The sequence below is a fragment of the Chenopodium album genome, chromosome 15, assembly GCF_948465745.1.
Source record: "Chenopodium album chromosome 15, dcCheAlbu1.1, whole genome shotgun sequence".
Lineage (NCBI taxonomy): Eukaryota > Viridiplantae > Streptophyta > Magnoliopsida > Caryophyllales > Amaranthaceae > Chenopodium > Chenopodium album.
In genome coordinates, this window is record NC_137848.1 from 40,709,148 (window position 1) to 40,770,115 (window position 60,968).

The following is a 60,968-nucleotide window of genomic DNA, read 5'->3' on the forward strand; positions in this document are numbered from 1 at the left end:
GCCTAGATCTTTCGAACAACCTCCTTGTTGTTTGAAAACGCCTAGAAATTTCGAACAACCAGGAGATTATTCAAAAGATCAAGGCGTTTTAGCCTAGGTTCTTTGAAAATGTTGGGCATTTTGGCCCGTTTCACCCTTCTCCGGTGACTGTCTTTCCCTTGTCGCTCCTCATCATTTCCGCGGTAATTGGGTAGATCGAGTAGTTTGGTTGTAAAAAGAGGTGGTAAGAGGAGGTAGTGGTGGGTGGTAAAAGGAGGAGGAGGTGGTGGTGGTGGTGGTGGTTTAGAGAGAGAAATGTTTTTAAGAGAGAGAAGAGGGAATGAGGGCGGCGAAGGTAAATTATGTTTGTGGCGGTAGATTTCTGTTTACAAGTGAGGTTGAATTTGTAAAATATATTCTATTTTGCGGGTGTTACCTAGAGATTTGAGAGTGGTGTTTAAAAGTTTAAGTAGCACTACCACTTTTGGTTTTCCGACAAGGATCTCTGGTTGATAGGGTTTACTTTATACACTTTCAATCAATTACGGTAGATATAACAACAGAATTCAGTGCACGAGCACAATTAAAGATAAATGATCTATAATAACGTATTGTAGATGATTCAATTTCTCAATTGAATATTAAAATTAGGGTTTATGTCAGAAAAATTAAATTTAGGATTTTACAAAATTGGGGTATTTGGTGCAATTGCATTGTACAACCCAATTTAGAGTTAATATAAGGAAAAATTGCTGGGAATAATCCCACCTTTTGAGTGTCCACGATAAATAATCCCACCTTTGGACTTTTTTTTTAATAATCCCACCTTTATACCCAATCCGCTAAAATGGTCTCGGGTGACTAGTAAGTGGATTGGGTTGGGTATAAAGGTCGGATTATTTAAAAATATCCCAAAGATGGGATTATTTTTTGCGGACGCCCCAAAGGTGGGATTATTCCCGTCAATTTTTCCTTAATATAAAGCCAATTTTTTGTTGTTCATATGATTTTCTTGACGAAAATTTTATAAATTGGGTCTCCTTAACAGGAGATTCTTGTCAGAAAAACAAAAGGGTAATGCTACTTAAACTTTTTCTGTTTTTGTGGTAGGTTTTTCAAAGAAAAAAAATTTAATAGATAATTGTTCTCAAAAGTGCTCATTTAAATGGTAGTTTATGTATAAAATTTCCAAATAAAAAAAAAATACAAATTAGGCAAATGTTTTTACATACACCTGAGGTAATTTTTTTTTCTTATTTTGAAGATTAAATGATGTGAAATATGGTACATAAAATCATCTAATGAGCAAAAAATAACGTAGTGCATCTTACATGCGGTTGTATATAAAATTTTCACTTTACATAAAAATATGAAATGAATTACACTTGTTCTAATATACTCTCTCCGTCCCATAATAATAGACACATTGAACTACTACTCATATATTAACTTTGACTATAAGCATAATAATTGACATATTTTATCTATAAAATGTGTTGTTAGATACTTGTTAATATAATTTTTCTATAAAAAAAAAGTATTAAACATAAACTCACCAAATTAAAAAATGAAAAACAAATTTCGAAACTAATTTGGAAAAAATTGAAAAATAAATAGTAAACAAAGTTGAGCTCCATTGAATACAAAACCACCTTTTTCTTCTTGAAGTTTTAATAGAGTTTGGATAGCGACAGAGGGAAAGATAAACTAATTTCTGTGTAATTAAAGAACATTATATATTCATAAGAACCAAGAGACACTAATGAAATCTTATCTCTCTTTTTTTTTTTTTTTTTTTTTTTTTTTTTTTTTTTTTTTTTTTTTTTTTTTTTTTGAATGGATTGAAAATTGAAGCATTTGGGATAGAAAAAATAAGTTTATTTTTCTTTTCTTTTTTCTTTTTCTTTTTTTTTCCTTCAATCCTCTCCAAAAAAAAAAAAAAAAAGACATGGCTTATAAAAATGCCACGTGACACTTTAATTTTCCAATTATTAAATAATAGTAAATATTTGCCAAAAATTTTAAACTAAAACTGCAATCCAAAGATCAAGATATAGCAATATAACATATCTAAGTTGTAGATGTTGTTGTAAAAACATTAGACTGTACACATGGTATTCAATGTTGGAGATGTTGTGGTAAAAACATTAGACTATATGAAGAAGACACAAAATTACCAACATGACACATCTTCAAAATTGTATACAACCTCAAGATGATTATGTTAAAGACAGTTTTGTAATACCTAACAAAATGTCTTGTATCATCTCCACCTCGCTTCTCCCTTCAATTTTACGATTCTTCTTCCTAAACTTTGAAGCATTGTTGTTTTTTTCATAGCTAAATTTGGTAGGCAAGAAAAGCATAATGAAGTAGCTACCACCTGCACAAGTGAACCAACATCTTATCTTGGAAAGTTGGAATGATGGCTATAAGATCTATAGGAAATACATAGTACAAAACAAATTATCTAACGAACATATTAAATTAGGATAATGTGTTGATCATGTGTTTTGATGATAATTCAAGCACACTTACACGTTTTAACTATTGTCTATAAGTTTTGTAAGTCTTAGGTTTCAAAGAGGGAACTGAAGTATATTATGATGTACTTGAGGAGGAACGAGCATGCTATAAGACCAAGGAGACTTAAAACTAAACAAGAAGTTAAAATCAAGAAAACTGGAGATTAGTTCCTCCTAAAGAATTGAAGAGTGGGTGCTTCAGAGTCGAAGATTCCTCAAAGAAAGCAAGTTAAAAAGTTATAATAGGTTATCTTTTTAGCTTCTTGTTTGTATAAATTATATTGACATTAATTGATGCCAAGTGGAATAGTTATCTTATTTTATTTAGGGTGATGTTATTGCCAAGGCAAAAAAAGTTCACTTTCAAGATATATTATTTACCTGTTGCCCGTAATCTTTGAGGATTTAATTATGTTAAACTTATTAATACAATAAAATATTTTGTAATTTTTTAATAATATTTTATTGCTTATAACAACCAAATTGCTTGATTCCCACATATAGCAAATCATGATTATGACGAGATCTAAAATTTACCTTCATTTTTTTATTGAGTATTTTTTTGGGTAGTCCTACTTAGGGCTTGTTTGGTTCACCTTATTTTTGCTTATCTGATCTGATCTGATTTGATCTGAATATTAAATTTGACCAAACTTTGACCTTAAATATACGAAAATCTATACGGAAAAAATATATCTAGTGAGGTCTTGTTAGATTCGTAATAATGTGTATTTTATTAATATGTGATTTTCTTAATTTTTTTCCTTACGAAATTAAAGATATTTAGCAATAAAAAAACTACACATAAAACGATGATATGATCTAAAATTATTTTTTTAGATCTGATATGAACTTATTTTTCTGAAATAAGTAAAAATAAGGTGAACTAAACAAGACCTTATTGGGTTCGTCTTTGTATTTTTATTTTTGAGTAGATAAAATATAAAATTATTCAACATTCATGTTTGTTCTCATTCATTATCTGAACTACTCCCTCCGTGTTTTTTTATTTGCATCACTTGTGTTTGCACGGAGTTTTAGGAGAGTGAATTTGATATAATATAATAATGTGAGTGGATAAATAATTTATTATGGTAAAAGTAATGTTGGGACCATGAAAGTGAAAGTATGTGAGAGAGAGTAGTGGGAATCATAAAAGAGAAATGATAAATTATTTGAGTGAGGTTTAAAGTAAGAGAGAGAATTGATAAAAAATGATATAAAGTTACTATATATAGAAGTGATGCAAATAAAAAAAAAACATCCATAAAAGAAAAGTAATGCAAATAAAAAAAAACGAAGGAAGTACTACTGTATGTATTCACGTGTATTTTTGTCATAGAAAAAATGTTTTGAAACTAATCCTTAAGAATGCTCGGCCAACATCTACATTTTCAGTGTTTGATTATAAAAGTACCCCACGTGAATATCCAGGCATACATAATGCTTTTTTTTTAAAAAAAAAAATTATCCCATATATATCTATCTATACTTAGTATTTAAAAACACAAACCACACATTACTTATATGCCATATATCACCACAAATCACTCATATGCCACATGTCACCTTCTTTATCAAAAAATAATGTTCATGTCTTTATGCATTCCGTAACTTGCAAATTTAAGTAAGAAAATTAAGTGTTTCAACTACACCAAAATAAAGTCGTAGTCTTTTCATTTCCTAAACTTAAAATACAGTAATAGTTAAAAAAAAAAAAAAAGTTGAGCTAATTAGTCCACATTATATAAACATATAAAGTACAATAAAACAATGTTAACTCATACAACACAAATAAGCAACACATTACAAGGAAAATATTCTGAGTAATAACCTGTGCATGGAACGGGCCAGAAGACTAGTTGATGTTAATTTCTTACACCAAAAAAGTATAATTAGAATTAGCACACATAACAGAAAAGTTAGACCATTGGTAAGTATTAAAATAACATGAAAAGACCTTTACTAATGTCTACAAGCAAATCATGGGCTTGATAAATGAATGAAATCAATTAATAAACCAGTTTAGAGGTAGCTATTAACTAATACTTGTAGATTAATAAAGCTTTGATAACAATGTATCTTCCAATAAATGTTAAATTTAATAATTGTGTGAGGATTATATTGACGGTATGATGAATAATATAATTATTGGCAAATTTTGACAAGAATAATTAGTAGTTGGAGTTGAAATGATTTAACTGTAATATTTAGCTACTAATATTATAAGAAACAAAAGATACAAATTTTTTTATTGAATTAATAAGCTTGACATGTTTAGATTTTCAAAGATTACAGGTAGAGGTGTCAATTCGGATAACCGGATGGAGTTTGGGTCGGGTCTGTTCGGATCGGATATGTTCGGGTCGGATATGTTCGGATTAAAATTATCCTTTGAACTCGGATCGGGTCGGATCGGATCAAATTCGGGTCGGGTCAAATTCGGGTCATGGTCTATCGAGTCCGGGTCGGATATGGGTCGGGTCAACTCCAGATCGGTTCACTTTCGGTTCGGATAAATTTGGATCGGGTTTAAAACGGGTTTAACCGGATAACTTCGGATCGGATGAATTTGGGTCGGGTTGATTTCGGTTCGGATGATTTCGGTTCGGTCAAGTTCGGTTTGATTAAGATAAGGTTTATCCGTTGATTCATTAAATGGTCAATTTCGATTCAATTTCTTTTTGTGTTTGGCTGGATTTTGGTCGAGTTGACCAAATTTATATCCAAATAAAGTTATTTTTAAACTAGAGATATTATTGAGTTTTTACCTTATTATTGGGTGAATATGATTATTAATTACGAAACATGAAGTTTTAGTTTTCTCATTAAATCAAGTTATGTGTAATTTTTATCTTTGAGGAAAATTGAGATTGAATAATTATCGATGACTTATCATACCTATATAAGTGAGACCGAGCTAGTGATATATTGACGAGTAATAGTTACATATGGTGATATATACAAAAAAGAATGTCATTTTTTTTTAGGTTATTGCAACTTTGCAAGTTTACAACTCTTCATCAATTGTATAATCTTACGAGGCTATGAGTTCTGTACTATTAGTTTAGTTTATTACTAATTCAATTTGTATAAGATATTTGTTAGAGTTGTTAGAATTACTTTATTACTAATTCAATTTGTATATTAAAAACTTGACATTATACATATTGATAGTTAATTGTTACTATGTACATTCTTTTTATTTAAGCATAAATTATTGTATATGTAAGTAGTGTGTATATAACCGTACGATGTATAAGGTATAAGTGTATAACGCCTATAATTCTAGGATAATGCACAGTTGTATTCCGCACTTTTAACCAATAACTTCAATTTTATCAATATAACATATTTCCAACAAGTTTAAAGTAATATTAATTAGTATATTATGAATCATATGATTTATCAAACTAAACATTAAATGATCTATAATATACAAGAATTAAGTCTATAAGGGTGTGTTCTATTCATCTGATTTTCACAAACCTGACTTATCTTAACTCACCTGAATTTATATATGAACTTACTAGACCTTATTATCTTAAAACTTATTTTAGTCTTAATTTGTACTTGGGTAACCGTTAATAGAACTTATTAAACATGAACTGAACTTATTTGAACTTATTACACCTAGAAAAAATGTGAGAGTGTTTGGCGAGGTAGCAATTAGCGATAGAGGTAGCATTTAGGTAGGTTTTGTCAAACATTAAAAATACTACGAGTAGCGTGTAGAAGTAGCGGGTAGCGTTTGACAAACTTTTATTACTTTTTGAACAATATTTATATGAATTTTGATATATTTTAGTATTGCAACTGCTACTTTTGCCAAACACTTATACTATCAACCGCTAATTTGACAACTAGCCTCTACCACTACTAATTGACCGCTACTCGCTACCTTAACATCTACCCGCTACTCGACCGCTAAAAGCTATCCGCTACCGCTGCTTTTGCCAAACAGGACCAGTGAAAATAATAGGGAGTCTAATTACGGATTTTTTAATTGGTAATAATAATATTTATAATAATAATAATATTTTTGGAAGATAATAATAATAGTATTCTGAAAAAAATTATACTAAAATGAAGTAATAAAATGAATTATGTCAAAAAAATAAAAGGTAAAACGTTAAAAAAAGAAAAGAAAAAAAAGTGGAAAAAACATTCTGAATGTCTAATAGCCCAGCCCAATTCACAAAAGAGGCTTCCATATATATTTTCAAAACCCTAAAACCCTCTTCATTTCCCTTAGTTCAGCCGTTTCACCCCTTCTCTAATTCTCTCTCTTAATTTTCTCTCTCCTCAAAAACCTTAAAATCCATTCTCCATTGTTGAATCCAAGTACTCCACCATTGTTGAATTCGAGTTTTTCAGCTATCTTCTCACTCTCATACGGTATTTTATAATTTTTCATGCTTCTTGTTGATAATTTATGAATTTATGCGAATAGATCTTGTTATTTTACAAGTATACGAATTATTCTTGCTAATTTATGAATTTATGCGAATTGATCTTTCTAGTTCATGTATTTTTGTTGTTTATTTTTGCTAATTTATGAATTTAAGCGAATTAATCTTACTAGTTTATGTGACTGTTAATTTCCCGATTTATGAATTTTTTTACAAATATACGAATTATTCTTGCTAATTTATGAAATAATACAAATTGATCTTACCAGTTTATGTATTTTGTTGTTTATTTCTGTTAATTTTTGAATTTATACGAATTTATACGAATTTATACAAATAATACGTTCTGTTGCTGCATCATTGTTCCTTGTTTAATCTTTAGAAGTAACCTGTTTAAGTTCTTTTTCGCTTAATTCACTCTCGTTCCTCACCTGTTTCAGAATCAAGGTTTCTGCTTATTTCTGCGCATCTGCCATACCATCCTGAAATCAGGTTTGTGCTCTATTAACTGGATTCCAGATTTCCAGCACTTTAATAAGTGTTATATGGGCTGGAAATCAAGATTGGTGTGGTTTACTAATTTCTATAACCAGGGCAGAAAATGATTTTGTTTAATAATACACTCATTAAGTAATAAATCTTGAATTTATACGAATTTTTGTTGTTGTCTTAATCCTTGTTTTGAATCTGTATGTTTATTTTTGCTGATTTGAAGTTTCAAGGATCCTTTACTATTTTTGCTAAGTGTTCATTGTCCGCATGTTCAGTACGAATTTAATGATGTTCATTGTTCTTTTCAGCAATGGATCCGAATGGTAATTATCTTGACTCAGGTATGATTCTCCAATATTATTCTTTTTAGTTATTCAGTTACTCTAATTGTATATTGATTATGTATTTATTTTTTTTTGTTTATCAGTTGATAGCGACCTCGAGCCCGAGCCCGTTGTGGAAGATTTGACCGTACCAGACTCCGTCACTGATTTATATGCAAAGCGAAAATCATGGGTGTGGCAACATTTCATCCTTTACATGGAGGGAGAGAAAATTTTGGGTCGTTGTAAACATTGCTTGAAAACAGTGTTTCGATCAGAAAGTGTTAAGGGTACTTCTAATCATTCAAAACATCTCCGTAATTCTTGCCAAAAATATAATGAATTTAGAAAACTTCACTCTATCAGTAAATTTGATCAAAAAGTTTATTGTGCTAAGTTTGCTAAAGCCATAATTTGTCATGCGTATCCTCTTCAAATTGTTGAGCATGCTGAACTTAGGGAGCTCCATATATATTTAAATCCTCTTGTTAAGCATATAACAAGGAACACCATTCTTAAGTATTGCATTCGTGAGTATGACACGCACAAAGCTATATTGTCTAATGTATTGTCTGATTTGCCTGGCCGAATATGCTTTACTTGTGATGTTTGGTCTGCTTGTACATCTCGTGGATATATTGTCCTCACTGCTCACTTTATTGATGACACTTGGACACTTCGGTCCAAAGTCTTGTCTTTTAGATATTTCCCTCCTCCACATAATGGCAAGGATATTTATAATCTTACTGTTAAATTGATTGATGAGTGGAATCTTAAAGGGAAAGTCTTTTCTATTACTATTGATAATGCTTCGGCAAATGATGTTATGGTTGATGAGCTTAGGAAAGATTTGCTACAATCTCATTCTCTGCCATGTGATGGAAAGTTTCTTCATGTTAGATGTGCAGCTCATATTTTGAATTTAATTATAAGGGATGGTCTTGACATAGTTGATGAAAGTGTTGTTAAATTGCGCTCGATTGCAAAGTACATTGATTGGTCTGATGCAAGACTTACTCGATTTGAAGAAGCATGTAAGTCTTCAAAGTCTGGTTTTTCTGGTAGGCTGAAACTTGATGTGAAAACTCGGTGGAACTCGACATATTTGATGCTCAGAAAGTGTTTGGAAGCTAAAGTTGGTATTGATAGGTTTTGTGTTTTAGAATCTGGTTTGCCATATTGTCTAACTGCTGCTGAATGGCAAACCATACAAAATGTGTGTGATTTCCTTGAAGTATTTTATGATGTTACAGTTCTGTTTTCTGGTTCTGAGTACCCTACATCTAATTTGTATTTTGAAAACATTGCTTATATTGAAAGCTTGTTGGTTTCTGCTCATGCTGACCCTGATGATTGCATTAAAAAAATGGCTGCTCCTATGTTGGATAAATTTTCTAAGTATTGGGAAAACTATACTTCCATACTTGCTATCGCTGTTATGCTTGATCCGCGTTATAAAGCTCAAATTGTGAAGGATATGTATGACACATTGTATCATCATGATGAGAGTGCTAAAAAGGTGGATGAGGCATATTATGCTTTTACTGAGCTTTATACCTCGTATTCTGGTGTTAGTACCACTTCTATGTTTTCTGATCAAAGTAATTTATCTTCTACTATATGTGCTTCAAGTGTTCTTTCTCGGCCCTATAAGAAGATTGACACTAGAAAGGTGATTCTATTTATGTCATTTGAAAGTTTATTATTCTGGAGGTTCTTCATTTGTTTCGTGTTTGTGACTGTGTGTGTGTGTGTGTTTGTTTTGTTGTATTTTTAATTTTTTTAAAAACAGAGATATGTTGCAAGTATGGGCGCAAGCAGGGGGGTCAAATTTGATATTGATTCATATCTCAATTCCCCTCTTGTGCCAGTCATTGATGGACAAAAGTTTGATGTTCTTGATTATTGGAAAGGTCAATCGTCTGTGTATCCCATTCTTGCTCGTATGGCCAGGGATGTCTTAGCCATTCCAATTACTTCTGTCGCCTCAGAATCTACCTTTAGTATGGGAGGCAGAATTTTGTCTAAGTTCAGGTCAAGGTTGTTGAGTAAAAATGTCTAGGTTTTGATAACAACTCAAAGTTGGATAAAGGGTTATGATGAACCTATAGATGATTCCAATTTGGATGTTGTTAGGGAGGTTGTGCCTCAAGTGATTGATGACGAAGACTAAGAAAGTAAGAAGCTCTTTTTGCATTAATGACCCTCTTTTTGGTAAGCCCCTTTGATATCTCAACACTATTGAAGCAATTAGAACTTGCACAACTATATATCTAATTCATTCTCTGCAATCTTTACTTAGGACTGCATGAACCAGAAAATTGAAAGACTTTGTTCATTTTCTTTTACAGGTCATTTGGATTCGAGTGATGATTTTGCATCTAAATGAGCATGGAGCTGTTTAAAATCTCATGCCTTGTATATTTTGTGAAGTCAAGATTTTTTTTTGGAAGTGGAAGGCTTTTATTATATTTGAGAAAGCCATACCACATATTATTGGAGTTGGAACGTTGCAGTGATATTATATGCAACGTATTTTGTATATGAAAATGAAACTACTGAAAAAATTACCTAAGTTTGAATCATTGGATTATGTATATGTAATATATTTAATTATTATAATGAAAATGTAAGCGCTTGATATATTCATTAAAAGTTTATTTATTTTGCTTTCATAATTGTTTCTTATAGGTTGCGTCAGACTAGTAGTAATGTGATTTATATTGATATAATTGGTTATAGGTGTTGAGAAAAGAATTATTAGTTCATAAAATATAGCCGAATGGGAGGAAATTGATTAAAAATGACAATAGAATTTAGGCGGCATTTAACTAGAGCTTTACCAGCGAATCAAATAAATTCCCGCTTAAGATCTTGTGGCATTTATTAAAGCTTAGAAAGTTAATTTATATAATTGATGGTACATGAAGTAAACTTATGACTCGGGATTATTTCTTTGTAGTAAAAAAGTTAACTTATTAATAATTAGTAAATATATAGTTATAAGAACTACAATAAAAAGGTCAATAATTAATTATGGTCTGGTTAAGTTCGGATCGGGTAAAAATCAAATCGAGTTAAAATCGGGTCGGGTTAATATCAGTTCGGGTCAAAACAGATCGGATAAGATCGGTTATTTTTCGGGTCAATTTCAGATCGGATTGAGCTCGGGTCGGGTCAAATCGGATCGGTTTGAGTTCAACTCGGGTCGAATCGGATTCGGGTTGAGTTCAGGTCGGATCAAATCGGTGCCGGGTTAAGTTCAGATCGGGTCAAGTTCGGATTCGGGTTGAGTTCAGTTCGGTTACAGATCGGGTTTGGGTCTTGAATTTCTCGGATCAAATCGGATCGGTTACAGTTCGAAACGGATAGTTTTTTTCGGATCGGTTCGGGTTTGACACCTCTAATTACAGGCAATGGGTAGATTATTTGTCTTGGAAGTGGTTTTTTTTGCCTTGACAATATCAGCACTCTTTTATTTAATTATATTTTCCTAAAATTCGTATTTGATATTATTTGAGTTAATAATTATCTTTTGGAAAACATCAATTAAGGAAATCTCTTCTATAAATATCTTTCGAACTGATTTAGTTTTTATTTTGAGAAAAAATATTTTGGGACATATTCTTACAACGTGTGTTTCAATCTGTCAAATTGGTTGAGAAAATTAAGGAAGAAATAATGCTTCCTTCAGCTTGCAAAAACACACTTGAGCTATCTAGATTTTCTAGCATATCTAATCTTGTTAAAAGAGAGTTTGTTCCACTTCAGTCTAGAAATATCTTTGTGATTTTATAGCAAGGGTTTGAGTGAACTCAAGTATCTTTGTGATTTTATAGCAAGGGTTTGAGTGAACTCTTAGAGAGAGAGAGAGAGAGGCACAACTGATTGAGTTGTGGGGGACTTTGGTTCGTAGAGGAACTAAGGTCAAAGAGTCTTAGTTTGTAATAGGTTTTTTCCCTAACATCGATTTAGAGTTTGAGTTAAAATCCCTAGTTGTTGTGGATTTTCTACTTGACTAGGGTCCAGAAGTTTTCAACGTAAAAATCTCTCTTGCAATCTTTTAGTTCCTCACAAAGTAGTTTTAAATTTCGCAAAAACTATAGTAGTTCCCTATACTACAATGAGTCATGAGGAACCGCCTAGTTGTTCAATGTTAAACTTGGTGAAATCCTTTGTCTCTTGAAGGGCAATTACTTTTGCTCTCCATCTTTTGTCTTGGGGAAGACTACGAAGCACCTTTCGTACCTGTTCATAAGTAGGGTTTTCTTTCCAGGAGAAACTAATTCATTTTTGATGTTAGTAAAACATGTAAGCATTTCTTGAATAGTTTCCTTGGGTTGCATTTCAAAACGTTCATATTTAGACATAAACAAATCAATTTTAGAATGTTTAACGTCGTTAGTTCCCTCGTGAGTGATTTGCAATAAATCCCATATTTCTTTTGCGTTTTACCATCCCATGACATGATTGTGTTCATGGGGACCAAGTCAACAATAAAGCACTAGTTTAACAGCTAAAGCATTTATATCCATTTTATCAAAGTCTTCTTTATCAAACTCGGACATATGTTTAGGAATTACTTCATTCTCATCGTTGGTTTTGGTGACTTCGAAATCACCAAACTCGATTACTCTAAACTTGGTAATTCTCTGCCTTGGTAAATTTTTCCATTTGATTCTTCCTTGTTGTATTCATAAAGCCCTAACGAGTGAGGATCTCGGAGGCAAGATGAATCATCACGAGAAACTCGAAGAAGGTTACTCAACACAAGGACCTCCCATGGTCAACGGGAAGATTTACAGTTATTGGAAGAATCAAATGAAAATATTTATATAGGCGGATAATAACCAAGTTTGGGGAGTAATCGAAGTTAGTAATTTCGAATTCATCAAAACCAACAATGAGAACGAGGTAATTCCCAAACCTATGTCTGATTTTGATAAAGAAGACTTTGGTAAAATTGAGATAAATGCTTTAGCGGTTAAACTGTTTTATTATTGACTTGGTCCCCATGAACACAATCATGTCATGGGATGGAAGAACGCAAAAGAAATATGGGATTTATTGCAAGTCACTCACAAGGGAACTAACAAGGTTAAACGTTCTAAGATTGATCTCTTAATGTCTAAATATGAACTTTTTGAAATTCAACCCAAGGAAGCTATTCAAGAAATGCTTACATGTTTTACTAACATTAAAAATGAATTAGTTTCTCTTGGAAAGAAAATCCCTACTTATGAACAGGTTTGGAAGGTACTTCGTAGTCTTCCCCAAGATAAAAGATGGAGAACAAAAGTAATTCTCTTTCAAGAGACGAAGGATTTCACCAAGTTCAACATTGAACAACTAGTTGGTTCCCTCATGAATTATTGTAGAATAGGGAACTACTATAGTTTTTGCGGAATTTAAAATTATTTTGCGATAAACTAAAAGATTGCACAAAAGATCTTTACGTGGAAAACTTCTTGGCCCTAGTCAAGAAGAAAAACCACAACCACTAGGTGTTTTAATCAAATTCTTAATCAATAATAGGGCAACAACCCTATTATAAACTAAGACTCTTTGACCTTGGTTCCTCTACGAATAAAAGTCCCTCATAACTGATCCCTCAATTAGTTGTGCTTCTCAACTCTTTCTAACTCTCCTCTTAACTTCACTCAAAGTTTTTTTCTTTCTAAGAGTTCACTCAAACCCTTACCCCAAATTACAACTCAATTACAAAACTCTAATATAAATCACAAAGACACTTTTAGACTCAAGTGGAATAAATTCTCTTATAACAAGATTAGATTTGCTAGAAAGGAAGCGTTATATACAGGGTAAGAAATATATCCACTAAGTAGTTAAGTTGGTTTCCTTTATCTCCATGTTCCTGAACGTGAGGAGCACATAGAAGTGAATTCTTGCACTACAAGTGAAAGCTACTAACCCACGTTTTTTTCAACTTTCTTTTAATGCTTCCTTAATTTGTTCTCCCTCCACTCTTTTTGGTTCCCCTTAGATTTTATCTTTTATTCTTTTCTTACTCTTATGTTTCCTCTTATATTTTAGTTTTTTCTTTTTATCTCCCTTCTCACATCATCCACCACAACTTCCTTCAAAATTTTCTTATTCCCTTCTGCCATAAACCTAGTTTTCCCATCAACAACACAGATTTTCATTAGATTAGAGTTAAGGGTTGAAGGTAGTGTTTAGGCTTATAGTTGAGAGCTTCATATCCTTCAAATTTGATACCAAAACTATCAAACAAGGAAGTGAGGAGATTAGCATATCCCACTTTATGATTTTTTGGTTTATTGTGGCTTAGATGTTGAAGCATAAGGGATGGAAAGTTAACTGGGATTTTGTTTTCTAGGAGGTAAATTAGAACAGCATCTCGATGGTTTGCGAGATTCAGATGTTGGGTACGAGGGATTATGGCTTGCCATACAAACAAAAACAATAATTTTTGCAGAGGGAAACTTTTTTTGTGATTTGTTTGACATTTAATAGGATTACCACCAATTGATTTTACCATATCTTTGACTAAGACACCTTCACTTTCACTGTTAAAGTTTGTTCCAATAAAATATTAGTCATACCCTTCATTTGGAGTACCGAATATAGTGCTCAAATAATCGGCATCGAAAGAAATTGCAACATTCTTCGCCTTACTTCTTGCAACACCATTTTGAAACTTCCAATTTGCACATAATTCTTTCAATGCTTCATGAACTAAGATGTTATCATAGCAATCACTAAATAATTTAACCCATTTTTGTGCTTCTAAAATTTCAAAGTATTTACATGCAATACACCACTTAAGATTGATCTAGTACTTGGGTATTGAAGCAAGTCGATTTCAGAAATATGGCATTTCTTGCCATCAATTCCTTCCCCGTACATACTTCCCCTAGTTCCTCCCACTCCGGTTTCTCCTCTTTTGCCAATTCCTCCTTCTAGATTCCTCTTCTTCGATCCCCTTTTCGTTGCTACCCCTCTACTGCTCTCCTGAGCCGGCGGCTTTGAGGTTGTCGTCGATTGATGTGATTCTACTTCCATTGGCTTCATAACTTCTTTCATCGAATTTGCCTATGTTTCTCTTACTGTTATTGTCTACAAGCATTGAAGCCTTCTCAAATACCCAAATATCCCTAATGGACATCTCACCAATTCAAAACCCCACACCTACCAAAAATTCGCCAATAGAGGTAGAACAACCTCGATCAGTCAATCAGCGACAACCTCAAAACTGTCGGTCGAGGAGAACTATATGTAAAGGGGCAGCAACGAAAAGGGGATCGAAGAAGAGGAAACTAGAAGGGGAGGAATCGCAAAAGACGAGAAACCGGAGTGGGAGGAACTAGGAGAAGTATGTACGGGGAAGGAATTGATGGCAAGAAACACACGTCATATTGCTCAAATCGACTCGCTTCAATACCCGGGTACTGCATCAATCTTAAGTGGTGTATTGCATGTAAGTACTCTGAAATTTTAGAAATTTTAGAAGCACGAAAATGGGTTAAATTGTTTAGTGATTGCTATGATAACATCTTAGTTTATGAAGCATTGAAATAGCTTCTATCTATTGAGGCTTGTTTATAGTTGGGACAGTGTCAACCCCCATGCTAAACAATGCAGAAGAAAAATATATTACCTGTCGTTTAAGTTGGCGTAGATTGAACACATCTTTCATGCAATGCGAAATATATGACATCAAGTAGGCCGTGTATGCATCTTTAGCTGATTTGTTCAAGTCATAATTATTTGTTACCAAATTCTCCTGCATAACCACACTATGTAAGGTGGTGATTTCATAATCAAAAACAAAAATCGGAAATAGAGTTCAGTACCCAATGAGACTTCACGTTTGCCAGCTTCGTTGCATTGAAAATATACTCTTTTACGGGTACCTCCGCAGTCTGCATCAAAAATTTGCATATTGAGCTTAAGAAGAAGTTGCAGAGTACACATGAAGAACAACTGGAACTTCCTAGCACTCTAGCAGGCTAGCACAACCAAGAACTTAACATAACTGAGGTTTCGGCCCATAGTTTGCAGTCAGCACTCAGTATAATGAAAAATTAAAAGTAGTCTCTTTGGGGTTTATCTCCAAACTATTTCACAAGGATTCATGATTCCTAAAGTTTTTGTCCAACCCACATCCATCTGACTTCACCTTCATCATGTAAACTTTTTTTGAAGAATTCATCATGTAAACTTTAATTATTGCTTATCAAAATATATTCATACCTCCAAATAACTAAGATACTTTAACTCCTCTGGAATCAGGAAGAGCAAAGCATTACCCTTTGCACCTCCCCCACGAGCCATTTGTCCAGCCCTGTATATTTTTTCCTAAAAGAGCCAACATATCAGCTAACCGAATCGAATGAAGCTAGCTATATACAGTAAGTCAGTAAAGTCGCATACCTTTGGGTCAGCTGGAGGATCATACTATACAATCCAATCCTACAAGCAGTCAAGAAATAACAGACAAAACCTGTATTCTGTTAAGATTACAATTCATGTAAGTTACTTACCACAGCAGGAATTTCAAGTCCACGAACAGCGAGATCAGTGCACAAAAGTATGCCTTTTTCTGCTTTGCAGAAGTTTAAAAATGTTGTCACCCTCTTAGTCTTATTTTGCTTCGCGTGGAGATCAAAGCAGTCTATCTCATTATATTTGAAAAGTTCTAAATGGAACTTTACCGAGTCACAGGAAGAAAAGACGACCACAACTTTCTTATTTAGACTCCTCTTCAGAAACGAATAGAGAACAATAAGTGTCTTTAATTTCAATCCAATTAGGTTATGCTGATTGTAATTAACTAATTATGATCATTATTTTTTCTTACATAAAATATATATTAGCATGAAATCACACAAAATTAACCAAAAACAGAATAATAAATGAGAAAAATCAAAGAAAAAATATGATATAATAAGAACTTGAAAACAGAACCTGGGTTATGGATAGATCACTAAAAATTCCAATTATTTCTCATCTTCACCAACATTAATTTCTCTCTTCTCTTCTTCCACTACTTTTACTTCTTCGCCATTTTCAGCTCTCAGCGCGCGGCTGTTTCTGTTCTACCAATTTATGGTTTGAGATACAAATTCCTGCAAATAATTAAAAACCAAATTTAACTCAAATTCTTCGCGATTAATAACACAATGAATTGGAAAATTACAGCAATGTTATAATCTTTCAGTTATTATATGCAATATCCACCTTAATAAAACCCTAAATTGAAATAAATGATTAACAGTAGATTGTGACATTGATATTAGACCTCGAAGGCTCGAAAGTTCAATGGAGAACGGAAAGCTTTCCGACTGTATTGCCTAGCGGCTGTTCAATTCAACCAATGTAACTTACGTAGTAGATATATATATACATATTGGTTAAACAAAAATATACAAGGGTCGGTAATTCGGGTCAACAGGTCAAATTTGAATTTTTCTCGGTAACTTTAGTCTTTAGGTCCGGTTATTTGGGCGGGTCAGAGATTGTCCGCCCTTGATAAAAGGATACTCGCTTCGTTCCTTCTTACTATGTATTTTCGTTTTTTTAAGTTGTTAGATAAATGTCTTTGAGCACGCTTGTCAACACACAATTTATTTTATCGTAGTTATAAATCACAAAAGATAGTCAAAGTGTAGTATGTGGATAATGCAAAACTCAAAGTCTATGAACTAAAAACAGCACGGTGCGACAAGATGTCACGTAGTAACCCCTTAAATAACCTCTCAAGTAACCCCACTTAAGTAACCCCTCTACTAACCCCTCAGTAACCCCCACTTAAATAACCCCTCAAATAACCCCTCAAGTAACCCCACTTAAGTAACCTCCCAAGTAACCCCTCAGTAACCCTTCAAGTAACTAATTTAGTAACCCCTTCAAGTAACCCCCGACCTACCCATCTAGTAACCCCTTAAGTAACCCCTGACCTAGTAACCCTTGATCCACCACCACCCCCAATATGCCACTAGTCCCACCCCCAATACGCCATGCCACCACCACCATACACCGAACCCACAAACAAACATAGATCCCCAACCGAACCCGCAACCAAATCTTAAAAAAAAAAAATTTAAATCGAACAAATACCTTTAAAATTAACAATGGCTTCGAATCTCACTTTAAATATGGCTAAAAAGGCCAAATTCGACCATGAAAATTCTAGATCTAGAGTTTTTATGGCCGAATTTGGCCTTAAAAACCTCTAAGTTGTTTTTCGGCGACAATAACGATAAGCTCCGACCTTGAAAACTCGAACTCAACTTCTCATCAACGATTCAATGATTATCTCTTCATCAAAAAAACTCAAATTTTGGAGAAAAAGAAAAGAGGGGAGAGAGAAAATAGAGAAAGAAGTAACCCCAACTTAGAAGAAGAAAAGAGGAGAGAGAAAAAGGAAGGAGAGAAGAGAAGAAAATGATTTTTTTTTTTTTTTAATATTGTGGCTGGCCGCACGGTGTGGCCAGCCACATATGAAACTTTGCCAACTAAAAAAACATATGAGGTCTTTTTTAAGTCTTGATTTTTATGGTTTATTTCTTAGAATTTGACTATAAAAATTCACTAATAAGGGTGTGTTTTATTCACCTGATTTTCACTTATTTGAACATATCTTATCTTATATAAACTTGAACTTATTAGATCTTATCAAAACTTATTTTAGTTATAATTTGTACTTGAATACCCCTTATAAGAACTCATATTTCCTGAACTGAACTTATATGAACTTATTACGCCTGAAATAAATGAAAACAAGGTGAATAGAATAGATCCTAAACTCCAAAGACTATATTATGTGAGATTTTGTAAAATTTACTTTGAAAATAATTTTCAAAGACTTTTTCCATGCACTCGTATTGATCAATTATTTTCACTATTAATAGTCATATTTGTTCCTATTCGAATTTTAGAAGATAACAAAAGCTTACTCATTCAACAATGGAATTTACGTGCAAGTGGCGCAACCATAGTAATGATAGAGTAAGACTAAGAATTGCTCCTTTTGTTACAAAATATGAAAGCCCAGTTTGATCGGCACATTTTCAACGCAGAACTTTGATCACTATTATCTTTAATTATCATTAAGGGCTTGTTTGGTTGAGCGCCACACACACACACACAAAAAGGGAGAGAGAGTTGAAAATTCATGGGAATTTAGAATTGGGGATTTGTTTGGTTAGCTATAAAAGGTGAAAATAAGTGGAAATTGTAAATTCATGGGTATTCCCAATGCCTACAGAATGTAGGAGTTAAATTACCAAGACCCTCCTTGGTAACTCAAATTTCCATAATTTGCAAATTTCTGCAATTCTTAGGAATTTTCAAGAAATTGAAGGTGTAATTTAATTCCAATCAAATACAATTGCCTATAGGAAATAAGTTCCTATATCAACTAAACAATACCTAAAAAGTTGATAACAATGTGTCTATGAATAATGTACAAGTCAAACCGAGACATTCTTTTGCAATGGAAGTTTTAAAAAACCATGAGATGTAGTGAAAACTAAAAAAATCATAAACAAAATAGCGTAATATTTTTTTAAAAGAACACAAAATCATAACAGTTTAATAGTTTGATTCATAATCAAAAGAGCATGACATGTATTGAAAATAATAATGAACATATAATTAAAACCCAAATAAAATTATAGTTCAATTGCAAATTGTGTAGACTATTGTTTTGATCGGGTTGAAACAATAGTTCGATCCAGCTTAATTTACATTGTTTTCATTATTCAAAACTGAAATCTAATTTGTGGTTGAAATTAATATACAGCTCCTATTAAAAAAATAACTAGTATTTGGGCCGGAAAATGCCCTAGGTCATCACACATGGTTAACCATTAATATACCTTTAATCTATGACTCAATTATCAATTGTTGTAATTGAAATTGCTATTTATATTGTCTTTCACTAAATATTACAAGTAATATATTGTGAAATATCATAAAGTATGACATAGTTTGGTGATAACTAGTAAGACATTAAGTGTTTGAATCATTTGAATTGTAGGTCGCGTGTTCAAATTTTGTAACATGTGTCACTTATTTTGCTTGGCAGTATAGTTCATCATGATTAGCTACATTTTGTTTTCCTCCTTTATTTTGGCAAACTAACAAAACGCATAACAAAACGCATAGTTTCAGTACCAGTGGAAGTGCACAATGAGGATGGTGGGAAACAAATAGCTTCATGAAGGTGCAACTAATCACCTAACACTTCTGAACAAATCATCACTAGAAAAACTTGTTTTGAAATTTGAACAAGAATTTGTTCGATTGGATTTAGTTGCCACAAGTTGACTCACAAAATTTAACACACAAGTTCCATAGGAGACCATCTTAAGATTTCTCTCTTTAAAGTTGATTTCTTTCTCTTCACATATACTCTCTCCTCCGCAGGATGAAAATGGTAACCGAGAGAGAAATTAGGAGAATGACTGAGACGAAGCCTAGGCAAGAGCGTCATCAATGTCTAGAAGAATTTGCCAAAAGTTTAAACTAAAACAAAAATTAAATATCAAGATATTGCAATAGAAATTCTTCAGACAATTAATTCAATAAGCTTCTTTCACGGATAAAAAATAACACTTGGTGTTTAATGTCCAAGACCAGTATTAGCTACTGTAGAAATGTTACAGACTATACGCAGAAGACTCAAAATTGCCAACATGACACATCTTCAAAGTAATTAGTAAAAAAACAAGAACAAATTCTGTTATGAAAGTTTTCTAATACCTAACAAATTGCCTAGTATCATCTCCACCTCGCTTCCCATAAGGATTGCTTTCATTAAACCTCCCTTCAATTTTACGGCTTTTCTTCCTAAACTTTGAAGCACTGCTGTCTAGTTTGATATCTAACTTTGGTGGGCAAGAAAAGCAGAATGAAGTAGCTACCGCCTGCACAAGTGGAGAAATATGTTATCTCAAAATAATAGATAATGGCTATCGGATCTATAGGAAAATCGAGCCACGTTATCTTACAAACAGTAAGCATTGGCTTTAATTCATATCTTACCATCCGTAATGAAATACCCTTTAACTGATATATGAGTGTGTTTTTATTAAAGTATCAACCATTTAACCCCCATGCTAAACAATACAGAAGAAAAAAAAAATTTTACCTGTAGATCGAGTTGGTGTACATTGAACACATCTTTCATGGAATGCGAGTTATATGACAATATGTAGGCTCTGTATGCATCTTTAGCTGACTTGTTCAAGTAATAATTATTTGTAACCAATTTCTCCTGCAAATTTCACAATGTAAGGTGGTGCTTTCATAATTGGAAACAAAAATAACAGAAATAGGAAGACTCAGTACCAGATGCGACTGCACATTTGCCAGCTTCTTTGTATCAAAATCATACTCTTTCACAGGAACCTTCTCACTCTGCATTAAAAACATATTGAGCTAGATATAAGGGGGCAGCATACACATGAACAAACAAATGGGTCCCTACCTAGCAGGCTAGCACAACCAAGAACTAAACATAACTAAAGCTTTCTGCTCCACGTTTGCAGTCAGCACTCAGTGTAATAAAAACTTAAGAAAGGCTCTCGGGGGTTCATTTCCAAATTATCTCACAAAGATTCATGATTCATCTTACTTCACTTTCATCATAGAAACTTTAATTATTGCTTTTCGGATATATTCATACCTTCAAATAACTAAGGAACTGCAACTCTTCTGGAATCAGGAAAAGCAAAGCATTACCCTTTGCACCTTCCCCACGAGCTGTTCGTCCAACCCTATGAATATATTCCTAAAAGGGACAACATATCAGCTAACCAGGCAGCATGAAGCAGCTATTCAATGGGGGGAGGAGCTCAAGTCAGCAAATTCAAATACCTTGGGGTCATCTGGAGGATCATACTGCACAATCCAATCCTACAAAAAAGCCAAGAATATAACAGACCACTCATCCGTAAGTGCTGTTGCTAAGCCAAAACCTGTATTCTGAAGAGATTGCAGTAATTCATGTAAGAACAGGATATAAGACACTAACCACAGCAGGAATATCAAGTCCACGAGCAGCAACATCAGTGCACAAAAGTATGCCTTTTTCTGCTTTGCAAAAGTCAAAAAATGTTGTTGTCCTCTTGGTCTGCTTTTGCTTCCCATGGATATCTAGACAGTCTATCTGAATATATCTGAAGAGTTCTGAATGGAATTTCACTGAGTTGCAGGAAGAAAAGAAGACCATGACTTTCTTATTCAGATTCCTCTTCAGAAACGAATAGAGAAGGATAAGTCTCTTATCACTGGGAATAACACAATAGCCCTGCTGTAGTCCTTCGTTGGTAACCTATGATAACCAGCATCCAATAAATTATTCTTTATAAAAAACCAATGATGACAAATACAAATAATGAAAGATGCACCATCAATAACCAGTTTACTTACCCTTCTCCTGCCCTCATCAACATCAATGTAGATAGGAGTAGACTGGAACGACAAGCGTGCAAGGTCCTCCACCTACGTACCAAAAAATTTATATCACTTACTCAGTATCCCAACACCCCTCTCCCCCCTTAACCCTGCCCTTTATCCTGAACAGAAGTAAGGAATATTACAGAAAATTGAGAGCTACCTTCTGGGTTTGAGTGGCTGAAAAAAGAGCTGTTTGACGTTCCTGTATGCCAGAAATATTTCGATCAAAATATTAATTTCAGAAACTTCACAGCCTTGATGAAGACAGAAAGGAGCATAAAGTTGGCATCACACATACGATTCCAAGAACAACAAAGTGGAAAACCAGTATCTAAAGGCACTAAAACATCACAAAAGAAGATAATCCATCCCAAACACTATAAAACTCAAGCTCAATCATATCAACTGTTCATATCAGCTGTTCATACTAAATGGAAACAACTTGCAAAACAAAAGAAGTATACTTATGGATTACATATACCTTCACATTATATCAAGGAAAATGATATATACAACAATAAGGGCTAGCTATAAGAGGATAAAAGTAGAATTATTATGATTAAAATTAACATTTAAAACACATATCAATGTGTGATTTTGTCACATATTCTTAAACTCAACAATAAGAAATATATACGATGCTCATAATTAGCCCTTACTCCCTTAGGGCTACGTATATCATAACCATTAAATAAAGGTAAACTTTTGTTTATAAAGTACCAGCTTTCCTTCTTCCAAAATGCTACGAGTTTTATCATACTTTCCAATTTTCCACATTATCAAATTTGCAACAGACATAAATGACATGAATATTATTTCCCTCCTTCATGCACATAAGCACATTGCCACTATATTTCTACGAACAGCTAATTGTATATATAACTTGTTTGAGGACACAGGGAGTATCAACCCCGCATGAAATATTAAAACTTTAAAAGCAAATTTCTGACCTTTGGCAAAAGCTTTATGATCTGCCTCATTTCTTCTTCAAAATTAGCTTCCAGAATCCTGTCAGCTTCATCAATAACCAAGCACTGCAAGCATAAAATATTAAAGATGTCAATGCCCTAGTAAAGACAAGCATAATAATTGATACTAAAGAAATGCTTTTTAAGGATATATTGCAGATTACTTTCCAACACTTTCAAGACCTGGATAGGAATGTAAGGAAATCCCCAAATTATAGCTCCTCTTACACAATGATTTTGAATGCATTCAGCAAATATGAACACCGAGAATTGATTACTAGGTTAAGTGAACATTCTTTACTACATTACATCAACATCAAATGTCCTTAAATATTACAGTGATGTACAGAATTGCATTCACATAGGCTATGCTCAATTCACCTTATTTCAACATATATTTGCTTATTTAAAAATTGATCAAATCAGACCATACCTGTTTAGTTGCCTTTGCTTACTGCAAAATATCTTTGATTCCGTAATTTTTAATAAAAATAATATATAAAAATCTATATATAGAAATTACACATTAATTATTTGATGAATTTTTTCTCAAGGAATAGTGTACAAATAAGGTCAAGGTTCAGTCAAATAAATAAATCAAATCAAGATCAGGTCATCAGATCACAGAAAAAAGTTTGAAGTATTATACAAAAGCCCATGTTTCATGTATATTTGATATGAATGCTATAAATCACCTTCAAGTTTTTGAATATGAACCCCTTAGTATTTTGAAGATGGTCAAGAAGTCGTCCAGGAGTTGCCACTAAAAGATTAACACCTTTTGTGAGTCGTTCTGCTTCTCCCCTTCGGCCTGCACCACCAATCACCAAGCCAAGGGTTTGTGAATGATGCTTCAGAAGGTCTTTAGCAACAGCGTGTGACTGCATCATTGACACAACAAGTCAACTGAAACTGCCCAAGAGGGTTTAAAGCAGAGTAAACAAATGAAAGCAAGTCCTACATCCATGTAAACTACAGACCATCACTTAAAAAAGGGGAACAAGAAAATGGGCCGCAGTCAACAGAAATGAGGGAAAGAGATTTACCTGAATAGCAAGCTCCCTTGTTGGACAAATAACAACAACGCCAACACCATTGCGAGGAGTAAAACGAGTCTGGTGCAACAATTCGACAGCTGGAATAAGAAAAGCAAGGGTCTTTCCAGAACCAGTCCTCGCAGCTCCCAGCACATCTTTGCCTTCCAAGAGAGGAGGTATAGCTCTAGCTTGAATCTGTAAACATAGTAAAGCAAATAGCATAAGCTAACCGAGAATATTAAATTCAAACTACCATCAATTGAACTTGCATTATAGGATTCTAAGGGTATTTGTTGACCAATTCACAGAATGTTCTCCAACTTATCACAGTCTACTAAAATGCAAGCTTTTACAAGCAAGGAATTTCAGAATCGATTAAATAACTTCCGTGCTACTTGCCAATAATCATCCCTTCACAAAAAAACCATTTCGTTCATTTAGCAATATCGCGCTTCACTTTAACAATATAGCTAGCTATCATGCAAACATTGCCGCGCATTTTATGAACCATCTCCACCGTTCTTTCTCGATGTTAGACAACTTAAAAGGATGAAGTCCAAGTCCTCATTCAATCTACATCACCTCATCCTCATTCTTTAAACAAGGCCAATCTAAGTTCTACGTTCATCATTGAGAAACCAGTCTCCAAATTTCGATTTTCGAAAGCAAATTATAATTTAAATTACATATAACCCCTTTCCGGCATAAAATTCCAAAACCATCCACAAAAATAACCCATTTATACTAATTAAAATCACATGTGCTTCAATTGCAATCCAATTTGACTAACATAAAAATTTGCTTAAAACCCTACAAAATCAATCAAAAACATTCAAAATGAAATAATAAGAAGAGAACCTGGGTCATGTTGGAGAACCCAATATCCTTGATAGCATTTTTAGTAGGCTCAGAAACTGGTAGAGCAAAGAAGGGTTGATCACTCATAATTCCAATCCCACTACTCTTTTTCTTCTTCTTTTTCTTCTCAATCTTCTCAACTTCACTGCCATTATTTTCTCTCTCCTCTTCTTCCACTTGTTCTGCTTGTACTTCTTCATCATCACTTTCAGCCCTCAATTCGTCGGCGCACGGCCGTTTTCGTCCTACCATTGTAGGGTAATTTTAAGGAATTCCTGCAACAAATAGCAACCAAATTCGAATCATATTCTACTCGATTAAGAATATGAACATAAAATTTTAGCGCAAAGTTCTAATCTTTAAGTAATTATATTAGCAATAGTTCGATAATCCACCATAAAGAACACGAATTTGAATCAAATTAACGATTAACAGTGTATTGTGAAATTGTTGTTCGACATTGTAAGATGCTTCAATGGAGGATAGAAAGCTCACCAAAAATATTCTGCTGCTTGTTAGAGTGAGGGAGGGATGATGGAGGGCCTGGATGCTAGGTCTAAATAATTAGGGTTTGGTTTTGTTTTTGGGTAATCTATATCTACACCCTTTAAAAACGTTACTCCAATGTTTTACACTTTTACTTAGTTGCTAATAGCTACACCCCCTCTAGACAAAACTACCTACACCCCCTCACTAAATTACTATATAGCCCTTATCCTTCCCTCTACAACCCTTCCTCACTAACTGCACAATACCTAAAAAAAATAACCATTTTAAATATTTTCTCTCTCTACAACCTTCTTCATCATCAATTTGTCTAAACTTTCTCTCTCATCAAAACCAAATAATTCGAACAATATGACACTAAAATTACTCCAAATTACTTCAAAATACTACAAATGTCTAACATTCACGAAAAAATTCTTCAATCGCAACAACATTTTGAGAAAGAGTTAGTAATTTGTTCAAATAAAGTACAATTTTTGTGCATATTTAAACCCTACTTTTTCAATTTTAATTTGCAATTATATGTTGTTAAACATAATCTGCTATGATTAAACTTATTTTTATGCAAAAATGATTAAAATCTACTATATTTTGTGCTATTTTCCAATTTTTTTTGTTTACAAATTTTGCGTTACATATGTAAAAATCATAAGGAATTATGAAATTGTTTGCCATTGAAAAATGAGTATAGAGTATAATCATGTTAATTTTTGAATTAGTTGAGTTTCGTAGAATTAATGAGATTTAATTATTTTATATTGAAAATGACTTTTTGGTAAATGTTCATTTTCGTTTTGATAGATGTTCATTATGATATTAATATATGATCATTTACATTCTTACCTTAGATCTACTAGAGTTCATTTTTGAGAGAAGATTACCAAAGTTTTGTTTATGATCTTTAAATATTAATGAATGTTTACTGGTATTTAAACAAATGTTTATTTGAATGTAAATACGTACATGTTCATTCTCGTATTGAAAATATGCACATAGACTATAATAATACATGTTTAACTTCATATTAAATTATATGCTCATGAGCTTCATTTGAATATTATATTACATACATTTTAACTCTAATATTGATAGATGTTTATTCAAATTGGATACAGATATTCATTTGGATATGTGTATATTCACACATATATTAATGTATGTTCATTCACATGTTAAAAAATGTTCAAAAATAAATTATATATATATATATATATATATATATTGTTCATTCATCATAAACTTTTGATGATTCTATTTTAAAATATAATTCAATCTTATGGTATTTTGACGTATTGAATTGTTATTATTAATGGCCATTTACATTTATATATATATTCATTTGAATTTTTTATATATGTATTTTTTCATATTAATAAATGTTCATTTATATTATATATGTTTTCATTTTCATATTGAAATATTTTTATATATTTATACTATGTTCATTTCTGAATTTGTAATTATTATTAATGCGTAAATGTTCAATTTTGAATCCTTAGATTTAACGTACTTTTGTTTGGAATGTGCTGTTATAAATTTTTTTTTTTTTGAAAAAAACTTGATCGATCTCTTATTGTACAGGATAAGCAAGTAAGGACGTTGAAGGCGACAAATATCTTGTGCTCATATTATATATTTCATGGAAAACACACACATATATATTAGAGGTGCAACAAGGAGGATATACATATATAAACTTTATTATACCAAATGTAACAAAGAATGTTCATTTAACAAGACACATATGTACATTTAGTTCACTTTCATGTTTATGAAACAATTATTACATGTAATAGTATAGTTATATAGAAATGCGTTATTATTGTAATTAAATTAAATTTATTTTATATTGAAAATTATTTTTTAACAACGTTTTATTTAAATAAGTAGAATTTTAAGACGTATGTATTTGTATACATCTTACTAGCTATGAGACTAACACATAGCTCTTGAAATGAACATTTGACGATATAAAAATGAACATTTGTTGAAACACGAATAAATAAAAATGAACATTAGATGATGCAATACTTCTTATAATAAAAATGATTTGAACGCAATAATCCTTATAAATAAATTTTCTCTCATTTTTATTTATAGAAAATTCTTAAAATTCAATTTAGAAAATATATTAATTTGAACAAAAACTCCTTGTTATAAAATGAACATCTAATGATACATAAATGAACATTTACCAATACAAAAATGAACATGTTATAAAAATTTGCAGGAAATTCATAAATGAAAAGGGGCGGTGGCGGGGCACGAGCGAAGGTGGGAGGGGTGCAGGCAGTGTTCCCTGCCGTGGGGTGTAGGTAAAAATTTGTATGTTTTACTCGGTACTTCAATTTTTCACGGTTTTCAAAACTTGTATTAAAATAGATTTATCTCCAATTTTTCACGGTTTTCAAAACGCGTATTAAAATAGATTTATCTCCACGGCCGAAAAAAGGAAAGTGGAGCAAGTATTTAAAAACAGAGGGAGTATAAAAACCCATCTCTAAAAGAACGACCTTTTTGGCCAAATTTTATTTCTAAAACTAGATTAAGTCCCGTGTCATGCACGAGTTTAACAAAATATTATAAATTTATAATGAATTATAATGTTAACGTAATTCAAAACCTACCAAAAAATAATCCTCATATTTTTAAATAAATTTGGAAAGATTTTAATAATTTATACTCGGAATTGAGCTTTGAATCCGGATTATACCAAAGGTAGAACACCAAAAAAACAAAGTAAAAGATGTAGAAAAATACTTTATACAAAAAAAAAATATGTGAATATTTTTTTAGGAAATGAATCACAGTTATAGAAGTGAATCACAATTATATAAAGAAATGAATATTTTTTTTAAGAAGTGAATAAAAAAAACAAAGAAAAAAGTTTTGGAGGGAAAAAAAACAACACCAAGAAGTGATACGTGTTATTCTTGGTATCTGTTTTAGTATTATGTTATGTAACTGATACTCATCCAATTTGCATTCAAATACTTGTGCAAAATTAACTTCCCCATGTAAATTTTGTCTTTTTTATGTACGTTTATTACTTTCTCTCTCTACTTTTTTGCAAATCCCATGTAAATTTCCCTTTTCAATGTACTTTTATTATATTTCTCATATACACTTGTACTTCCAACTTAAGTTTCTTAATACCCGTGAAAACTCCCCAAAAGGGTCATTTGTTTAGGGACGAAGGGAGTACAATGAAACTGAAAGAGCAACTAGTTTCCAAAAGGGGGTTGAATTGAGTACGTAGTACAATGGTGAATTTATTAAAAAATTTCTCGAATAAATTAAAGGTGAATCAGTAGAAAGTAGTTCATGCTAAATGAAAATAGAAACAGTGCAAGAAACAATAAGAACACATAGATTTACTTAGATTCAACTTAATCGAGAGCTTTCGTCCTACCTATCCTATTTAGGCCCCATTCACTTCACCTTATTTTTGCTGAACTGAAATCATTTTTACTGACCTGAAATTAATTTTACTGGACTTAAATTATTTTTACTGAACTGAAATTAATTTTATTGAACTGAAATTATTTTTGCTGAGCTGAAATAATTTTTACTGATTTTCTTTTATATTTGTTCTTTAAGTTTACTGATTTTTACTGAACTGAAATTATTTTTGCTGAACTGAACTTATTTTATAGAACTGAAATTAATTTTACTAAACTGAAATTGTTTTTACTAAACTGAAATTATTTTTACTGAATATTATATTTTTCAAGGTGAAGTGAATAGGACTTTACTCTTATAACAAAAGCAATTATGATGATGGTTCGCTTAACTCAAGCTAAACAATCCCAACACTTAGGACCTGTTCTGATTTACTGAACTGAACTGAATGGAGCTGAGCTGAATTGAATAGAGCTGAATGAATATTTTATGAGAGAAGGAAATTAGGAGCTGAACTGAATTGATTGGAGCTAAACTGAACTGAACTGATTGGAGCTGAACTAAACTGAACTGAAGTTAAGATGAAGAGAACAGACCCTTAACTTTAGGTGTCACTCGCACTTGAACTCACAAACAATACACAATCACTAGCCCCTTAGTAATTCAATACAAACACTCAGATTCCCTTGATATGCTTTTTTACAAAGCAAAAGTAAGAGACTGTACAAATCGCTATATAGTGTATGTACAAACAGTTGTTAAAACCGACGAACTATTTCTCAAGAGTGTTTCGAGCTTTTCAAATAATATCTTAAAATATGCGTGAAAAGTGTGAACACAAAACTAAAACTGAAAATTGGACGCAAACTCCTGGAAAAGTTGGGATTATTATAATAATCCTTAGTTGGGATTATTAGAAATAAAATCTTCCATAATTGAAATTAGGGGTGCTAATTGAGCTGATCAGCATGCGAGCAACTCGAACTCGACTCGATGAAAGCTCGACTTGAGTTGGCTCGTGCTTGCTCGAATTAGCTTGAAACTCAATAATTGTACAAGAAATTCAAATTTTTTCTGTTATTCTATCTTTAAAAACAAAATATTATCTTGATACTTAATAAATTTAAATTAATACACTTTAGTAGGAAAATTTTAAATGAGCTATACCCATTTAATTCCCCAGATAAACAAATTTTGTTTATTTGGGGGTATAATTGTCTTTTCAAGTACCAGTGGAGGGGTACATGCATCTTTTCATGTACTAGTTGAGGGGTACATGTGTACTTTCCTTACCAAACAGTAAAAGCAAGTTGCAAACAGTAATGGGACAACTCACCAAAAATACTGAATAAATAACCACGCTTTTTTAATATATTTACAGAAATGCCACCAGACTAACAAAAATTCGTTTATCTGGCAGATAAACCTGTATTTGCCCATTTTAAATAAAGAAAAGAAAATATAATCAACAAAAGTTTGAAATTCAAGAGACTGAAGCCTTTAAACGAGCAGCTTGTGATCGACTTGGCTTGACTTGAAATTTAACGAGCAGTTTTGAAGCAACCCTCTGCTCGTGATTGGCTTGGCTCAATTCAAAACTTAACGAGCACGAGTCGAGAAACCCTCTGCTCGTGATTGACTCGCTCAATTAGCACCCCTAGTTGAGATTATTAAAATGTGTTTTCCTAAAGGAAAAGTCTACTGATGGCCTGGGCTTCACAATCAAGGAAAAGTCTTCCCGTGAATATTAATGAGTAAAAACAAAAAAAAAACACTTTGTACTAAAAACACATACAAAAGTGAGATGTTTAAAATGTAAGATGCACGTGTTGGAAATGGTAATGCAATCGGATCCTAGATTGATTACTATTACGAGCCTCACTCGTGCCCCACCGAGCGGATTAATTTGATTATTTAAAGGAGTACTCGCGCCCAGTCGAGCGAGCCCAGCCCGACTAGGCGAATCGACGCTCAGTTTTTTTTGCTTGCTCTCACGCTAGGCCGGGCGATGGTTCGTTCGGTCAGTTGGTGGTTCGTTCGGCGAGACGTTGAGTCTTACGATCCCGATCGGGAGAGAACCTCTAGGTTGGTCGCCCGGGATTTCTTGACGAGCGAGTCGCTCTCACCCGACAAGGCGGTCATGACTCGACCAGGCATGACTACTTGTGTATAGGAGGTTTGCGCTCGCGCCCGGATGGGCGGGTGATCACCTGACCGAGCCCGCCTTTTTCCTAAGGTCGATTTGTCTATTTTGTTTCCAACTTTGGAGCATATATAAATACGAGTGTCACCTTCTTCTCCAAGTTGTCTATTATGTTTGTTTAAGGATGCTCCCAAACCAATTCATCAAACCAATACTATTGTGGATATCCCTAGTACGCCCGTCAATGGGGGCATTCGTTAGGTCATCTGTTGAATAATATAATCTCTTGAAAAATAATATTTTTGATTTGTATGTTGAAATTAAATCTGCTAAGGCAATCATCATTCCAAGGATGGGATCCCTTTCTTCTTATAGTCTGTAATTCCATTGCAACTACTTTCATGGTAGGCCTCTCCTCTCCTTTCAACATCAAGCACAATTTAGCCAGATTAGCCATTTGTTGTATTTCTTTAATTATTCCCTTATTTATAGTCTGTAATTCCATTGCAACTACTTTCATGGTAGGCCTCTCCTCTCCTTTCAACATCAAGCACAATTTAGCCAGATTAGCCATTTGTTGTATTTCTTTAATTATTCCCTTATTTACTATGTTTACGTCAATAATGTCCAGCAAGCAGCCTTCTTTTAACTTGAGGAGGAAGTGCATAGCGAGACATTTCTCATTTGTAGGCCTATTACTAGAAATTGCCTTTTTCCTAGTCAATAGCTCCACCATGACGACACCAAAGCTATAAACATCACTCTTTTCAGTTAGCTCACTTGTCTGCAAATATTGAGGATCCAAGTATCCTCGGGTTCTTAGCACCATTGTAGCGAATTGGCTTTGATCTGGCATAACCAATCTTGAAGCTCCAAAATCGGTTACCTTAGCAGTGTAACTTTTATCCTAGAGAATATTCATCGATTTCATATCTCTATGAATTATCGATGTAGAGATTGTATTGTGTAGATGTGATAACACATTGGCAACCTCTGATGCAATCTTTAAACGCACGGGCCATTTAAGAATGGATGCTTTCATTGCATCATGTAAGTGATCATATAACGTCCCATTGTTAATGAATTCATACACCAACAATGGCACTTCACTTTCTAGGCAACAACCTACAAGCTTGACAACGTTTTTGTTGTTGATTTGTGATAAAACAAGAACTTCATTAATGAATTGTTCAACTTGGTTTGGATCCACCTTGAAAGATTTTTTTATTGCCACAACTTGGTTATTTGGCAAAATACCCTCATAAACAACGCCAAAGCCTCCTCTTCCAATTATGTTTTCATCACTGTAGTTGTTGCAGGCAACTTCAAGATCTTGCATAGTAAAGATCTTTAATGAATTCGCATGTCGACCTGAGAGCTTTTCATGTAGAAGCAAACCACCATTTTGTTGAAAAAAACTTTCTCGCATTTTTTTTATTTTTCTTTCCCCATGTTTAAAGTGCAAGAGAAACCCAGATAAGAGCAAAAATATGATGCCACCACCAACACCTACGAGATCAAAATGTCACTATGTTATATACAATGAACTTAGAGACGCAATTATTACAATTTTGCTTGAATACCCCCTACTTCTAAGGCCGTGTTCAACAATATCTTTTGAGTAACTTTCGGATAGCTTTAGTGGTTTGACCAAAACTACTTAGTAAAAATTTTTGAGTGTTTGGCTTGGCAAGGTAGTAGTTGAGATATTATTGTTTAGTGAGTGGTGGAGGTATCTTTTGTCAAAAATTAAAATTATTCATGTCTAGTTCATGATTAGAATATTCATATCTATATACTTGAAGAAAAAACAAATCCCTATATTTGCCAATAGTTTTAGACATCACATATAATTTCTAGTTAACCATGCATATCTATATAATTTTCACGCATTAGTTGTTCACCTGCAGTAGCTAAAACTGGTATGAGCCAAGCCTTTCTATTCGAAATACAAGGATCATTCATAGTCCCATTTCCATGGTATCCCTTCGGACACTTGCAATAATATGCTCCAATTGTGTTGATGCAATATTTTGGTTTCTCGCAATCATTTACTCCTTTGCATTCGTTAATGTCTAATAAATGATAATAGAAAATACATCATAAAACGGTATTGACGTAGCAAATTTAAAGCATCTGATTTATTGATGATAATTGATAATAATTCATAGTTTTATTTTTTGGCATAAAATCTCCTATCATTAGTAGCTTTTAATGACAAGGGCATGTTCACATAGTTTTTTCTCAACTCCTCCAACCTCCGTCCAAGGCTACATATACAACTATTGTATGTGGAGACCACATACAATTTAACATGGCAGCCTTTCATTGGTTATTTAATTGGGCCCCAAAATCCACTATCTTTAAAATTTCATTTAAATTTAAATAAAATTTCTGGTTTTTAATATTTGAATTTCAAATTTTTTTTGTCTTTTCCAATGCTTACATTTAATTTTTGAATTAAATTAAAAAAATATTAGTTATTTTTCTTCTACCATGAACAACAAATTTCCAAAGAATGAAAGCAAGAGCCATGGATGTTCATTTCTTCATGATTTCTCGAAAACCTTAATCTGATAGTAACCTTTAATCAACGGAAAAAAAAATGGATGCTTTCGATGGTTTATTGCAGTAAGAATAAAGAATTTTGATGAGTTTGACGGTTACTTAAAATATGCGTTAATCATGGTTTAGAAGTGAAAAGGGGGAAGAAGAAAAAATAGGATCTTTAATCAACGGATTGTAATTAGTCTTTGTATGAACTATGGAAAATGATGAAGGTTGTTTGGGAAGAAATCAAATACTCCGTAGGAATGATTGAAAGAATGGCAATGCGTAATTTGAGAATTTTCAGAACAAAAGCTTTTTTTTTTTCCTTTTTTTTTAAACAAAAATTTTTAAAATGAAAAATTTTTAAAAGGACAAGTGGCACTCTATATTTCTTACTCCGTATAAATTTTCATGTTAGTAGTATAGATTTACATTTTTAACATAAATTGGTAACAAAAGAATACTTTAGTAACCGTGTATATGTTAGAGTCAAATAAACAATAATTATAAACCACTTTTCTAGTAACATGATTTTAATTAATGAAATAAATTGTAAACCCATGAAATTACTTAGCAATAATAAGTTGTTAATGTTAGAGACAATCATGTAGTTAATACATTTGATTTGTAATTAGGATCATAATTTGTGATCTTTTCTCTAAAATATAAATCACATACATCATACACTAGATCTAAGTATAAATCACATACATCAACAAGAAAGAGATCGTATAATATAAGTTATGCTAGAACCAAGCACTTGAGTTTAGTTTTTTGAAACAAAAACAACTATGATAAACTTGTTTATTTTACAATGTGTTATACAGTAAAATTAAAGAGAATAAAAACAACAAGTTTGGCACTTGTATATAACTTAGGGCCTGTTCCGATTTACTGAAAATAACTGAACTGAACTAAACTAAATAGAGCTGAAATGAATTGTTTATGAGATAAGGAAATTAGGAACTGAACTAAACTGAACTGAACTGATTGGAAACTTTAGAGTTGAACTGAACTGAACTGAAATTAAACTGAATAGAATAGACCCTTAATTCATCTGTTTCATATTATATGCAACATTTACTAAAAATTGTAGCTACACATTTGGTATAACAAATGTTTTGTTTTATTTTTAAGCTATCATTTCTCTATAGTCTCCATCTCCCTCTTTTATCACATACATCAATATATTCCATTCTCCATTCATCAATATATTTCATCTCCATTCATCAATATATTTGATATGTTTTATATTTCCCTAGTAACAACAGATGTTTAATTGGTAACCCTTGTCAATTAATTCAATTACAACTACTTATATTGCAAATTATAAATGAACAGAATAATTGAGGTTATTTTATTTATAGGTATTAGTAATCAATAATGATAGTTACTAAACAATTATAAAGCTTTTGATGAGTCCAGATGCTGCAAGAACTACAAAGCATGACATGGTTAATAATGATTTTGTCAAAATCTATGAGATATTAGAAGCTCGTCAAAATCTGAATAATTGAGATAATTGACATAACATTAATTAAAATTAAATAAATATTTAACTGAAGCAATATAATATCTTCCAAATTTTGACAAAATCTGAATATTGAGAAAAATGACGTAAGATTAGCTAACATTTAAAGAAGTATTTTAACTGAATCGAACATGGTGGATAGTTGAACAAAATCTAATTCGTTTGAACTGAACTGATCGGAACAAGCTCCTAAATTTTAAGATTTTTTAAACTTCACCAAAAAATTAGCCGGCGGCTTTAATGGCTTCAGTCATTTTCTTCGGTAATATTTTCATCTTCTTCAACTTTAGTGCTTTTAATGGGTATACCTTTTTTTACAGTAAAATGTATGGTTGAGTGTTTGGAATTTGAGCTAAATGCATAAAAATTTCTTATATATATATAAAAAAAAAAATCAAAGTTGTATTTAATGCTCTACTAGGTGCTATACATTCCCACAAAGATTCCCACCTAAAATGGTATTAGGCGGCAAAATGGTAAAATATTTCCCCCCTAATTTTCCCTTTTTTTTTGGCTTTTGCTGATGATATGGCACAATCTCATTGGTGTTGTATGTTGGGACCACATACAATGATTGTATATGTATCACCTCCCTAGGTTTATTACACCTTTTTCTATCTTAGTTTACTCACTTTTTATTTTAACTTGGGAATAGCCAAAGATGGACACTAACATCGTAAAAAAAACAATGTACTACGTACGAAAACACTACATTTACACTCAGTGTACAAATCAATTTTACACACTACAAAAAGAATTTGGACAACTCAACAGGTCCACCAAAAAGAAGAGGGAAACTGAAATTTTAGGAGGGAGAATTAAGAGGAAATTTTTTTGGCATTTTCCCGGACAAGTAGTCTTTGCAGCGGGAGAAATTTGGATGGCGCCAACATAGCTTTGTGAATTTTAATTAGGAGTGAGAAAATATCTCACTTATCTTCTTCTTCAATCCATGATTTTTTTTTTTTTTTTTTTTTTTTTTGTTTTTTTTGAAGAATCAATCCTTAATTTCATCTCAACTTTGTTCTTCTCAATTTTATTTTTTTTTCATTTTAATCAACTTAAACTTATTATTGTGTTCTCTCCTTTTATGTGGGCTGGTTGTTAATGTGGGCGGTGATGGTGTGTGGTGGGCAAATGCAGGTGGTGCGCTTGTTATTGGTAAGTTGGGATTGGACGATGGTGAGATTTGATAGGATGGTCGAACCGCAAGTTGCATAACAAAAGAGATTTTATATTATAATAATTACATAACAATGGAGATTTTATAATTGCATAACATAATGGATGAATTGCTTACAAGGTGTTCGATGAAATGCCTCAATGACTTTTATCAATTATATTTCTCATTTGATACCAAAATATGTAACTTGTTACTATTAATGTTTTTGTGATGCAATAAAAATATAATTAATAAAAAAGAATATTTTTTACATACGAAGAATATTAATGTATGTGTACTCATTTCTTTTATTGTACAATGTATTGCTATTGAGGCTGGGTTCCGGAGAATATGTTTAGAAATAGATTGTTTGAAGCTCTATAATTCTCTAGTGAAAGGTAAAGCATGCCCAAATGGTTTTGGCTCAATTGTTATTGATATTCAGCAGCTGTCCCTGGTGTGTGACTATTGCTCTTTCTCCTTCGTCAAACGAGATGGCAATAAAGTGGCACATAGCCTGGCAAAACTGAGTAGCAACTATGAAGGTCTTAGAGTTTGGTTAGAGGATTTGCCTAGTGTTTTATATGAACTGGCTTTGGTTGATTTGAGGCCTTCTGTTTCTTAATAATATGTTTAAATTGAGGCCTTCTGTTTCTTAATAATACGTTTAAATTGATTGCTTTTCGTCAAAAAAAAATGTTAGATGATCTGGGAAAATGAAAAGTATATCATTGTTATAAAGAATATAATTCAATATTTTATTAGACATGCATAATTCTATGAATGTATAATGAATTAACACTATTTCAATTACATATTAGGAGTACGTAATAGGCTATTCTTGCTATATATGAAATAAAATTTATTAAGAAACAAAATTAAGAAATGGAATCATCTCATTTTTAGATTAAGAGACTATAAAGCAAAATATTCATCATAAAAAGTTATATATAAATATGTAATGATTTTATGCAATTGTGAATAATTAACAACACAAGATTTAAAGTATAAAACAACTAAACACATCGAGGAATGACAAACTCATTCACACCACAGTCACATTTACTTTAAATAACGATAGGTCCGTAGAAATTATTTTGGAATAACATACATGAACATGTATGTTAAAACAATTAAGGATAGTTATAATAAAAAAATATTCAAGAATACATGTCACGTATTACATTTAAAATAACTTGATCTACCAATGATCGATGAATTTGAAATTTCATATTTTGTAATCAACTTTCTAAAACCCGTGTTTTCAATCCATCCACAAATGCAACAAGATAGGATCATTTTCATTTTTATAATACATAAGCAATTGATGTTGGATATAGCCTTTGCCTTTAACCGGTATCATTTAAAATTAATTTTAACCCTCTACTACTTTTTTACAACCCTTTGTGTATTATTACTTTATTAGTAGCCCTTTTGTATTAATAGATTAGTCGTCATATCACTTACTCTTTAAAAATAATTTGGTAGCATAATGTCATGCGGGGAAAAAAAATCATTTTTATATCAATCATCGGTAGAGCTGAGGATCATGCATTGATGTATAGTAAGTAGAGAATTGAGTTATACGTCAGTGATCATCGTACAACGGCCGGTGTTTGGGAATAATGTTAAAATCATGAATTAATATTGACATTAGGTATGCCATAACAAAGGTGGATTGGTCTTGTCTCTTGTGAAGGTATTTTGTTTAAGGGTTTGTTTTGATTTATTAAACTGAGCTAAACTGAACGGAACTGATTGAAGCTGAATTGAAATGAACTGAAATGAATTGTTTATGAGAGAATGAAATTAGGAACTAAACTGAACTGAGCTGAACTGATTGGAGTTGAGCCGAATTGAATTGAATTGAACTGAACTGAAATTAATTCGAAGAGAACAAGGCCTAAGTCTTGTAAATTTTTGAGGTATGCTATTGCCATAATAGCCAACGAATAGTCATATTACATACCTTTTTAACTAGTATAATTTTGAATTAAGTTTAACCATCTACTGTTTTTTTTTCTTTTTTTTTGTTTTGTAATCCTATATGAATTATTAGTAAGACATTTTGTTAACAAAATTCATAAATTACTTGGTTGAACTAGTCCCACATTGAAAGAAAACAAGGAAATAAAAATTTACAATTTCTATTTAAAGAGAATTCAATAATGAAAAAACTTGAATACAGTTGAATAATTTAATTTCATTTTTAATAAGTAAAACACTTTAACTATGTCAATAACTATGCAATTAAATATTTTGACACCATTTTTTAAATCTCACATTCTCAATCGATCAACAATTACGACAAGGTTTAAAGAATCATTACACACTTTATTGGATCAATTTTGTATTTTCAAGAGACACGGTTGATGTTTGACTTAACCTCTCACCCTTTTAATTTAGTATCATTTTGGATTAATTTTAACCTTACAGTACTTTTTTGTAACCCTTGATGAACTTACTGTTAACAAAATTTATAAATTACTTGCTTGAGCTCGTCCCACATTGAAGAAAACTCAAAATTAAAAAATTTGTATTCGTATATATAAGGAGAAAAAAGAGATTATTATTTCTTACCCAAACTTGTCCCACATTGATGGAATAAACATATATATTTTCTCTATATAATGAGATTGTATCAATGTTAGTTATGACATTACCGCTTATAATTTTGAAATTTAATGCTTTAAAATCCTCCACTTTGTCAATTGATCTACAGTTGCGGCTAGGCTTAAAGGATCAGTTAACACTTTTTAGGAGCACTTTTGTATTATCAGTAGCGATGCATGCAATTGATAGTGGACTTAGGCTTTCATTTTGCATAGTACAAAGTATCATTTTGAGTTAATTTTAAACATTCACTAATTTTTCATAACCATTTCCCTCAAAAAAAAAAAAATCATAACCATTGGTTTAATTTATTATGAGTAACCCTTCGTATTGATGGACTAGTTGTCATATCTCTTACGCCTATATGAATATGTCTAGTTTATGTTTTTGTTCATTAAATGGATGAAAATCAAGTGACCACATACCAAAATTACCTAGTGAGCTACACATACAACGACTTTTTTTTTTTGATGAAACAACGGTTGATGTGTGGGGATTATATAGGGAGGGCATAACTTTTATCATACACTTCAAATGCTATAACCTAATTGCATTGATCTTTTAAGGCAATTTGTGTATATTTCACGTTTGTTAGTATTTTCAAAATAAGATAGTAATTTTTTAAAAATAAGCATTGTTTATTATTAAAAGTGTAAGTTAAAGGAAAAACTTTTATTTCATTTTTTTTAACTATTTATATTAAAAAATAGCATTGTTGAGTTAATTTTTATCATTCACTATTTTTTTCCTTAATTTTTTGTTTATTATTAATAATTATCGTATAATTTTTTTTGGTGAACGAGAGGGGACTAGCCCCAGACAAAAAAATAAACAAAGAAGAAAAAGAAAAAAAATACTACATGGTTTTCCGGTTGATAGATGGATTACGAATGCGCCTAGCTTAAGGTTTCGTCCATTAATAGACTTAGTTCTCTTCATCTTATCTTTTTCTAAACTGAAATTAATTTAACTAAACTGAAATAAACTTTACTACATCCCTATTATATTTGCTCTTTAAAGTTACCGATTTTTTATTGATAAAAAAATATTTTAAAGAATTGGACTTATTTTTACTGAGGTGAAATTATTTAAATAATTGAAATTATTTTTGGTGAATATTTCTTGTAAGATGAAGAGAATAGAACACATAACATTTATCATAAACTTCGTATGCCATAACTTTTTCTAAATCAGAGAGGATAGAGTTCAAGGGTTTTCTAAGAGATGAACAATAATGAGGTGGACTATTCTATAATTGCGATAGATTTTAATGGATCATTAAACACTTATAGGATCATATATATGTATTTGCTATAGAGATGTGGTTGGTGTTAGACTTAACTCCCCCTTTTAATTAGTATATTTTTGAATTTATTTGAACCCTCCATTGATATTTATTTATTTATCAATTTTTTTTTTTTTTTTTTTTTTTTTTTTTTTTTTTTTTTTTTTACTTTTGATGAATTGTTAGTAACACTTTAAATTTTTATTGATGGATCAATATAATTATTCAATTATCATATCATGATCTTACGCTTTATATTAAAATATTTTATACCATTATAAATATTGTGCGATAACAAAGTAAAATTTGCAATTTCAATTATTAACTCTACAAAGAATGTGAAGTGAATTAAATTTATTTCAACAACATATATATATATATATATATATATATATATATATATATATATATATATATATATATATATATATATATATATATATATATATATATATATATATATATATATAAAGAGTAACAAATGTGTGGCTCGTTGGATGTTTTAAGTTGCTAATTTGTATTTGTTTAGTTTGATAATCATGTTCAAGTATTTTTTCTTAATGTTTTGATAATCATCTTGAAAATTTCATATATTTGTAAGAATATTTGTATTAGCAAAGCCATATTTAATATTTTGTAGGTTACGGAGTATGATTTAAATAAGAAGTATATTAAAACTATGGACCATTAGCTTGTATCATTTTAAAGGATCATAATACACTTTTTAAGATCATTTAGGTATTTACACTTATCTTACCCCTATTAGCTTGTATCATTTTGCCCTATAAAGGATCATTATACACTTTATAAGGTCAAAGCATTAGCGGTTAAATCTCAAATTTGCCTTTTGTAAATTGGAATAATGGATCGGAGAAGTACTTTTAGTTGATGATGAGTTACTATCATTTTCACAAAATAACCTACTTGCTAGTGAATAATGGGTTGGGTTTGGGTGATGGCGGTGGGAACCCATCGCGGTGGTTGCTGGTTTAGCATTTCACGGTTTTTCATTTTTTTTAATTTTTAATTTTTCTTTTTTGTTAATCCAATAAATGATTGACACGTGTACTGTGTGGGATCCACTTAACGGTTTTTTTGGATGGCAAAGTTAAGTGGTGGTGAAACCAATTTTTTGGTTTTTTTTTTTTTTTTTGTGGTGTTATAATAAAAGTTTTAAAATTTGTGGTGTTATAATCAAAATTGTGTGATTTTTGTAGTGTTATTTTTTAAAACTTCCCTAATTTTTATCCCACACAATTTTTTTTAACATAACCTTTAATGAATTATAGTAGTAACGAGAAACCATTCAAATAAATATATTATATTATATTATATATATATATATATATATATATATATATATATATATATATATATATATATATATATATATATATATATATATATATATATATATATATATATATTACCTTAATCTGCGACAATATTATATATATATATAGTATCATAACTATAATATCTATTAAAATTGAATGGTTTTATATATATTGTATCCTTATCGTATTAGGTTTCCTAACGTGATTAGGACCATTAATCAATGGTAAATTTTCCCGAAATCTAACATGGTATCACAGGTTTAAGTTTTCAATCTCACTTTTGCAATTTTTATTTTTGTCTTTTAGTTCTTGTATAATTAATTCAAACAATAATTATAATCTTGAGAATTCTTAGTTTTTCTCACCGAATTCTTTGATTGCTTTAACTTTTTTGTTTATTTCTTTACCTAATTACTACGTTGCGCATCAAGACTTCGTAGGCCGACCCACCCATTAGCCATGGCCAAGGACGATGCACGTCATGCACCTCCACCAACACCTTACACCTCCTCCACCCTCGACGGAATTCCACCCCGTTGTCTCTCCGTCAACAACATCAAGAACGCAATCCCTATGATTCTTGATCAGGAAAAGGTGCAATTTTCAAATTGGGTCGAACTTTTTGAAGTTCATTGTCGTGCCTTCAACGTACTGGACCATATCGATTCGAAAACACCAAGGCCGACTGAAATTTGTTATTACGCTTCATATCTCAATCATCACCCTTTTTCATTTCATCCAATTATACTGCACATTATTCTTCATTTTGTAATTGCAAATGGTCCCTTGTTTTACAATTCCAACTAAACTTGTTTACTTTTCCATTCTTTTTCTTCTTTCTTCTAACTTCATTTTCATTATTGTTATTAAGGATTCTTGCTATTCTATCTTCTCTGTTATAATTCCCGATATTATAATTATAATAACAAACAAAAAAATAAGTAAGTATTTATCAATTGAATTAAGTCTTGATTGTAAGAGTAATAAAAACAAATGGCCGACAATATTTGATTCAAACCTACAACACCAACAAAGCATCTGTGGCCGTCGCCATTGGCACCATTAATATCTTCGATCAAAATATCACTAAAGGCTGATAAAATTAGTTTTATAAATTCAGTAATTGTCTAAGGAAACATTCAAGGATCAGCTTGTATTTCATTGAACTTTCCACCCCGTTTTTACATCTTGCTTTGTTATTTGAATTTGTAGAATATTGTTTTCCATTTGTATTAAACATAGACTGTAAGATAAAATCAGAAATCGATGTAGATAGTTTGTGGCTTAATACTTTGTAAGATGAAACAAGGAGTGAAGGAGATGCCTGTTTTGGGAATTACAATTATTAAATTAGGTGGTTGGAAAGTTAAATTTCATTTGAAAATTGAATTTGAAAATTTCAGAAATCATCTTTAAATTTTGAATGAAAATTTAAGGGGCCCCATTATATTAAGATGCCTTTCTGACCAATGAGAGAGGAGTATACAAGATCCTTTTACACACTGAATGTAAATGTAGTGTCTCTCGTATTATGTAAGTTGAATAAAAAAAAAAGCAAGAGGAGCATAATCACCACAACCAATGAAACTCATTCGTTAAAAAAAAAGTTGTACAATGTACTCTGTGCCTAGTTGAGTAAGTGAAATCGTAAATTACATCCTAAAATTATTTAGTTACTCCTGCTCTGTATAAGATAAGAAAAAAAATCCGTGAAAACATCTGTAAATGAGTGGTTCCTTTATATCGTTCACCTTAATTACTCCCAAGGAGCTGAACTTGGCCCATGAAACGTTATGACTTATGAGATCTAAGGTTTTGTTATTTTATTTTTATTTTTTTTGAAAGAAAAGGTTTTGTTATTAAATCCAATATATCTATACTAATATATTAAAAGGAGTTTTCAAAACCGTTTATGTGTCAGGCAGACCCCTTTTCATTATGTCACGTCACCTACTTAATCTCTTACTGTGCCACATCACCACTCAATCAATCTTAATCATTATGCGACATCATAAGAAGGACATAGGGTTATTTAATTATCAGAGCTAATTATTAACCATGTTATAAACTGATATTAAATGTATATTGTTGCAAATCACAAGGCTCAATTAATAAAAAAAAAGACACTATAAAATATAATCACAAGGAATAATTAAAGTAGCAACCCGGTGCAACGCTCGGGCTACATACTAGTTATTACTAGTTTAGGTTCCGTGTGAACGCACGGTAATTACTACTCCCTCCGTTTCAATTTGTTAGTCCCATATACTATTTTGAGCGTTTCAAAAAGATCTACCCATGTTAAATGTATTCCACTTTTAACTTAATTTTTATTTCCTATTTTATACATATTAAATTCTGATTGGTTAAATTAATTGATTGTAAATTGATGACATGACTCTAATTAAAGAAATTACTCCCTTGATTTATGCAATTATGGCTAATGTTTTTCTAAAAAAAAATCAAAAAATTTAAATAATGCAAAACTATTTATGAATTGTTTTTTTAACTTTAATGTTAGATTCCAAATATTCTCCTTTACTTCTCTAATGTGATTGATTCCATATGGGACTATCATATTGAAATGGAGGGAGTAATAAAATATGGAGTATAAAGAATTGAAAATAGGTTTTTTTTTTTTTTTTTTTTTTTTCTCATGTGCAATTTCACCTAATATTTTTGCTTTTGTAGATTTAACTATTACAATTTACGATATAATATACATGCTTAATTTTATGCACAAGAAAGATTTTGTTTTTGTTTTGATTTCATAAAACTTTCATTTTAGGTCAATGAGAACAATACTTGTGTAACAAAGGATTTTAACAACTGATTGTATCTCGTCTCCCTAACTTTGGGGTATTATTTGTAAATTAAATATTTAAAAGTTGCAAATATACAAAATGGAGATAGTACTAGATTTTGTTTAAAAATTCCCTAAAAATATTATATATCACAATTGTTTGATCCACTTAAGTTAAATAAAATAATTTTTTTTATTTTTTTCCCTAAATATTCTCTTCCTCATAATAAAATATATGTTATATGTTTAAAATAATATTGAGTTGAAATTTTAGTAAAGAAATATGATTGCAAAGTAAGGTGAAATAAAATAGAAAGAAATGTAACATATATGTACATAGTATATGGAATAGTATTTATTTGTAGAAAACTTACAAACAAATAATCGTAGAAAGATTTGTCAAGTCATTTTTTTTTAAGTAATACTCTTTACAATATTTTTAAAAAAGTTAATCATTATATTTCTATAATTTTTTTTAAAAAAAAAACACAAAGACACACCAGAAGATGACACGTGTCATTGCTGGTGTGTATTTTAGTATATAGTTGATTGATTGATTATTGATTATTAAAATCAACATAATATTAATATTAATAATAATAATAATACTATTATTATTATTATTATTATTTTATTTAAAAAAAAGTTGAATTCAAAAGCCAAGTCAGCAAAAAATGAATTTGTAGAGTTAATACATAAAAACAAGTGGAGTATAATTATTTGCCAGTATGCACCCTAACTTTATCTCGAGTAACATTGGGTGAGTTGAGTAATTAAGTACCTGTGCCTCCTTGAGGAAGGTAAGCGTTGCCATAATAACCATCTTTGCTTTTACAACGATATCCAAATTCATGCTCTGGATCATAACATTTAGCATTTTCTTTGCACAGGCAACTTCCTTCTACTTTTACCGTCGAACAATTCTTTTTTCCAATGGACCAGTTGAATACTACAGGAAGCTTTTTCCCATGAGAGAAATGAAAGTCTGTTAAACTATTACTCAAATTTGCTCGATCAAATATGAAGGCATCTTTTGCCACTAGAAACGTGGCACTACAAGGATTAAAACGGTATACTGAAGTATGGTTATGAAAGCTATAACTTATGACTGTGATGTTGCTAACTCCACTAGGAATCGAGGATTGGCAACAACCAATCCCTGAATAGTCCCCATCAATCACAACTTTTGGGTTAACACATTCAGTCATGCATCCTGTTTGATATCTCTTGCCACGTCGAATTCCAATAAACCAAGCAAAGGTATCACAACCTATGGCAACTAGTATTTTTTTGGTGCTAGATGTCGTGAATGTTAACAGGTTGAACGAACTATACCTGCTATACAGAAACCCACCTTGGTCGAACAACTGTAAGAAACATTGAACATAACGCAGAGCTTACCTTCTATTGTTGAAATGATCAATACCTCCAAATTAGTACCAAAAATTGGTGTTGGAGGATTGGTATTATGACTATGATTGATCTTGAAGGAGGATTTAGCTAGCCGGTTGTGTTCATCAAAGTAACAACCATCTTCAACACCAAATGGATAAGGAATACTGATGTTTCCACATTTCTCTGAACAATGTGGGGCGATTACTTGGGATGATGCTAATCTTTCTCCAATAACAAGCGTTGTCAACACCCAACACACAACCGTAATTACCTCTATAATCACATAACTTAGATAGCCCATACTTATATATAATGGTTTTTCAATGGAGCAAGATTTTTTTTTTCAAAAATTAAAAAGAAGAGAATTTTGTGCAAATATTTCTATACTTGGGCAATATATTGATAATTACATAATATATGTGTTTTGTGTTGTGTTGTGTTGTGTTGTGTGTGGTCTTAATTATATATAGAACAACCAAACCTATCAAGTATCAACGACCATATAATATTAGTAAAGAACAGAGAACTTTTCAATGTTAGATTTTATTTTATTTATTTATTTATTTTTGAAGAATGGTAGCTTTTGTATTTGTTCAACGTTTAACAATTCCCTTTTTGAAAGTTCAAACTCAATAATTTTTTTTTTTTTTGGACACCTTAGTCATTAGTGAATATATGTCTTTGTTATTTGTTTGCTAGGTAAAGTCTAATTTTCCTTGCTAATCCAAAATTGCAATTTATTTATTTATTAATATAAATGCTAACACTGCACCAGATTAAATTAAAAATAATGTGAAGTTGTGATTAATAATTACAATGGCTACAAAATTATTACACTCCTTCAGACTCTTATATTTTGTACTATGTGTTTTTTATACAATCTTTAAAAACCATGTTTAACCATTGATTCAAGGCAAATTTGGCTTCAACACTTTGAACTATGGCTTGGGTGCACCCAACACCCTGTACTTTGCTTAGTAGCCAAAACACCACAAACTAATGACTTGGGTGCAAAGCGCACCATAAGTGAGTTATCCGGCCACCATTCTCGCCGTAGCCGATGAATTTAATTTTTATTTTTCGATTTGTGAGTCGAAAAATGTCTCGTAAAGGTTTTGGGGGTCATTTTGATCCTTAAGGATCCAAATTGATTTCGAAACAAGCAAAAAAATAGCATACATGATTCGTTTACCGTGTTATAAAATATTTTGATTTGCATGCAATTTTTTTAAGCCGAATTGAGTCATTTACGCTATATTTTTGCTTGTTTCAAGCTCAATTTAGTCCCTTAAGGATCTAAATGACCCCCAAAACCTTTACGGAACATTTTTTGACACGCAAATCGAAAAATAAAATTTAATTCATCGGCTCCGGCGAGAATGGTGGCCGGAAAACTCACTAAAGGTGCGCTTTACGCTGCTACCAAGTTATTAGTTTGTGGTGTTTTGGCTAGTAAGAAAAGCATAGGGTGCTAGGTGCACTCAAGCCATAATTCAGAGTGTTGAGACCAATTTTGCCTTGATTCAATTTACGTGTAAAAAAAATGAAACCACAGGTTAAAGAGAATCTTTTTTTTAAACAGATAAGGTAAACGGAGAGCCCCCTCTAATCAGAGGAGGGGGGGAATAAGGTTCGAATCACCGTCACACGAGGGGGAAATGGAAGGAGTCCCTCCACTCCTAAGCTAGATCCTCAAGCGAATCTAATTGATTGCAAATAATTATAAATATATATATATAAACAATTAGAGACAAATAGAGTACTATAATTAGTTTGAATTTTGAATATTACGAATTGAAGGTTGGAAGTTAGTAGACCCCTAATCCTTTGAATTTTCCAAAGGTTAAAAGTTAGAAACCTTCAATTACTGTAGAACAATACAAGTTTTTTGGACTCCTTGAGACCTCATCATTTTATTCCAATGAGGAAAGAGATATAACAATTTCTACATAAAGACAAAGAATAACAACTAAAAACGAAAACAAAACAACCAAAAATAAAAGACACCTACGAAGGGGCGACCTTATCTTGACTTTGAATAATACACTAACAATTTATGTACTCTAATTTTAAAAGATTTGATAGTGTATAGCTTAGTTAAAGAAGTACGGAGTATACAATAAGTTATATACGTAGTACAAAGTAGTAGTTTAGATCCCGTGTCTTTCATGTTTTAATGTTGTGTGGTTCGGGCGACGTCCCAAGTTATTAGTTTGTACTTAGCTCGGGGTTCAATTTGTTGATCATGTTTGACTAGTTTTTCTTAGCGCTATGATTATCATTTTGAAAATTTTATAATTTAAAAGAAGATCTTTTTGTATTAGGAGAATCATACTCAATATTGTATTTTATGAATTAAAGATATTTAATAATTATTAACTATTTATCAGAAATATAAATTATTATTTTTCACCAAATCAAAAAAACAATACAAAGTTTTTCAAAATTCAAAATTAAAGTTGTTAAATCATCTTATGATCATTATATAATGAAAACATACAAATAGTACATTTAAACACTATTTATCCTCTTATCCAAATTAGCTATAATTTTGTTGGGTAAAAAAGCACAATAAATAGAATGGCAAAGGTAGTAATTCAAGTCTTTGTATAAGAATTCTTCAAAAAAAAAAAAAAAAAATACTTTGTATAAGCATATTTTAGTCGTCAAATCTAATACATTGGCACATATTCTGTATATACATAAGTATAGATTAATATTACTATAACATAATTTAGTTTATTCTTGTTAGGAAATAAGGGTGTAATTGTGTTTGATTAATGCGGAACAAGTCATTGAAAATTAAGAACATGAAAAGCAATAAAGAATATAAACAAAGAACACAAGGATTTATGTGGTTCGGTCAAATTAAACCTACATCCACGGGTGGGAGAATCGAGAGCTTCTTTAATATAATGAAGAAAGAGCGAGAGAATTATACAAGGACTCTTAAATCTAATGGCTAAAAAAAGGAATGATCTAATTGATCAACTAAAAGGTCCTTTTATAACACAACGAAACCCTAATAAAACCCCAAATTGTTCCCCAAGTATACTCAATTATCCGTAATAGAAAAAAAATATAATTTTAGAAAATATTCGATAAAACATGTAAGCTTAAAACAGATCTAAAAAAACGCCCTACTCGTCCAGGCACTTCGATAGTAACATTCCAGCTTTGTCAAGTCTTCGTAAAACGGCCATAACTTTCTCGTTTCTTTTTAGAATTAGGCATATGACCTATCGTTGTAAAGCTCTTAAAACAAAATATCTCTTCCAGCTTGAATCACCTCAAAACCACTTATAGTTTGAGAGATATCTGTATTCAAAATCATCCCTACTAGATTTCGCATTACAATTTAACAATTCCCTTTGTCTCATTTTAATTGTCAAATTTCCTTTTTTGGGTGTCCCAAAATACAATATAATAACATTATAATCTTTAAGTAGACTAGGCCATGTTCACTTCACCTTAAAAAAATATTCAGTTAATTAATTTCAGTTTAGTAAGAATAAGTTCAGTTCAACAAAAATAAGTTCAGTAAAAATCAATAACTTTAAAGATGAAATATAATAGAGAATCAGTAAAATAACTTAAGTTCAGCAAAAATAATTTCTATTCAGTAAAAATAATTTCAATTCAACAAAATAAGATGGAGTGAATAGAACCTAAACGGTTCCAGACAATTGATTTTAATAGATATAATGATCTTATAACATATCAATCATAAAATAATGATACTAAATGAAATCCTCCAATTAAATTACAATTCTCTTCTTTTTTTGGTGCACACAATTCTCTTCTTTATCTTGGCATTCATTCCTTTCCGTGATTTCAAATTTAGACACTTTTGATACTACTTCGATTACATTTAAAAGCAAAATCATAGAGATAAACAAGTAATATTGTTTATTAAAGTTAAATAATCAAATACTCTAAGGTTGCGTTTGGATACGCGAAATTCATTTCAACTGATAAAATTCAAATTTCGGAATTGAAATTCTACATTTCAAATTCAAATCACTAGAGTGTATCCTTGCTAATTCACGAAATATACGTATATCGTATCACTAATATATAAAGCCAGTCTCGCAGCAAGGCCACGAGACAGCGATACTTGGCATTCCAGGTTTTTGCCAAGTGTCGCGCCACGTAGGCGACAAATAGGTATTATTGTGACCCATAGGATGCTAACTAAGAAAATTTTGGATAGATTTTTATAAAATAAAAATGTTGTATAGTGTTTTATTATCGATATACTTCTACTATTTCATATATACAACATTAATTATAACTTTTAATAAATATTTTATAACTCAGTACTATTTTTATCATAAAATTCGTTTTGAAAAGTTCTTTAAAATGAAATCCATTTATAATATATTTTAATAAAAAAATAGAAAATCAGTAAAAATAAGTTTTAATCAGAAAAAATAAATTTAGTTTGGTAAAAATACTTTCATTTCATTAGAAATAATTTAAGTGCATTAAAAAAGAAAAACTTTTGTATACATCTGATGTACAGTAATTTACTGTACATTGGGGGGTCACTTTTGTTGAATTTAGTATAACTTTTGTTGAATTTAGGATAACTTTTATCCTTAAAGCTTAAATAACTTTTATTATGTCAGGGTACTTTCATTCATTATAGGTAACTTTTGAGCATTTTAAGGTAACTTTGAAGCGGATGTACAATATTTTATTGTAGATTTGATTTTTGTAAAAGTTTGTCTTAAAAAAATACCAAGTTAATAATAACATAGATATCTGTTTACAAATAAAATCACAAAAAGTAAACTTTTATATAAATAAGCAATATGATATGTATATGTTTAAAAAATTTTACATTATCAAAAGGGGTTATATGATTGTATTTAACATTCAAGCTAAAAAAAATTTAGACAATCTAAGCATCGCCCGTTCACAAAACTAGAGCCGGTCTCGCAGCTAGGTCATGAGACAACGACATTTGGCATTCCAGTTTTTCGCCAAGTGTCGCGCCACGTAGGCGATAAAATAGATATTATGGTGACACACATGATACTAAGTAAGTGAATTTTGGATAGTTTTTTTAAGATAAAAATATTGTATAGAGTTTTATTATCAATATACTTCTAATATTCATATATACAAAATTAATCATAACTATTAATATATATATATACCCATAACTCGGTTCTAATTCTATCATAAAATCGTTTAAAAAAGTTCTTTAAAATAAGATCCATTTATAATATATTTAATTTATTTGAAACAATAATAGAGAATTAGTAAAAAAAAAAACGATTTAAGTTCATAACAAAGATATCTTTATTCACAAACTAAAATACAAAAAATACACTATTATTTAATTAACACAAATTCTCTAAAAAGGCAGGTGTACGTTGATTTATTGTAAAATGGGTTAAAAATATGTTAAAAGTACTTAAAATTATACTTAATACGACAAAAGTTATTATTTTACTATTAATAAATTTTATCTTACAAAAAACTTATAATATATAAGAAATTACATATCATATAACTAATATATAAAGCTAAACTTTTAGCCAGAGCATGAGAAAGCGACACTTGGCGTTCCAATTTTCTGTTAAGTGTCGAGCCATGTAAGCAAATTATCATAATATACATTCACACCTCTCATGCTTGATAAGAAAATTTAAGATAGATATTTTAGGATAAAAAGCTATATAGAGTTTTATTTATGATGGATTTCTAATTTTCATAAGAATAAAACAGATTGTAACTTTCAATAAATATCCTATAAATAATATTCGATAAAGTTGAAACTTTTTGTCAGGTCACGATAAATTTTTTTAGGATAAAAAATTATTAGAATTTCATTTTCTATCAAATCAAATAATAATTGGTATGAATAAAAATTCCTAAGCAATCCTCTTTCAAAACAAAAAAAAATTATAATATTCAACCGTCTTATAGTGTAATGAAAATAAAAGGATGATGGGTATGACTTAAGAGGTTTAATAAAACTAAACCATACCAAGGAACAAAAATTGGCTAAGAGAAACAATTTTATTACTAAGCTACTCCGTGGTCGGGTATCAAACCTGGTCACCCGAATGACAATACTTACCATTATATTACAACGACCTTGATGAAGCTGTTAAAGACTTCAAAACAATTGTTTATGTGTGGAAGTTCAATGGTTCTCCAAGTGACAATTGAGAAATTAGTATATAGTTGAATTTATTTGTGGTATTAGTTTTTTTATCAACCAATTTTTACGAAATTCATGCAAGAAATAAGTAACACCACCATTAGCAAATTTGAGGTTAAGAATGTCTTTTTTAAAAAGGTTATGCTAAATTCTATACAAGCTATATTACGTTGTACTTAAAAATCATTAAGCAAGTTCATATGTCACAATGGCTCATGTAACAATAATATTTCATATGTATAAATTAAATTTCATATATATATATATATATATATATATATATATATATATATATATATATATATATATATATATATATATATATATATATATATATAAGTCTGTTACAAAGTATTTCTATATGATGAAAATTATTTTAAAAGGTAATTAAAAATGAGATTTATTATATTTTAGATTAATTAAATCAACTAATAATAAAAGGTTCACAACCTTATATGATTGCTATATTGTACTTCAATTTTTTTTTCAAAAGACATTGTAGATACTTTGTATTATTAAACTAACTCAAGATTTGCCAAAGTTTGAAGACTCGGGGGAAAATCAGTCATACATAAAATATTACAAATTTATATCAATATCTCATATAACTACTAAATGGGTAGTCGTATTACTCGCCTGTCAAACCTGAATACAATTAAAGACATTATAATCCCAACTTATATCCTACAAATATCATTCAATTACATGAAAATAGGTGTAACTCCAAATTGATTTTTTTGAATTTCTTTGACTATGCTACTTGCGTCATTTTCAAGAACTACTAGATAGCTCAAGCTCTTTCCCAAAACCACCGACAACTTTATGAGCAATAAACTATATTTTTATTTTACAAATATTATTGTCAAGAAAGTGATTATTTATCCATGAATAGAAAATTTAAATAGCATAAATTTATATATTTTTTTTCTTATATATAATGTATATTTCTACAATATATATTGCACTCTTACAAAAATAAATATCCTACGTCAAAATATGCTAAACCAAAAGGGATATATACCTCTTACAACAATGTTTATATTAAGGATATGTTTTAAAATATTGCATATAAATAAAAAGTTTAATCTTAAAATTGAGTAAACTTGTAACACCCTAGAAATCCCATCCTTTAAAATACTTATTTTTCCTTTTAAAATACGAAATAGGAAAATCTAATGCATTATTGCCATCGTGATAACGCCTTAGGCATTTATCAAAGACACACAATGGAAGACATTTTCAAAAACCATTCAAAACAAACCAAGTTCAAAAGTCCCACCAAACAAAAGTAAAGTCAAACCAAAGTCAAACAAGGTCCAACTTACAATTTGGAACCATTGTAGGCCCTTTCAAAACAAACGAATATTTCAAAAACAATGCGTTAGTCTCATCAAACAATAATAACAATCCAACAATAAATAATAATAACAATGCATATTCAAAACAAAAATAGAATAGGATTCGCTCTTCACTCAAACCCCAACATGAATATGCTGCATCACTTGAAAAGCTTCTCTTTAAACTGTCCCTACTACTCGCCATTAGAAATGAGTCGTCGTAGGGCCAAGATAAAGACAAGGTCAAACAAACATACATACACACAATCAACAATGATGAGTACATAAGTGTAATAAAACACACTTACATGCTTTCCTTTTATCATCACACAACTTACCTTGTTGCACCTGTTTACAAGCATACAACATTCAACACAACCACTAATTAAATAACTAATTTAAATTTTTAGCTTGATTACGCATCGAACGGGTTTCCCCCTAACCTGCCCCAATAAAGGGGTACTAACACAGGAGAAATCGTGCCAGTATAAAAGAACCACTCGTAAGTGGCGGAATTCCAGCGCATAAATAAAGGAATATACAGCTTCCTGTACTCCCCGTAGAAGTTATGGTCAAATATAAAGTCGCATAACTCCCCCCATATGTTCAAACTCCAGGTATATACGTTCCAAGAGTTTTGGTGCGTAATATCTTTCACTTTACCTTGTTTACATAATTTTAGGGTTGGTGATGACTCTTAAACCATAACACGATCAATCATGATAAATCATTCAAGTAATCAAACATACCAATTTAATTATTGGATAATTAGTGACCACATAATCTTTAATATTGAACCCTTTTTAATCTACCTTAGTGTTAAAGACACCTTAAGTGCATAAAGCACCACAAATCCTATCCCTCGGTGTTTAGAACACCTTAAATGCACATAGGCACCTCAAATCCTATCCCTCGGTGTATAAACACCTTAAGTGCACTTAGACACCAAAATATAAATTAAACCCCGTGTACATAGGCACTTAATTAGCTCCTTTACCTTGCTTGTAGTATCAATAAAAATTATTTAAACCATAATAAAATTTCCTTTCAATATTCCATACTCAATTAAACATTTAGTTTAATCAAACATGCTCTCAATCATGCCAATAATAAAAGTATTGTTCATAATCAACATGCCTACATAATTAATTCCAATCAATAATTCACTTTAAATAATTCATACTTTACAAATCAATCACCAAATCAATCCAATACAACAATTCCAATCAACACTTAACATGTTACTACCTTGGAATTAATTTATCAAAGCCTAACATGCTTCTACATACTCAACTAATTACCAAGTACGCGAACGTACCACAAATTGCTACCAAAAATCTCAACCTTGCTCAACTAATCCAAATCAAAGTCTCCTACATAAAGGGACAATAAAACTACATTACATAACCTTGTATACTTCCAGCAACTTAAATTCACTCCAGACTACTTAAAATAATCAGAAAATTATTTTAAAACCCCTAATTAAACTCTTCTTTAATGGGTAATTATACCCTTTTCATAAAACACCAAGAATAATGCTTTAGGCAAAATTCCAGCATTTTAAAATAATTAAAAACCCTTCAAAACTTCATCAAAACATCACTTTTATGCTTAATTCATCCATAGAATCACTAAATATATAAAAGCCCCAAATCAAGTTATGTAAGAACCTTAAAAATCACATCTTTAATAATTTTAAAACCCCAACTTTATTTCATAAAAATCTAAAATATAAACCCCAAACTAATAATCTGAAATTATAAATTAACAACATTAAAAACATATTTGATACTAACTAATCATGTTTCAAACAATTAAAAATCAAAAACAAACTAATAAACAAAAATAGGAAAAGGAAGAGGAAAGAAGGAACCAAGCCACATGGGGGGGGGGGGTGTCGGCCTAACACCACTGGCCGGAGACTGCAGCGGCGCCGGTGGACGGTTGCAGTGGAGCAACGGCAACAGTGGAGTGGTGGCAGTGGCAGTGACATGGTGGTCTTAGCTGCTGCTATTTCACGTGAAGAAAGAGAAAGATAGAATGAAAAGAAAAAGAAAGGAAAAAGAAGAAAAAGGAAAAGAAAGAAAATTTACCTCTTTGACTTTTTTATGGCAAATTTTTGGGATTTAAGAGGTATTTATAGAATAGGGTAAATTAGAATTATTTGGGCCTCATAAGAAATGATATGATGGAAAAATAATTGGCCCAAATAAATAAATAAGGATGATTGGCCTTATTGTGAAAATGGGCTACATTTGGATTAAATAGTCATTGACCCAAAACTTGTTTTACTTATATTTCAATAATTAAAATAGTTTGACCCAAAATATATATTTTATAAACAAATGAATAATTTATAAAATACATTAAAATACGGGGTATTATAAAACTACCCGGGCATCGCACATGGCACTTGGCATTCCAGTTTTTCGCCAAGTGTCACACCACGTAGGAGATAAATAGGTATTATTGTGATACATATGATGCTAAGTAAGTGATTTATAGATAGATTTTTTAAGATAAAATTGTTGTATATAGTTTAATTATCAATAGAATTATAAAATTTTATATATACAAAATTAATCATAACTTTTAATAAATATTCTATAATTCAACTTTATTTGCATCATCAAATTCGTTTTAAAAAGCTCTTTAAAATAAGATCCATTTATAATATATTTAATTACAAACTTTTATACGTAGCTGACTAAGCCGTGTCACTAACTATTACAAGAGTTATTTCGTTAGTGCTATATGGTTACTTGGTTAGTGTTATAGTGGTTACTCAATCAGTGATATAGATAAAGGTTACTTAGTCAGAGTGTTAGAGGTAACTCAGTTAGTATTACAGGGGTTATTTGGTCAATTTTATAGGGGTTACTTTGTTCAGCCAGATGGTGTCACTAGCCACATAAAAAATGCATTGTTATTTAATTTATTTTTTTTAAAAAAAATTAGAGAATCAGTAAAAATAAGTTTTAATCAGTAAAATTAATTTTATTTTGGTAAAAATACGTTCAGTATAGTAATAACTTAAATCCAATAAAAATAATTTCAAGTCAATAATAACATAGATATCTATTTACAAAAAAAAACTACAAAAAGTACACAATTATATAAATAAGCGATATGATATTATATGTCTAAATATTTTACATCATAAAAAGGGATTATATAATCATATTTAACATTTAAGCTAAAACGTTTAGGACAATCTGGGCATTGTCTGAGCACAAAACTATATCATAACATATTAATAATAAATAAAGCCGGTATCGCAGTTAGGCCACGAGACATCGACCCTTGACATTCTAGTTTTTCGCCACGTGTTGCGACAAATAGATATTGTTGTAATTAGATTAGATGTCAAGTTAGATTAGATTGGATAGATTTGAAAAAAAAAATTATCTTTTTATTAACAATATAATTTTACTCATATCTAAACACCACATATTATAATTAATATGAATATCCAATTAACAATAGAAAAAAAATTTACTCCAATACGAATAACCACGTAGTTATAATTATAAATATGGCCATGTATCATTAATTTTTTTATTTAACATTTTTAAAAATATATATATATATATATATATATATATATATATATATATATAAATACTAATAAAAATAATAATTATTATTGTTATTATAACAACAATAACAACAACAACAACAACAACAATAATAATACAAAACAACGCACAAATAAGTACGCTCTTTATAATGAGTATCCGGGACAACGCCTGGGGCACATACTTGTATATATATGTATATTTAAAAGAAAAAAAATTAAGTGGAAGTTGTACTTTTTTTTTTTGGTAATAAAAAATGGAGAAGTGGAAGTGATGCGGTTAAAGTATTGGAAGTTAGAGAGGAAGTTATCAAAAAAATAAAAAATTAAAAGATAAAAAAAAATACATAGAATTGCTCCATTCAAGAATTAAAGTGTTGTGGTGAGAATTTAATTTGAAAAACAACTCTTAAATTATATAAAATATTTGTTTGGGAAACATGATAATTTCAAATCTAGGATTTCAAATGGAATAATTGCTTGGGAAACAAGAAGATTTCACATGTAGAATTTCAAATTCTAGTTGTAGTTTGGGAAACAATGGAATTTCATATTCCAAATTTCAATACCTAACAAGTTCCAACTTAACTCTAATTATAGCTAAACATACAATACTACTACTCATCAATACACAACAAGATCCAATCCAACTTTTGATCGTCGGGTAAATTTTTCAGCATGTCAAATTCATCGAGGGTGCCATTTACAAATCTCTTAGCCTCCCTCAAAACTTGGTGTTGAGATATTCCAAGTACATTAGACACCTCCTTATAGATTTCTTGACTAGTTGGTCTTGGAGAGTCTTTTGATTTACTCACATACTCCTTGAAAGATTCGGCAAAGCTACTCACGACATTAGGCGTGTCCTGTTAACAAAACCAGAAACTGGTTTAGGTCCTGTTCTTTTGAGCTTCTGGGAAAAGCAGAGCATAGCAAGACAGAGTAGATTTCAGCAGAGCAGAATTGGGCTTCCAACACACTACAGTGTAGAGCAGAGCAGATCAGAGTAGGGCAGGCAGAGTATAGCAAAATTAGGCTTGCAACACATAACAGTGTAGAGCAAAGCAGAGCAGGGCAGAGTAAAGCAGATTTCAGCAGAGCAGGCAGGGCAGAGCAGAGTAGAGTAGAACAACTCAAAATAATAGAGCCTTAACTATGCAACATTATAACGGAAAATTTTCAAGTAAAAGATACAGAGATAATATACAAATTCATAGAAAGAACGTTATACGCAATTCAAATTACAAATGCCAAGCCCGATCACAATTTTCTGACCACTTTGGTTCCGATTCGACCTAATAAGAATAATAATTAATTGCAAACCTTAATTTGATTTAAATGCTCCTCAATTCACCGGGTCAGATCACATACACACTGACACTCATACACAAAAACGAACAACAGACAGTAAATTAATATAGAAGTGACTAAATTAAGCAATACCAACTTAAAGCAACAATTCAGTTAATTAGTTCGAGTCCTGGACTATTAAACCTATGAACTTTCAACTAAAGCTTCTCTTAATTTTCATACTTATTGAATGTTATCATCAAGATGATTTGACATTATGACATCAACAACGAAGACAATAGTGTAACCAACAATAGCATAGGAATATCCTAAAAAAAATATATGATTGTGTTTTTTTTTTTAATTTTTTTTTAGTGTTCTAATTAGGAAATTTTAGATTTTAACACCAGGAAAAAACCCGAAAATTGTTTTTAACACCCCCGTAAAAAAAATTAATTTTAACACCATAAAATTTTTCGAAAATTTGATTTTACACCACTTAACAGATTCCGTCCATGAATCTGTTAAGTGGGGTATACACTGCCACATGTCGCTTTGTGGTTAGTCAATAAAAAAACAAAAAAAGAAAAAATAAATAAAACAAATCTAAAACTACCCAGCCACCCCACGCCACCACCGCCTCCCTGCTTCTGCACTGACCCAAGGTAGCCGCTGGCCCCCGCTCCATCGCCGACATCGAAACCTCTCCTAGCTTAACCCCGCCCCACCGGAATCCAACCCCTCCCTTTCCCGCAGCTAAAAACCGCCACACGAGCATTAGAATGTAGCCCCCTTTCCCCTAAAAACGACCACGATTCCGGCCACTAATGGCCGAAATCGACCGGTTTATGCCAATCGGCCCCAAATCCGGTTGATTTCGGCCATTAGTGGCTTAAATCGTGGCCATTTTTAGAATTTAGGGTTTCGTGTTGGACGGGTTCACGGGTGTGGGATGGGAGGGGAGGGGAATGGATTCCGGTGGTCGAGGCTGGGGAGGAGATTGGTCTCCAGTGATCTGGGCTGGGGATGGGGTGGGTTACGGTGCCGGCGGGTTGAAGCCGTACGTGTGGGGTGGGGATGCGATGTTTGTGGTGGTCGTGTTTGGGTGGGTGTAGGTTTTTTCTTTTTTCTTTTTTCTTTTTTTTTTAAAAAAAAAAAACTAATAGTATAACAACACATGGTAGTGTAGACCCCACTTAACAGTTTCTTGCACGGAATCTGTTAAGTGGTGGTAAAATCAAATTTTCGAAAAACTTTATCGTGTTAATTTTTTTTTTAATTTATTTTTTTTATGGGGGTGTTAAAAATCATTTTCGGGTTTTTTTCTAGTATTAAAATCTAAAATTTCCTTACAATTATTAGGAAAATTTTACTTTAATTAATAATAATAAGGGTGTTCGCGGTGCGGTTTGGATCCCAAATTGCACCAAACCACAAAATTGCGGTTTGTATTTTTTTCAAATTGCACTTCTAACCAAACCGCACAATGCGGTTTGGTGAGGTGCGGTTTAAGCATAATTTTTTTATAATTATTTATTTTAAAACCAAAATTTTATTTTATTTTGATATTATTAATTTATAATTCAACTATTAAACTCTTTTTTTTAACCTTCAATTAACTATTAGTCAAAGATTATTAGCTCATATTTTTTTGGTTCTTTTATATTTTTTTAATAACAATATAGTATAAAAACAACAAATCGCATCAAAGTACGATTTGCAGTGCGGTTTAGTTTAATTTTTTTTAGGAAACCGCACCAAACCGCTAATTCAAAAATCGCACTGCAATTTTCAAACCGTAAACCGCACCAAACCACAAAATTGCGGTTTGGTGTGGTCTACCCGCACTCTGAACAACCCTAATTAATAATCTTAACTTTGATCGATTTACACTAATAATCTCAAGTTTTGATTATTATCTAATATTCCCACCTTTGATATAAGTTTGCCTCTAGGTGGCCCAATTGGTCAACAAGGGTCAACAATATATTATTTCAGGCTACCAAGATACGTGTCAACATATGATTGGTCTAAATTAGAAAATGATGGCCACCCCTTTCCTCTAGCCCCGCAACCACCCTTTCCACTACAGCAGCCACCCCCTACCACCCACGCCCAACCCCTTTTCCCCCTTCTCCCTAACCACTATAAACCTTCCCCTAAAAAAACCCTTAAAACTCCCCCCCGACTACCGGAAACACCTAGCCACCCCTATCCCCAAATCACAGGGGTTATGGTGGTTAGGGGGAAAGGGGTCAAGGCGGCGCCGACGCCAAGGTCTTTTTTTGGGGTTTTGCTATTTCATGGAAGATTATTCCTCTCAAAAAATCCCTGAGGTTAGGATCAAGAATCACCCAATTAGGAGCTATATTTTAGGAGTTATGGCCTCTGCAAGTTCCCTCACAAAAGATTTATTAAAATTTATCATTTCTCCCCATAGATTGTAGAAGTCATCCATCATCTTACACTACTAAAATTCGGTGATTTTACGACCGTTTTATTGTGACTGTCATAAAAACGGTCGCAATATTAATTACAACCGTCACAAAGCCCGTCGTTATTGAGACAGTTTAAAATTTTTTTGCGGCTGTATTACCGGTCGTTAAAATTATTCCATTTTTTAAAAATGGTAACGACCGGTCTGCCTGTCTAGAACCAGTCGTAGAATTTCGTTAAAAAAATTTAAACAAACTCAGTTCATTTTCTTAAAGAAGGGGAAAAGGGAAAGAACAAATAGCGAAGAAGGGGAAAGGGGGAAACAGCGAAGAGAGAGGCCCACCGACAAGCTTTCTCCAGCCGGCGACGCTACACATCGG

The 60,968-nt window shown here is 31.4% G+C and overlaps 2 protein-coding genes, 1 long non-coding RNA gene and 1 pseudogene across 3 annotated transcripts; 1 reads left to right on the plus strand and 3 right to left on the minus strand.

Annotated features, from left to right (window-relative positions):
- Positions 1 to 6,762: 6,762 nt before the first annotated feature.
- Positions 6,763 to 8,184, plus strand: LOC145582228 (uncharacterized). The gene is made up of 4 exons (XR_014099837.1): positions 6,763 to 6,902; positions 7,357 to 7,408; positions 7,717 to 7,749; positions 7,836 to 8,184. It is a non-coding gene; the product is annotated as an uncharacterized LOC145582228 (long non-coding RNA).
- Positions 8,185 to 15,029: 6,845 nt separating this feature from the next.
- On the minus strand, positions 15,030 to 20,212 carry LOC145581165 (DEAD-box ATP-dependent RNA helicase 27-like). The gene is made up of 7 exons (XM_081638224.1): positions 20,066 to 20,212; positions 16,257 to 16,475; positions 16,147 to 16,170; positions 15,967 to 16,071; positions 15,567 to 15,635; positions 15,371 to 15,496; positions 15,030 to 15,254 (listed from the first exon to the last, which is right to left on the minus strand). Exons 1-7 carry the CDS (start codon positions 20,210 to 20,212, stop codon positions 15,030 to 15,032), a joined length of 915 nt encoding a protein of 304 aa, XP_081494350.1.
- An 81-nt stretch (positions 20,213 to 20,293) lies between these two features.
- Positions 20,294 to 25,673, minus strand: LOC145582229 (DEAD-box ATP-dependent RNA helicase 27-like). The gene is made up of 13 exons (XM_081639233.1): positions 25,538 to 25,673; positions 25,043 to 25,317; positions 24,194 to 24,379; positions 23,843 to 24,028; positions 23,130 to 23,213; positions 22,340 to 22,381; positions 22,153 to 22,224; positions 21,755 to 22,054; positions 21,598 to 21,636; positions 21,407 to 21,511; positions 21,070 to 21,138; positions 20,870 to 20,995; positions 20,294 to 20,645 (listed from the first exon to the last, which is right to left on the minus strand). The coding sequence occupies exons 2-13, from the start codon at positions 25,292 to 25,294 to the stop codon at positions 20,475 to 20,477; spliced, it is 1,632 nt and encodes a 543-aa protein (XP_081495359.1). The 5' UTR covers positions 25,295 to 25,317; positions 25,538 to 25,673; the 3' UTR covers positions 20,294 to 20,474.
- Positions 25,674 to 31,356: 5,683 nt separating this feature from the next.
- Positions 31,357 to 46,071, minus strand: LOC145581166 (putative wall-associated receptor kinase-like 16; annotated as a pseudogene).
- Positions 46,072 to 60,968: the final 14,897 nt, after the last annotated feature.

What these genes read in the sequence shown, in the direction of transcription:
- LOC145581165 (XM_081638224.1), bottom strand. Translation starts at nt 20,212, where the DNA reads ATGACGCTCTTGCCTAGGCTTCGTCTCAGTCATTCTCCTAATTTCTCT. An exon ending in AGTATCTTAGTTATTTGGAG is followed by an intron (nt 15,636 to 15,966) that starts GTATGAATATAT and finishes TTTTTGATGCAG; the next exon opens with ACTGCGGAGGTACCCGTAAA. An exon ending in CAAACGTGAAGTCTCATTGG is followed by an intron (nt 15,497 to 15,566) that starts GTACTGAACTCT and finishes GTGGTTATGCAG; the next exon opens with GAGAATTTGGTAACAAATAA.
- LOC145582229 (XM_081639233.1), bottom strand. Translation starts at nt 25,294, where the DNA reads ATGGTAGGACGAAAACGGCCGTGCGCCGACGAATTGAGGGCTGAAAGT. An exon ending in CAAGGGAGCTTGCTATTCAG is followed by an intron (nt 24,029 to 24,193) that starts GTAAATCTCTTT and finishes TCAATGATGCAG; the next exon opens with TCACACGCTGTTGCTAAAGA. An exon ending in CAGCCACTCAAACCCAGAAG is followed by an intron (nt 22,225 to 22,339) that starts GTAGCTCTCAAT and finishes TTTGGTACGTAG; the next exon opens with GTGGAGGACCTTGCACGCTT.